This window comes from Oenanthe melanoleuca, chromosome 3 (genome assembly GCF_029582105.1).
Source record: "Oenanthe melanoleuca isolate GR-GAL-2019-014 chromosome 3, OMel1.0, whole genome shotgun sequence".
Lineage (NCBI taxonomy): Eukaryota > Metazoa > Chordata > Aves > Passeriformes > Muscicapidae > Oenanthe > Oenanthe melanoleuca.
In genome coordinates this window covers 31,089,920-31,162,008 of record NC_079336.1, presented here as the reverse complement: position 1 = coordinate 31,162,008, position 72,089 = coordinate 31,089,920, and the positions used below count along the sequence as shown (strand labels likewise).

The 72,089-nt window shown below is 39.3% G+C and overlaps 2 protein-coding genes across 4 annotated transcripts; both read right to left on the bottom strand.

The window, feature by feature from the left end:
• Positions 1–7,144: 7,144 nt before the first annotated feature.
• LOC130251133 (nuclear receptor subfamily 0 group B member 2-like) lies at positions 7,145–12,375 on the bottom strand. The gene is made up of 2 exons (XM_056487542.1): positions 11,726–12,375; positions 7,145–7,487 (listed from the first exon to the last, which is right to left on the bottom strand). The coding sequence occupies exons 1-2, from the start codon at positions 12,330–12,332 to the stop codon at positions 7,234–7,236; spliced, it is 861 nt and encodes a 286-aa protein (XP_056343517.1). The 5' UTR covers positions 12,333–12,375; the 3' UTR covers positions 7,145–7,233.
• Positions 12,376–38,817: 26,442 nt separating this feature from the next.
• On the bottom strand, positions 38,818–68,448 carry TTK (TTK protein kinase). Of its 3 annotated transcripts, none has more exons than XM_056487935.1 (23): positions 68,375–68,448; positions 66,815–66,983; positions 64,526–64,670; positions 64,019–64,244; positions 59,767–59,873; positions 56,054–56,197; positions 52,856–52,964; positions 52,606–52,681; positions 52,427–52,524; positions 51,755–51,854; positions 50,959–51,082; positions 49,436–49,617; positions 49,172–49,308; positions 47,617–47,743; positions 46,484–46,576; positions 44,631–44,788; positions 44,397–44,548; positions 43,120–43,244; positions 42,725–42,805; positions 41,332–41,508; positions 40,913–41,003; positions 40,582–40,679; positions 38,818–39,516 (listed from the first exon to the last, which is right to left on the bottom strand). In XM_056487935.1, the coding sequence occupies exons 3-23, from the start codon at positions 64,668–64,670 to the stop codon at positions 39,430–39,432; spliced, it is 2,637 nt and encodes an 878-aa protein (XP_056343910.1). In that variant the 5' UTR covers positions 66,815–66,983; positions 68,375–68,448; the 3' UTR covers positions 38,818–39,429. The 3 variants fall into 3 exon arrangements, with proteins under 3 accessions (XP_056343910.1, XP_056343912.1, XP_056343911.1); XM_056487937.1 differs by having other exon boundaries at positions 49,436–49,614; XM_056487936.1 differs by having other exon boundaries at positions 68,325–68,440.
• Between the last annotated feature and the right edge of the window lie 3,641 nt (positions 68,449–72,089).

Here is a 72,089-nt window from a genome sequence, read left to right as displayed (position 1 = left end):
GGGTGAGAGAGGAAGAAGGATGCAGTTGCAAAATTAAAACAAAAAAAAAACTTACTGATAGGGAAGAAAAAATTGAGAAATTAAATTGCAGTAATGGAAAGGGGTATGAAAAATCAGGCAGATAATGGAATGGTAAAAGAGAAAATTAGGGAAGACAGTTGCAACAGAGGAGAGAGATATGTTTGAGATAGCTACGAGGTGGAGTCTCAGACAGAGCAATGAAGCCTTATGTGATACTGACATAGAACAGGAAGCAAAATGACCTCCAGGTGAAGGAGAGAACAGATGGAAGCAAATCTGAGATTCACCTCTGTATCAAAGAGATTCATCAAGGAGGTCAAATGAGCATAATGCCAACTCATCAGTCAAAAACAAGAGAGTGAGATGTGGACCGGAAGTTGCAAACTATCAGAGTAGGGATGGCAGGTGGAGCTGCCACAGGCAGATGAACAGAGGACACCATTGTTGTCTACAAACATCTGGGCCATCAAACACCTTGAGTGAGAAAAGCAATTTGAACTGATACTGGTAGTAGAAAGAATGTGCTTATAATAAAATGTTAGTAATCTAGAATTGAAATTAGAAAGTTCTGGAATTAGAAAGTTCGTAACCATCAGACCAGGAGCCTCTGTTGCATTATGTGCTGTCCTATTAGGAACAGGATATGCAAACGCATCCTAGATAATCTTTAGGTGGAACTTGATAAGTTTGGGGATGCAATCGTATACACAATTGATATCCATGTTGAGTGAGATTGAATGTTGTAGGAGGACCTTCCTAGTCCCTGCCCTAATCTTATTTTCCTAATAATGATGCTGTTGGCTCATATGTATTGACCAGGACAGGTGCAGACAGACACAGATTTGCCTCACTCACTTTCCAAGCCAAGTGGATGCCACCCACTTCTGGAATCTGTATAGCTGGAGAGGCCCAGGGCTGTACCCAAGCTGTTAAATCTGTGCAAATACATGACTTTCAGATCTGAACTGGCTTGCTTTCGCCTAACTTGGAGTGTGGGCGAGGGAGTCCACACCTATCCATACACCCTCAGAAGGTGTGCAGAGCTCACACGTTCGGTGCCTCGGAGGAGTGTGAAACCTACATAGATTAGGGATGCAGGGCTGTACAGAGTGATGTAGCAGGGCTGAGAGGACTCAACATCCCAGAAGAAGTATAGTAGCAACATCTACCAGTCCAGGGTGCCACAGCACCATAGTCAGGAGCCACGTGCAACATCTCTGTGGTCGCTTCTATACGACAATGTGGTGTTTTGTAGCAGCCTAGTCTAATACGCCACCAGTGTGCTCCATGTCACCAGGAATGACAACTTGCTCTTACATCTTTGGTTGCCCTCCCAGTTGTGTTGGGTTCCTAGACAATGCTGCACAGTGGAGATGGTGCCCTGCTCCTCCTGGTTAGAGTATCCCTTCCTTGTCTTGCTCCCAGGAGCTGCGTTGGTCCTCAACAAATGTGCAATCCCCTGCTCATGCTGCGGTGGCCACAGCCATCTACTGCATCAAGTTATGTTCCAAGGCACACACTGATATTTATATATTTGGAAGCAAACATTTATCTGTTACAGGTGTAACACAGATTAATTTTTATTGCTAATAAAATCTTGTAAGGAAAGATTATTGGACCCTTCACTTTGTGGTCATCTGCACAAACAAGACCTTTATTTTTCGCACTAGATTTCCATTTTTCCCTCTTAGTAATAATCTATGGTTATGAGTGTGTGTGGGTTGCACTTTTTCCGCTGTGACTGAAACGGGACCATTCCCACGCTACTTGAAGCTTTGCATTCTTGGCTCCTGGGATTACTTGCAGATAGCTGTGGCCATGTCTTCCTTTGATGAAGATGTTCTTATCTTAGGTGAGATGTGGAGTGCTTCATCTTGCAACATTTCTCCTACCCCCCCAGGCAGAGAAAGAGAGAGAGAGAGAGAACACAGGAAGGATGACAACTTGTGCTTTCAAAATCACAACCTCATAAGGACAACAGCTGATAACAAGCCCAAGCAAAACCAAACTACTGACTCACCCTCCTCTCTCCTAGCCTACTGGGAAAGATCCAGGATTTCTGCACAAAAAGTAACACTGGCTTCAATGAGACCCTTCTTTTTGTCATTAAAGGAATTGATGCTGTTTTAGACTATGCAGTTATTGTAGAAACTTGTCTCCATTTTTTCCCCTGAGCCAAGCTGCTTTTATCAGCAGACCTGTGATAGAAAAGGGGCATGTATTTCCTGTTTGCCTCTATTAATATGAAGTAAAGAACTGCACATTTCACATACCCATACCCTACAATAGTGCCATGTCTGCAAATAAAATTATGTCTGAGGTTATGACTTGCAAGTGCTTTCTAGCAAAAGTGAAATTTTAGGTTTTGCATGAAATGCCTTTGTTTCTACAGCAGGAGCAAGAAAAGCACTCTACAGGAAAAACAAAAAAGCCAACCAAACAGGAAAAAAAACTCCATAGAAATATTAATATAGATAGTATAGATAGGACATAGATATGTGCACCTTCTTAGTCATTTATGGGCAGGTGAATAAAATCACAGAATTATCTTTGTTTCCAAGTGTATATCTGGTTCTTGTTATTTGAAATACATGTTTAGCTGAAATCATAATTCAAAACCTACTGTTTAAAGGTCAGGACTGCAAATCCAAGCATGCTTCTGACATTAATTGGAAGACATTAAAGGTAATATTGCAGGTGCAAACTGGATCCAGACCACTTCTGTATGTGCCACAGAGGCAGGATTAATCTCATTTTTACCATATGAAAGTTAGGCAGTGAATCTCAGATGGTCAGGTGGGCTCCTTAGCTACACCAATAGGAAGAAGTAAAGCACTTCATGGTGTGATTCACCCAAAACTAAGGCAGGTGTCTGAGAGAAGGGAAGCATATCTCCCTCAGAGGATGTCCCTCTCTGTGCTCTAGAGAGAGTGTGACTCTCTTGCAAGATGGATCTCACCACTGGAAATGTCATGTTACTTTTGCTACTGGATCACGCCTTACTTGGTGCTTACTAAAGCTTCAGTATTTTCTCTATTTATCCTTCCCCTGTAGTGTGTAGACTTCTCCATAATTTTACTGTGTGCTGCTGAGTTTAGCGTAGAACACTGAATTTATTAATTTTCAGTGGAATTCCCTCATGTTCTCAAGTACAGTATTTGTTAGCTCTGTACAAACATTGATTAAAATCTTCAAAGATGTGTCAAAAAAGGAAGGCATTATTATTACCACTTCTTTTTACAAAGGAGGAATGGAAACACCTAGATTAGAGTCAATGAAAGCTTTCTGTACTTCAGGTGTCCACAGGCTGATTTTTCAGTGCTTACAGCACTATACATCATTCTGGAAGTGTGAGACACAGCCTGTTGTGGCTTGGATTGCAACTGTAAGAGCCTTCTGACTTCTACAAACCACTCTTTCCCAGGTCTTGTGAAAAACCATAACCTTTTACTCCAGTTAACACTGTTAGTAGCAGCCCTTTTCTGGGACAATACCACTCTGGAATGCCACTTCAATTTTCATGGCTTGCCTACACTCTGTAAGATGTCATTCAGCCAATTTCACTGTAAAAGCATTGTTTCTGGCACTGCAGATCCATTTTAGTTCAGGTTCTGCAATGATGATGCTGCAGCAAAAGCTGCTGAGCACAGTCATAACAAATTCCCACAGCACACACAGACCATTCTTTGCCCCAAGTAAGGCAGGGAGTCCTGAGTGGAAACGACAGGAGTTTGTAATCAGGCCATTAAAGGAGTGATAATCATAGTCAAAAGGAGGCTGGAATAAGGTTTCACAAGCAATTTGAATTTACTTTTTCATTCTTGATTTTACAAATGCAGGTTTATTCTAACAATTTAAAAATATTGTTATACACTATTTTTAAGAAGTCATCAACAGGAGAGGTGTTCCTGTGTGGAAGCTCTGCCTGGGTCAGCAGCATTAGGTGCTTTATCTGGCATGCTTCCAGCAGCTAAACTCACACTCTAGGTGATGGCAATACTGTCGTCTCCTGGGCACTAGAGGGGGATGGATACACATGCTTCCTTGGTGGATTTCCCAGCTGGAGAAACAGTGCTTCTGTTTTCAATCCCAGAAGCTCAAGAAAGTGATGACAAACCTTTCTTTGTTGTTTCTCTCTCCCTGTCTCTCCCTCTTTCTCTCTTTCTTTTTTCTTCCTGGAGTAGGGATTTTCTATTGTCATCCTCTTGCCTTCTGTTCTTCTCTGTCTCTGCTTCTTCATTCCAACACATTATTTCCATTGACTTCTAAAGGCTGTTTGGTGCTGTGTCTTTCCACTTTCCAGGGAGAGCTCCTGTTTTTGCTCCTAACCTCTGCTCACAATCCCTCACCTCTCCTTTTCCTGCCAGTTTCTTGTACCTGCACAGCCTCCAACCTCATGTAATGCTTCAATACAGTAAATACAGATTCTTACTCTGTCCTCAGCAGGACAGTGGTATCTCAGCCCCTTTGAACAGGATACTGAGATATGATCTATTGATCCTCTGAAGAATCCTGTATTCTAAGCACAGTGAGGTGAGATCCATGAGTATGAGATCTTGTGGGAGTTCCATTTGAAGCCTAGTATTTGCCTTCATGGTAGAAGGTGAAATCATCCTGAAAACCCGAGACATTGACCACAATCTTCCCTGTGGAGCACTAGGCACTCTTTTCAGACGTGGTTACATACACTCACTAAAAGAATCATCAGCAAGTACAGCATTGTCTTCCAGGTGAGCCAAGCCATGGGAACTTGTTGGCATCATGCCCTCCAATTCAAGGAGAAGCTGTTGTGTATCACGCAGATAAAGTCAAAGACCTTGAACAGATTTTGATAATAATGTTGTGAGCAGAAACTGACAGTGTGCTCTCATTAGCCTGAAATTCAGGCTACAGAACCATAAACCGTGTCCTGGGTTCAGATTATTGGTGAGTCATTAAGTAGGCCTTTGATTTATGAGGATAAACTGGATTCTACATAGAAATGAATTCTATTAGTAAGTTGCTTCTGTCCCTCTCTCCTCCTTTTTTTTATTCGGCCTTTTTGTTCCTCTCTCTAAGCCCCCATGACTGTTTTTCATTATACATATTTTCTGTACATTTTACCTTTCTCTAAAATTGCTCACTCTTCCCACTTAGCTGAGGGTATTCCTTCCTCCTTCTACACAGTTCAAACCAGCAGTGGGAGGACTGAGATGAGACATAGCCCTTCTTCCCTTTTCCATTGCAGAAGTTGCTGTGTGTGCGTGGCCAGCTGAGCCCTGCTCCTTCCACCCCGGGCTGTGCTGCACTGTCTGGGTGCAAGTGGAACATCTGTAGTAGAGGTAGAAGCTTACAGGACTTGGGAGGTGTTTGAACTGGTATGTCTGCTACCAAATGATATTTAGATACCAAATGTACAAATGCCAGTTTTGGATGTGTTCTCCTTGCTTAAATCCTAAGAAGAACAGACAAAAAGCAAATGTCTGGAATTAATGTTTTCATTCAGCATCACAAACAACTAACCATGGAATATCCTGTTACCCTGCACCAGCAGATCTGTGGCTGTACTATTGAACCATTTTAACAAAAGAACAGCTACTGAAAACTTCTGCTCTGAGGGCTTTCCATGGAAAATATCAGTCCAAAATCTGCAGTTCTGAAAGGTTAGTTAGTTTAGGGACGTAGGAAGGTGAATTGTGTTTACTATAGAGGTTGTTACTTCTGTGATCACTACCACCCAGGAGCTTGGTTGGTTTGTCTTGTTTGGGGCTTGTTTCTTCCCCTTTATTTTTGTAATTTACTCCTCGATTAACAAAGTGGGAGAAAAATATGTGTACTTTTGTCAAAACTGATAGATACTAAACTCTTACTTTTCCTTTTTCCTTAGTTCCTTCTAGAATTCCTTTTGACATCCATCTCTGTTGATGTGCATTTTTACATATATATATATATATATATATATATATATATATATATATATATATATATATGTACAAGTTCTCTTTCCTTTGACTTTAGCTTGACATTGTAAGGAATCCTAAGCTATCATACTCTTTATTGTGCTGTCTGTCTACCTGTCCGTCAGCCCTCATTTGGTGAATTTGAACCCCCTTGCCAGGGCTGGATCCACTGCTGAAAAAATTCAGCAATTAATTCCCCGAAGTTTCATGGAAACCACTGGGAAAGGAGTGGGACAGAAAATGGATACAAATAGCTGCCCCTGTTGCAGATAAAGTATAAACTCAATGTTTTTTTCATCCTGACAGATGGGCAGTCAGCACACACATCACTTGGCACCCACCCCAACACATGCTGCCTCTTCTCCAGCAGGGTAGGAGACAGAGACATTTTTGGGGAATGCCATAGTGCATTTGGAGGTGGAAATGTGGAACTCTTTCAGTGAGAGATGTAGGAACAGATTGTACACATCTGTAGGAAACCATATTTTAGCATTTCAGCTGTCCAAGGAATATCTGACATCCATTTGAAAGGAAGTGAGGGTAATTATAGAAAAGTACAGGCAGGGCTAAAAGGGAAAATGAGTAGGAAACTGGACTACATTAGTTCTGCTGCCTATGGCATGACACAGTAACTTTCAGCGTTTGTTATTCTCATTCTGGAAACACCCCTGAACAATAGCTTTTGTCCAGTCAACAAATTTTTGATTCATGGGATTCAATGCCCACAGCTTGCTGCAAGACTTAGAAAAGAACCTATAAGAAAGTAGTTAATAAGGGAGAGCTCCATCCAGCAATTACAGCCAAGGACTAGGGTTCTCAGTGGAACAGAAAAAGGATTGGGATCAGGGACTGACAAGGAAAAGGAAGGATTTATACTGATTTTACCATTGATCAGCTTTTTATGTGTCTATATTCAACTGAATAAAATTTACCATTGCCCCTGTTCCTTAAAGCCAAAAGCATAAAGTATAAACAGCTGTAAAAGTGCTCACTAGAAATAATACAGTTGAACCTAGCACAAAAGGAAAGTTTGCTGATCCTCCTAGACAATGTTTAAATACTTAGACTAAGGGTTTTTTAAAGCAGATAGTTTCATGAAATGCTTAATTTTCTCTGCTTTTAATCTAAAATGTTACAAAATTACTTCATCACTGAAGCATATACAGCTTACAAATATACATCAATGATTTTTTTGAAATGTGTTTATTTAGTTCATAATATTCTCTCATCTCTTCAAAATGAAATATTTTATTGCTCAGATGTCATTTTGTTTTCAAAGCCAGCCTGGCTTGATATATAGGGTTTCTATAAGTAGTACATTTGGGGTAGCCTCTCCTAGGATGGGTCTGAAGAAGAGCTCTTCAATAGCATCTGCATCAATGTCTCGAAGAGAAGTGATTAGCTGAAGAATCCAAGCAAACCTGCCAAGGCTTCCATGGAACACTGTTGAGATAAACTCCATCAGGGCTTTCTGAGCTTCCTGCTGCAGTGATTGTACATAGGGGAGACATTTCAGGACATGACATTCTGTCAAAACAAAAAGTAAAACAACAAATCCTGAGTAAACACTTCAGTTCTGTGCCCTTTATAATGATGGGTGTCTGGATTTCTAGCTTATAGCACTACTTTCTCCATAGCAAAAAATAAACACTTTTTAAACATACTTTTTGGAAAAAGAAGGTATGTGTAGCTCAATAATTTGAATGAGCATTGGGCAACATTGTAAGCACATTGGAATCTAGCCCTTTACATTAAAATCCAGTTTCAAAATTGTAACAGCAGGTAATTTTGACTCAGTACAGGTGGAGAAAAAGTATGTAGTGTTGTCTACCCACCAATGATGCTGAGATAATAGTCTGGGGAGATGGAAATATTCCAGCTCTAATCTACCCTACCTAGGTAACATCAGGAGATGGAGATGATGGTTTGGAGCAGCAAGCAGTCGTGCAGCTTGAAGACATAGACTTCCAGTATAGCCAGCCCCATCTGCATCCTGTTGTTGCCTCTGCTTACTAGACTAAGCTGTGGGTCAACATACTATGTAGGTATTTTTATTTACAGTCTAAAAAGAGCAAGAGGAGTGCGTCAGCAAGAGGAGTGCCTGAAGGAGAGATCTTTGCCCTGTGGAGTCATGGTCTTGAGCCTCAGTCACATACCTCCCACTGCATGTGACCTTCTGGCTCACTGAGGGTGTTTCTGGGTGCCAGAACTCAGTGCTAAGGACACCCTGTGTTCATACTTTGCCTCTGGAGGGATTGCTTTGTCAGGTAGCTCTCAGCAACCTGTTGCCTCCTGTCCTCACTCTCTAAGGATATCTTTTCTCTTCTAGAATTGTTGCAGTCTAGACAGAGGGTAGAACACACCACTTGGCATCATTTACAGTGACTGACTCTATACCTCCCTGGAATAGACTCTGAGCAGCTCAGCCAGGTGTGTTTCACACAGGATCATTCATTTCTGTGTGGGAAGTTCAGCATTCTTGCCTAGTGCTCGTTACCAGTGCAAAACCAAGCTAGTTGGGTTTCCTTCAGTCTGTAACTGGCTGACTGTTGTCAGCCCTCAGCAACCTTCTTCCTAGACATCACTACCAGAAGAGAAGAAGCCTCAGCCAAACCTGCAACCAGGCTAGCCAGAAATTAAGAGTTTGGAAAAGTCATCATCTCCTCCAGGATTACCAGCAGCTGCAAACTGTGAGGATGATTCCAAATGTTAGATTTTTCATGGAAAGAAAATTGTCAGGATCTTGTGGATTCAGGATGAAGTTGCAATAGTTTATATCTCTTCAAATATGCTTAATTTTCCCATTTGGTATTTTTTTCTATGTAACCAAACACTGGTTTTAATTTACATATTATGAGACACTTCTTGTTCTGAGATCTGTTGTAATAATATTCAGTCAAACACATGTTTGCAGCTGAACTGTAAACCTCTTAAGAGTATCCTTTTTTTAACAGAATCCCTGTCACAGCCTTGATGGAGTTTTTGAATATATATGTGTACATAAATATGTATCTGTATGGCACTGACATAATAACAGCACTGTTTTTCCCACCTCTTCACTGTGCAGTCCCAATTGCTCTTCAGACAACTGTCAAAAACACAAAAGTGTTTTCACCTCACTCTGTGCTGTTCCTGTGTGGCAGAACAGTCTCCATGTTCTGGAGAGTCTGGATTCTGTTGATGCGAGGAGCTGGTATCCACTCAGGGGCTGGTGCCCAATTTCTTCTTCACAGGTTCTTGCTGGCCCAGATGTGGTCAATCAGTGACCAGCCAGAGCCTCCCACACAGAGGTGCTACACAGATTCTGTTGTTATTTCCAGCTCTGGGGCCCTCAGCATAAGAAGGACATGGAGCTGCTGGAATGACCCCAGAGAAGAGCCCTGGAGATGACCAGAGGTTTGGAGCCCCTCTCCTATGAACACAGGCTGACAGAGTTGGGGTTTTTCAGCTTGGAGAAGAAAAGTCCTTAGAGCAGCCTTCCACTACCTAAAGGGGATTTACAAGAAAGTTGGACAGGGACTTTTTACAGGGGCCCGTAAGGCTTAGGCCAGATGTGTAGGCAGAAAAAATCCTTTAGAGAGGGAGTGGTGAGAGTGGTGAGGTGTTAGAACAGCTTGCCCAGAGATGCTGTGAATGACAAAGCCCCAGAAGTTGGCCAGAAGGCCAGGCTGGATGGGGCTTGTAAGAACCTGGTCTAGTGGAAGGTGTCCCTCCCAATGGCAGGGAGGTTGGACTAGATGATCTTTAGGGTCCCTCCCGACCCAAACCATTCTATGATTTTAGTGGAAGGACCTACACTCCATGATGCTGCCTTCCACCCTCTTGCCAAAGAGATTTTCCTAATGATGGTAAGCACAATGTCTGTGCCACAAGAGATCACTCAGGGTACAAGCAAAGCTTTGCATAGCTGTCATGCTTCTTATCCAAGAGATGGCTGCTACAGCTGTATGCCTGAAAGTCCTCCTGAACTCCAGCTCATAACCCAGCTCTGAGCTGCTCTGGGACTGGCCCTTCCCCATTGCTTTAGTCAGTTTTGGTGGTTCCAACAGAAGTAAAACGTTAAGGGTGGTAATGAGGTACTCCATAATCCAAAAGAGAGTTAGTTTACCGTTGTCACTGCTGGTGACTTCCTAAAATTCTTTGAGAACTGAGGCCTGCAAAAATAGTAGCATTTTGCCAAACATCAGGCCAACACCTGAAAAGTTTGAAAATGTGTTGCAAATATGTAGAAAACATTTTCTGAGTTTGGTGGAAAGTGTTGAAAAACTACTAAAAGTGGTACTTGTGAAGTAACAGCTGTACAGACTTGTTTGCAGCAAAGGGTGGTTTGGGCTGTGTATAAGCCCTGAAAACCTGTTTCAGCCCAGAGTTAGATAGTGACTGTCACATATGGAGGCTTAACTGAGTCTAAGCTTAACTGGTGTTCTCCAGGCTGCCTTCTGCAGCTCATGGAGAAATATTCCAGAGAACAGGGTCATCCCACCTGAGAGCTGAGTATCATTCCTGAAACTGTGGAATGTGTCTGCAGACAGCATCAGGGGCTGCTGGCTCTCTTGTGGAGCACCCTGGGAAGCAGCAGCCCTTAGCAGGCACAAATCCAGAACATAACCCTGCTTCTGCTACTTTCTCCTTATGTGAAAATTGCATTTTACCCACAGAGACAATAAAAATGCCAGCTAGTTAAACTGTGTGAGCTGCTGCAGATGAGGCCTTTCTCTTCTTATCATCCCCCTAGATATAGCCAGTGGTTTCTTTTAGCCTGATTTTATTGTGAAAAAAGCTTGCACTGAAACGACCTCTTCTGGTTTGATGCTGCGGCATAGACACCAAGGCAATACCAAGCATCTGGATGCCATTACACCTCAAGAACCAGAATTTGAATCCCCTTGGAAACAAATACAAAGTCACACAGCCCTTGAGCAGCCTATAAACCATGCACCACGAGAAATATAATGGAATAACTGAAGCATTCAAGTATCCTTTTGGTGCAGCCCCAAGTACAGCACACTGCTGACAGTGCAGCCAACAGCAGTGATTGCTGTAGAAGGAGCCGGGGATCTGAGCCAGAGCAGGCTGGAGTCAATAAGTCTTTCCATTTACTTCAGTGTTCTTAGAGCTCAGCTCTTAATGACTCATGCACTCCATGGTGCTGACCGAGGCAGCCTTCCTTCCTAAGGAGCCTGAACTTGGCATCAGAAGTGAGAGAATGCAATCAGTAGTCTTAGTTTGCTCTGTGACTGCTGTCCCAGGCTTTGAATGTAGAGATACTAAATTATATAAATAAAGGATATAAATACATAAGAGCTGTGTAACCTCAACAAGCATCCTTTTGCCTCACTGATGAAAATCAGATGGTTATCTTCTCCAGTGTTCATGTTGCTGAGGAAGCCTTTGTTAAAATTCTTCTTTAGCTCACATCACATACCCATGTACTATCTTTCCTTGCTGTGATGTGAGGGTGAGGCTGCTGTATAACCTTTGAACTGGAAGTCAGTTTGAAGTTACACACTTAATGCTTTATGACCTAAAATTTGTCTAATAAAGGTGGTTTTGGCTTACAGTGGGTGACATACTGCACATATCCAAGGAACCAAAATAAACCACGTCAGGCAGAAAAATGGTTAAATCATGGAATACAGGTTTTTGAGAACATTTAACTATATTCATAGAAAAGAGTAAAACTAAACATTTGTCTATATGTAAATAAAAATGTCAAATATCTTTCTAGGTACATAATCATTTGTGTAATTTCTGGGAGGACTTACCAGAATTAAAAAGAATAATTCCTTTAAGATAGGCATATTCTTTTGCACTTAAGTCCAGGTCCCAGAATTTCCACAATAAATTCTTCATCTTCTGAACTTCTGCTAAAGATGCTCCTGCTGATGAGCTGCCCAGTTCATTCATAGCCGTTGAAGACTGATTGAGGAGGATTTTTTTCAATAAACTGGTGGCTGGAATCTCTCTCAGGTCAAAATCCACCCCTTCTTGTGCCATGCCCACGACAAAAAGAGGGGCCCAGTTCTGTTGTATGAGGACAAACTGATCCTCCCAAGGCATGTGATAAAAAGAGGGTAAGTTTCTAATAAAAGTTGAAGTCTTCAACAACACTTCAGAAGCTCTTCTGCATGTGGCTTCTGGTGTTCTCAGGACAACTCTTCTCCTGTCCAAACAAGGGCAGACTTTGCTTCTTGTGGAGCAGTGGGGACTGCTGTGCTGCTGGTGCCACTTGGTCTCACTTCCATGCTCTTTGTTAAGGATCTTGTACAGGATGCTTGCAGAATCATGTGTCTCACAGCGACATTTCCCAGATTTCTCAGCTGGGACCTTGGTGGCCATGGAGGCAGAGTTCCCTGTGGCAGGAAGCAGCATGTCTGGAGCTATGTGTCAGGTGAGGGCAATTCTGTGGCACAGGGAGGCATTGTTGGTTATATACACATGGGCAGGTGTTGGAAAGTAATATGACCCTGATCCATAAGGTTACCTTGAACTTTACTTCCACCAGCGTGTTTCAAACGAGGCGTGGCTGCAGGCTGCTGGTGTTCCTGGGCTGCTGTAGCCCCAGGGGAGTGGGTGGCATGGGACAGTCCTGGGGACAGTCCTGGGGATGGGAACAGAATTATCTCATGTTTCTGTGAGATTTGAGAGAAACTTCAGAGAAGGTCAGTTGTTAAAGCTTGTGACAGTGTTCTCTCTCGTATTTCACAAATGATAATTTCAAACACAGAATTTGAGGGCTTAGAGTCATAGAATTGATTAGGTTGGAAAAGACCTTTCAGACCACTGAGTCCAGCCATTAACCCAGCACTGCCAAATTCACCATTAATCCATGTCTTCAAGTGCCACATTTACATGCTCTTAAGTGTCCCTAGGAATGGTGACTCTGCCACTTCCCTGAGCAGCCTGGGCAGCTGGGAATTGATTTAGAACAAGATGACACAAGACATCCAGCACAGTTTCCTCCTTCAGAATATTTCTCCCAGACAGACTGTGTAATTAAATTTTCCTCATAGAAACTGATGAAAAAAAAAAAAGGCAATTCATACTACTTTCTGTACATGTGAAATTTTGTAGCAGCTCAAGAACTGAATGATTGAATTGCCAGTACTCTTCAGTCACCATCAGGGAACACTAGGCAGCAGGAATGAAAGGAACTCAGCCTTAATAAGAAGACATTGATACTTCAAGTTTTTGTTGCTTCACACTCTACTCTCTTGCTTGCCTTTATGCAGGGAAAAAGGTACTAAGATTTTTTCACCAAGTATGATGTTTATGCATTCCTGCCATCAGAACTCTTAGCATGTCTTAGCAAAAACTGAGCATTAAAAACCAACAGTTTGAAGGTCTTCATCTGCTGGACTTCCAAGCCTTTGGCATGTAAAGCCCCTCCTTTCCCCCCTCCCCCCCAATCAGATCTGTGACTGCAAATTTGTATTTGCCAGGTTTTCGGGGATTTTTCCATGCTGGACCATTTAAAAATTTTAAATTTCTTTACTTCTTCGTGATATTTCTGTTGCAAAATTTTCCCCTTCTGAGGAGACTAAAAGTGGAGGAAGAGATGACTGCTCCAAAGTAGAGAAATGTAGGAGTGTAGTGCTGCTGATGCGCAGCTACTAAACTCCTGTGGAAGTTCATGGCACACACAGCACTGAATATCTGGTGGTATATGCTTGTCCACCTCTCCATTCATTCAACAGCTCCCTGTTGATGTCCATTGCTGGGGTGTCAAAGAGCTTTGTAAGTTAAATGGCACAGTAATAAGAAGTCCCCAGAAAGTCCCATCATTCTTATTCATGATAGAAAATTCAAGCTGGGCTGGTTTCAATGGAATGAACTCCAGTTACAGGGCCATTGCCATCTGAGGTTCAGCATGAATTACACTAGTTGGCTAATGGCTGTACTGGAAAGAGAGACTGAGCTTGCTAAAATCATTTTTGTAATGTGTTTGCTTGTGAAAAGAAGTTCTGTCTCCTACCTGCTGGTGAGCATGGTGGTGTTTCAGTAATCTAGGCAACAGAGTTCTGAGCAGCTCAGTTCCTGTGCTCCAAGAGCAACATCTCGTGGCTAACCATTTCACTCTCTTGGTTCATGTCATTATTTCACAGCTCCTATTAACTGTCCTTATGAAAATTCTACTTCAAGTTAAATTGGTTTTTTTCCTACTTTTTTTTCACTTCTGAGGTCTGCATCAGTCATATACAGGGTCCTTATGTCAGCAACATCCAGTGTTGCATACCATTTCTATTTGTCATCATTTATTTCCTTTGATTGTGTATAGATCTAAGAGGCAGAAGTAAATTATATTTCTTTCTATCAGAAATTCCTGGTATAAAAATACATAGATATATAATAATTTTATGACTATTTACCAAAAATAAGAGCAAAGGTCACTGCATCAGTATAACTGCCTAGGACACATTATGCATTATCAGCCTTCCTGAGATTATTTAGAATTATGAGTCAACATTGAATTGCAGGTGAAACTGATCCTAGTCGTCCTGATTCAAAATTGCCTGAAATGAACTTTCTGCATGACCTGATTTTCTCAAAGGTAGAAGACCAGAAGCCAAATTTGGCTCTATATTCATAAATTAGGCAACAGTTAATTTTTCTTTCTAAATCTTACCTATAGAATGGTTGCAGCCACATGCACCTAGATATAAAGCATCTAAGTCTTGATGCTACTGTAGCAATGCTTCATACTTTCAATTGTTAAGGAATACAATACAAAACTCAATTTTGTGGTACGATAAATCCCCATGGATTTTTTTACCTGTCTCTAGCATACTTGCTTGAGAACAACAAGACACAGTCACATCAGTGTTATTTTTTTCTATTTTGCATTTATATACTTTTTTCAGCCTAGAAGACACCCATGCCCACAAATACTCACTGCCACCACCATTCTCTCTGAAACCATCAGAATTGCTCCTCGGGCATGAGAGTTGCCATTTGGACAACAACAAAATATGTCCTAAGTTCACACGCAAAATTAAAAGAATTCAAAGGGAGTTTGTTTAAATTAGATATATAGAAGAAGTTCTTTACAGTGAGGCACATGTGGGGCACTGGCACAGGTTGCTCAGAGAAGCTGTGGATGCCCCATCACTGGGAGTGTTCAAGGCCAGGGTGGAGAGGGCTTTGAGCAACCTGGTCAGTGGAAGGTGTCCCCTGCACATGGCAGAGGGGCTGGAGCTGGGTATCTTTAAGGTCTTCTCCAACCCAGGCCATTCTATGGCTCTAAGATTGCTGCAGACAGCTCTTTTATATTCACACCATTGCTGAGAATTAAGATAATAAATATCTCCAATATATTGGGTCCAAACATAAAAGGCATGTACTATTTTTGGCTCATAGTCCATATCACTAAATCACTAAATGGAATACTTGGAAGTCTGAAGAGACTTGTCAGATAATAGAGGAGCTTACATGGCAATCTTATCCTTACCTTGGCAGTAGCCAAACATGAATCTTTCAGGAAAAGTGTTCTGATATCTACCACTCTTCTCATGACTATTTTTCTTGCCTTTAATAATTTGCATCTAAGGGAAATCCTGAACCAGAATGATTTTATGCATTTAATTATTTTCATTTAATTTCTAACCTATAGTCTTATGCAGTCTGCTCCTAAAGCCAGAAGAACTTCCACATCAGCCTGTGTCAAGGAGTTCTCTGTGGATGACTGTAAGTGAGATAAAACTTGATCAAACATTACATTTACCAGATCTGGTGCCTTCTTGCTCTTTTACTGTGGACAAAAAAGGGAATCAATCAATCAATTAATCCTTATTCATCCTGTCTATTGCTTGGCCTGCTTTATTAATCTCAGTAAGATTTCATGATCACCCTTTGTCCAAACTAAAGAGATGTAGCTTCTTTCTTTAGAGTGACACAAGGCCTTTGATCATCTTGTTACCCTTATTTGAATCTTTCCTAGCCCTACAGCTTTTCTAAGATATATTTTAGGGGAGGTGCAGGAAGTATCAGGATATGACACAGTGTCCAGGATTTAGGACAGCATGGGTTTATACAGAGAAAGGATGAAGTTCTCTGTGTTGCCTTTCTCAGGAGTCACTTCTGAACAATGAGCTGTTGTCACTGTTAAACAGTCACAGCCCCCAGGTTTTATTCTTGATTGATGGTCATCAGTTCAGAGGCTCCTAACTTCATCAAGAGTAGAGTCAGGAGTGGTTTATGGGCATCTTTTGCCATATATGCTTATACACATATACTTAATTATCATTTGACACCTACTTGATGATTTTCATAAAGGCTTCCTAAATTCTTCTGACAGTCCTGTCTTCCTTCAAATAATTTTTGTACCATCAGTAGACATTCATATTCTCAAACTTTGAAGGCATTGATCTTCAGAAGAGTTCACTCAACACTGTGAGTTATTTAAAAGACTATAATAATATAACTATGGGGCAGAAAATATGACACTGCCCTTATAGTAGGATATCCATATATACAATCACATACATGTTGGACTAAACATATGTACATCATGTATATAGTAACTATGTGATTACCAAGCATTGATGTGAGCTCTCCTTCTTTCCTAAAAGCTGAGATTGGAGGCAGATGCATTTCTGGAGAAGAAGAATCTTCTGCAATTATTTTATATGGGCTATAAGAAGGAAATGCCTTCCTAGGAAACTGACAGCAGCCTTTCTGGCGTCACACCAGGTTGATATATGCACATATTTTTTGATTCAGTGACCTCTTATCTCTCTGGTCTCACTTGCAAACATTTAATTGGCTTATAAACATCCATATGACTTCAGAACAGGAATCTCTAGGAGTTTTTTACTATGTGTTTTCTGGAAGAAGTTGGGTGAATTCCACATCACTGGCAGTTTTGAGGACAGCTGATCTCTCTAACAGCCTCAAGACAAGGAAACACTAATAAAGCCACTATCTTTCTAGAAGGGTTCCATTTCCTTCATCTTTCTTGAGCAATAAAGGCATTTATTTCTCAGCAAGAGAAACCAAGTGTCTGGCATTGCAGAGTCTGGCCAAGTCTGAAACTGGCTACCAGCTTTGCCTAGGCAGATACTGGGAAATACCAGGCCCACGTTGAACCTGCTCAGCTTTTAAACAAGTTCTGAAACAGTGTCTTTATGAGAATGCCATGGCAAAGTAGGATTTGACCCTTATATCTGAAGCAAGTCTACGTGAATCATGAATTCAGGTAATTTAAATATGTTTAGCCTACCTTGAAGCTCAAATTATTTTTAAAGCATGTGCTTTAAATACTTTGGTTGGTTATGTCTGATAAAATGAATATCTTTTTGATGATAGCTATTTGAATAAAATAGCAAATTAATAGAGAGGCAGCTGCACTGCTGTGAAATACTGTCTATCACTGAAACTACGCCTGTTTTAAATTTGCCTCTGGTGTCTGAGTTAGATAGAAGGCAAGTGTCTCTGAACTTCTGCCCCAAATCTTGATGCAAAACAGGAGTTCTGAGAAGTGCTCTCCCTAAAAACTTTTCCAAGACTCCTGTTCTTTGTTTCAAGAAACCTTGGAGTAGCATTTAAAGTGACCATTTGGCAGGTGCTGCTCACTAGCTGAAGCAGAGGAGGTGTTTATCTTCATTTTGAACCAAGGACATTTTGTTAGATATATTATGCTGGCTGCCTGTATTTCAGCTGTTGCAAATGTGAATGCAAACATGTGCCATCTGGAGCTATAACCAAATATGAGACTAAAATATTAGCACAGAAAGTAAATAACAGCTCAGCGGTGCTCCTCAGGCAGAAGACAGGATGACACAGGAACATATTTCTTAACTCTTCAGTTTGTTATAAATCTAAAGAAGCAATAGCTTTCTTTGCATACATATGCATAAATAAACCCAAAAGAGCTCTTCATGTTGTCTAATAAAGCAAAGAAACAAACAAACAAACAAGCAAAAGCAAACAAACCCAGCTGGATAAGTAAAATCTTTCCACGATTTTTTAACAGCTCTATCCTGTCTCACAGTGACATGGGGTCAGTGCTTTTTTCACCACTTTGCACACCATAGCAGATGTGCTGCTTCTGGGACTGGTTTAAGTTGTGTTTGGAAATGAACATGAATCTGGAGACATGAATAGCTTTTAAGCTGTCCAACGCCAATTGTTTGCTTTCTTCATACTAAACTTTTTTACAAGGGTAAATTGGCAAATTTTTTTAGGGGGATAGGATGTAGAGATTCTAAAATAAATCAGAAGTGACCTTTTACAAATTTGTGCCAATTTTCTGCAGCTCCCCCACTGAGGAGATGGTGTTTGTACAGTCACCCCTATCAGTGCTGGGACAGGCACCATCTGTCATTTTAAATACAGATAGATGTACTGCTTATTATTGCTCAGCAAGTGAAAAATGCTGCAAAGCACAGTTATAAAATATCCCTGGCTAGCAATGCCATCTCCAGAGTGGCACTGAAAAGCAACTCCTCCTTCAGCCCCCACCTCTGTTGAGAAGAGTGGTTTAGATGATAAACTTTTTAATGTGGTATGGAGCCTACTATCATATTAAAGTTTAGTCTGTCTTATATCATTGAAGGTAAATGCCTAATGTAGTGATTAGCACTCTGTGAATACCACAAACTGATATTAGATGGCAGGTCAGATATGTGGTGTGTATCTTCAGACTTGCCTTTATACATTTCATTTATGATCAGATTAGCAAGGCCCAAGAAACTGAATCCGAAAGTCTTTCATTTTACTTTGAAATATATAGAGGACAAAAAGATCAGAAGATGTCTTCTGCAAGGAACATAAGGCTAAATTGAATTTTCCCTGTGACAAAATTAACATGCCTAAATATCCCTCACTGTTTGCCACAGGATAACTTCTCTACTAATAATTCTTGATTCAGAATAGGGAAAAAAGAAGAAAGTAGATCTATCTCAAAATCGGGATTTTCTAAGAGCTCAGAGCATTTAAAAACAGAACTAATTCTCTGGTACTACACACAATGGATACACAATCTGTTAAAGCCTTACCTGCCTGCCAGCACTGAAGGCCAATAAGAGCATGATTCTGCCTGTCTTTAGGCAAGTGTTTCTTTAGAAATAGGTTGGTCTGACAAAACTGGGGAGGAAGAAAATATGTTGAGTTGTACTGTAAATTATAAATCTTTTTTATTTCTATCTCCATGTTAGAAATAGGAAAAAAATAGGCTCAGCTGTCAAAATGCTTTGGGGAAAGAGCCAGCTTTCTGAGAACCATGGACTCCAGAAGGGGTGAAGAAAGATTGAAAACCTTGCCAGAGGGCATGTATTGTTTTGAGCAAAAAGTCCTGTGAAATTGAGGCTAAGGAAATGGATTTCAAATGCTCAAATCCAGAGAAGGATAGTCACAGTGTCTCTGTAGAAAGAACTAGGATGCTGACAGAGTAGAAGATTCTGATACCTGAAAATGTTAAATAGTACAGGTTGAAAATAGAAGGGAGCATATTTAATAAGAATAGATTATGAGAGGATAAATGCAATTGGTTGTATGAAGATGTGAGTTGCCAAGTTAAAGGTGTCCACAAGACACAGCCACTTCCATGCTGTCCATGGTAGTTTAAAAGACACTCAGACCTTCTTCTGGACCTGTTCTGTGTACAGTAAATGACTTAGTACTAAAGCTTCAGTGTTGCAAATCAACTGCTGCTTACTCTGGCATTTATGTTGTTTCTGTCACTCTGAAAAACAGCTCTGAGATTTTTAGAACCATGCACATTTGCAAAAATCATATTTTTGAAAGAGAAGTCTGGCTCCATTTGTCTCATAAAAGTCTGCACTTAACCACTTTTTTTTTAAACACTATTATTTTAAGGTCAGTGGAAACTCCATAAACGTGTTTCAGGAAATCATCAGATCATTAGAGCAATGGAAACTGAAATGTATGCAATGTACTGATTTCAAACACATTATAAAACTGGACAAGAAATCAAGTGTGTAACATTCTCTTTTGGGAACCACACAGTTCCAGCATGATTTTATCAATCTACATGCCAGTGACTGCTCCTAGTTTGCAGTGGCTACTGGAAGGTATTTTTCCTTCAGAGATGCATCCATTGTCACCTCTGAAACCAGCCTTTGAAGCTAAGCAGAGACATACCTTTTTCTTCCTTAGCAACTCTAGGAAACATCTGTAGGAGGAGTTTTGTCGTCGGAAGTGTATCTGATACCTAAATATCCACCTTGAAGGGAGCAGACACCTTAGAGTCCTGCCATTGTGAATTGAAACTGTGCTCAGAAAGGCAAGGTGTGAAAACCACAAATCAGATCAGTTTAACTGCAAGGGCTGTGTGAACACATTAAAAGAAACAAAAGATCAAGAGAAGCACATGTCTGCAGTGTTTAGTTAGTGCTCAGCAGTCCTTTCACCCTTCCCAGTGACAGGATGGTGACAGCTCTGTGATAATCCTGTAGGAGGTCACATCCAAACTCAGATGGACTGAAGCATTTATACCTCCAGGACCTCTTTCCCTTTATAGCTCAGATCCAATAGTGCAGGTCATTCTGGCCCAAACTTCTCCCCTTTGTCCTCCCTCCTCCTGCTTCATATGCTTCTGGTTCATTTGGTCAAGCTGGAAAGGCCCTAGAATTTCCTTTCATTAAGTCAGTACCTGATGCCATCTGTTGTGGAGATTTAATTCTCTTTTGGACAGGGCAGAAGGATTTCTCCTTGCACAGTTTACAGCTATTCCCATAGTGGGCCAGGATTTACCAAGTTCTCAGCTGAGCATGAAGTAGAACTGATCTGGGAAATGCCCAAATCCCATTATATAAACGTTTCATGTTAGAGCTCCCACTCTGAACCACACCAAGTACCCTGCCCATCATGTGTTACAGGATTTCATAAGTGTGAACAAATGACACAGCTCATTATTGATCTCATTTGAGGCTAGAGTTGGCAGCAGCCACACATGTGGAGGTGACAGTGCTTTGGGAGGGTACCTCAATCCCAGCTCAGTGCTTGGAGAGGCTTTTGGGACAAGCTGTACTAAGCTGACCCAACAGGTCCCATCCTGGTAGGTGGTCATCCCTTCAGAGATTTTTGATCCTACCCAGTTCCCCACATTTCTGCAAGCAGGGTTTGGAAAGGGCAGCACTCACCTTTGCTCTGCTCTCATGCTAACATCACTTTACTAATAAACTATAAACTGTCACAAAGAATAGATTTGTTTTTCAGAACAAATGCAGGAATGGAACGCCCTGTAGAAAACAAACCTGTGAAAATTTTAATTTCACACATGTTTTCTCTTGAGTAACTATCCACATGGGATGTTTGGTTTATTGTGAGTAGGAGTGTCGCCTTTAAATCCCAAAAACCTGGGGCAAAAATGAAGTCAAAACAAATAGGGGGAAAAGTAATTCTGGTTTTATTTGTAATATCAAAACAAGACATCACTTGAAACACTTCTGAAGTTGAAACAAATAAAATAGAATATATTGAAAAACAGCATGCAGAACAGCTAAAAAAGATTTATTTTTGGAAGAAGCACCCCCAGCCCCAATTCATGTGTCCACAGTAAGAATATGGTTTGAAAAAAAAGCAAGCAGAGCTGTTTTGTTAGCTGGCCTTCCTCTGTTTGAGTTTGTGTTTCAGTGTGCCCAGAGGATTAACAGATTGTTAATACAGCCTCAGAAAACATACATCTTGACCCAAAATGTCATTTCAGGCAGCAAGAAAACAGAAAAAACAGATCAGTAGATGATAGGAAATCCCATTAAATAATCATAGCAGGAGAGGAGGAGGTCTCTGGAATATCAAACCTTCTGAAAAATGAACATTTTGATAAGTGTGAGATTAAGTGTGAGGTCTTGGTGCATTCTGTTACATATTAAATCCTGACACAGAAATCTCAACAGATGGAGGCATTTAGAAGAAGTGAGCAATTAAGGAAGAAAACTGTCAAGAAAATAAAATATTTATTCTAATATTATTAGAAAAAATTATTATTACTGGTTATTTGTTTTCACTGTTATTTTTTATTAAGAAATTAGCACTTCACTGCCTGAGCCAAGAGCTTATTATGGAAGTGTTAATCTCAAAGAAGATAAAATAGAAGAAAGTGAGGAGACATTTTTCCCCCTTTAATTTTCTTTTCTAACACTGAAATAATTTTTTTTCCTGCATATAAGCATGGCTATCACTGATGTCCACAAGAAACCACACAAGTTCTTGGGTTTGGATGTGCCTTGGCTATACATAGCCGATACTAAGATTCAAAACTGCAAGAGGAAACAATGACATATGAAGATACATCAAAATGGGCATTAATTCACTTAACAAACAAATGTTTTCTTCTAACTGTTTCTTTCCTGCCTTCTGTTTTGTCTGCTTGTTCGTCACAGGATGTTTGAGCAGGTTAAACAACTGGACCTTGACCTTCTTTGGACTCATCACAAAACTAATACATGAATAAACAAGCTCCAGCAAATTACAGGTGCATCTTTGCTTATTGCTCTCAAAGCCCAGAAGATTTCTAAATGTGAAAGTAAAGAAGGAAGGCAGATTAACCCTGACAAACAATTTCTCAGACAGTTGCTGGGATATGCCCTTGTGTGTGTGTATCATCTAGCAGGTGCTATTCATGATAGCACACGTAACAAGAGCAGTGCTGATAGGAAAATACTTCCCTGTTTGTAGAGCACTGCGGAGCTTTGCTCTGCCACCTATTTCCAGTTCCCTATTTCCTATTTTCTTTTCTTACTCCATTATGGGACAAATCCAGGTACTCTTTTGAGTCCCTAAATACACAACCAGATTAGCTACAAACAGGATGATGATCACACACCTGGTAATTCTCTGCAAGAACCCAATGATTTTTGATCTGACAATTACCTCCAGGAGTATATTTTTCATTTTCACTCTAACCATCTCAAACTACCCAGATGTAATTGCAAAATTCAAGGACAGAGAATTATATTCAGGTTGACTTCACATACAGAAAACAACTGATAAGCCACCAATATGACAGCTGACTGCAGTTAACCTTTAATTGGGATCCAGCAGCAGCATGTGCTTGTTAATATGCTGCTCTAAAAGCAAAAAAACCCACAGTCCTGTCTTGTTTATGGAACACATAAAATAAATGGAAAACGTTAATCTCTGGTCTAACATGACCATGTTTACCCTGTAAAGCCACAGTGCAGGGAGTGCTATTCAACACTGAGTCTCAAGTTGGACTGCTCTGGCTTTGCCTTTACACTCTGAAACCAGTGCTTTAATGTTCACTAAGCGGACATAAAAGTTGTTTTTGAAAATAAAATCATTTACACATATATGTATTTAAACACAAGCAGGCACTTCTTTCTAGTGTTACATAACTCTAATACTAATTTTCCCATTTAACTTCATGGGAGATATAGGGCAGGAAAAAAAGAAAAGGTAAACCTCACTTAAATCTATTTTACACCTTTATCCCTGTGTTGCATGCATATAGATATTCCAGGCAGTTTGAATCATTAGTATTTCCATGTGAACTGGCTATTTGAGGACATCCTGCTCTACAAGACAGAACTAGAAATACAAAACAAGTTTGCAATGACCACTCTGTGGACACAGAGATGAAATCTGTATCTCACTGCAGCAGAGATGGTGGCCAAGGGGAGCACCTGTGGTAAAGCAGGAACTTGAATCCAAAACATACACTGGAGAAGATGAGGTGTTTTGCTGTTTTGGATGGGGTGGAGTTAGCTTTCTCCAAGTGGCTTGCAGGGGGCTATGTTTTGGATTTGTGCTGGACACAGGGTTGATGATATAGAGATGTTTTTGTTATTGCTGAGCACTGCTTACACTAAGCCAAGGCCTTTCCTGATTTTTGTACTGCCAGGCTGGGGAGGAGACTAGGGGTGCCTGGCAGGTTTAGAGGAGCTGGGCCAGGTGGCCACAATGGATCAAAGGGATACTCATATGACTTCATGTTCAGTATATAAGATGGGTGGAGGAAGGGGAGGATGTTTGCAGTGATGGCATTTGCCTTCCCAAGTCACTGCTGGGTGTGGTGGGTTCCTGCTCTCCTGGGAATGGCTGAACACCCCCTGCCCAGGGGAAGCAGGGAATTCATCCCTTGCTTTGCTTTGCTTTGTAACTTTTACTTTCCCTGTCAAACTGTCTGTATCAACCCATGAGTTTTAAGCCTTTTACCCTTCCAATTCTCTGCCTTCTCCTACAGGTGGGGGAATGAGAGAGTGCTGCATGGGGCTTGGCTGCTGGCTGGGGTTGAGCCATGGGAGGTGTAAAGCTACCTCTAGAAGCTGCCAAGCTAATGGATATATATGAAATAAAGCCAGGAGCCAGAGGGATTTGCATGCAGACATTCCTTGTGGCATGGATTGAACAACTGGGCAGGAAGAGAATGGAACTGAAGACTTAGAAATAGAACTGAACTACCCAGCACCTCAAAGGGAGAGTAGAGTTCATGGACAACTGGAGAAGAGCCCAGGGCCTCCAAAGGTAGTAGATATACACCACAAAAGCATAAAATCAAGTCTAATTCTCATTGCCCTTTTGAACTGTGCAGAGGCCTGTGAACAGGATCTCTTAGATACCAGTGAACAGGAATCATTCTCTTCTGACACCTACATCAAACTGCTTAAAAAGGATGAGGGAAACATTGCTGTCAATGTTCACTGCACATAGTTCGGTTTTCTTTCCAGAAAATTGGTTGGTTACCTGGTCTGACAGAGAAAACAGATAAAACAACTTGTGGAGTTGATTCCTGGGCTTTCAGACCACACTTTTATTCAAGAAGCAAGAGACATCCCAGTACACGGGCTGTCTGGGACAGTGGGAGACCCTCACACAGCTCACTCAGCGCAACAGCTCTGCAACAGGGACACTTCTGGGTTCTCACTGTGGAACTCAGGGATTTATTTCTATCAATAAACAGTTCATTAAAATCAGCTGTTGTTTCATTTGCAGCCTCTGTGGGGAGTGCAGGCTGCACCTCACTCCCTGCTGGCACAAGCTCAGCAGAGTCACTGGCAGTCCCAAATCTCACAGCCTGATCACTAACCTCATTCAACAAAGCTAAGAGAGAGATAATAGCTGGCAAGGGAGCAGCTGACCCAGGGACAAGAGGCATTCATTTTTCCCACCCTTTAGACCAATACCAGCCTGCCCAAAGTCTCTTTATCGGGTGAAATTTCATCTGTTGCAGAGGAGTTCTGAAAGAGATGAACCACTCAGAAAGATAAGGTTCTCAATTGAGGCCATAAATAACAAATCTAGACAGCAATGTCACCCCTACATTTTAGGCCATTGAATGTGAACATAATGAAGTGCAGTGTGCAGCTACTGAAGCTAAAGCTCAGAGAAGACACACAGATTTTCACACAATCTAGTGGTAGATTTGAGACTCAAACCTATTTTTCCTGTTTATTTGTGTGGCATGCCTGCCATCCAGGGCCCTTTGTTGTCCTGGCTGAGCCCCAAATTAAATCAATTCATATTCTTTCTTGCATTATGGGACAGATCTCTCCTACTGACGCTTTATGCATTTGGGAGCCCATTCATGTGCTGACAAGCCTGCAGTGGCCCAGCCACTGACAAAAAAACAGAAACACTTTTGGGGCACACCTCCAAGGCCTGCAACACTTGCCAGAGCAGCACACACCTCCTCCTTTTTATTCCTCTAAGGTAATAAGCTTAAATTCAAAGTACCCCTCAGGAGGTTTCACCAGGCAGCTCTCTACAGTGCTTTGAAGGACTTTGAAGGACTCCTGACCTAACAATTGGTCCTAGCAGCAACAGACCATCCATTGGTTCTTTCTGGTTTAGTCAGATCCTCAATCAACTCTCTTTGCCAAAAGGGCTCTACAGAGGGATCTGGACAGGCTGGATCAATGGGTCAAGGCCAACTGAAAGATTCAACAAGGCCAAGTTCCAGGTCCTGCACTTGGGTGACAACAACCCCCTGCAGCACTACAGGCCGGAGGAAGAGTGCCTGGAAAGCTGCCCAGAGGAAAAGGACCTGGAGGTGCCGGTGACAGCAGCTGAGCATGAGCCAGCAGTGCCCAGGTGGCCAAGAAGGCCAATGGCATCCTGGCCTGGATCAGCAACAAATCAGCAACTCTACAGGTTCCTGAAAGGAGGTTGTAGCCAGGTGGGGATCGAATCAGCTGCCCAGGGAAGTGGTGGAATCACCATCCCTGGAAGTTCTACAGGCCTGCAGAGGTGGCATTTAGGGACATGGCTTAGTAGTGGACTTTGCATTGCTGGGTTACCGGTTGATTTGATGGTCTGAAAGTCTTTTGCAACTTTAATAATTCTATGAAAATTCAGAAACCCCCCTCTAAAGCCAGCAAGTAACCATCCCTCAGCCACTGCCAGCATTGCTCTCCTTCAAGCAAACAAGCCAAGGGGCTGGACCTCAGGAGATGCAGGATGAGCCAAGGCCATTTTTCTTCTGTGGTTTTTTCAGCCTCTGCTTCTCTCAGGAGCTCTGTGATACAGGGGAACCTCCTCAGCCACATGAAGGTGACCTTATTGTTAGAAGAACTCACTTGGCTGAGGGAATGCAGCTGCAGGCAAACCTGTACTGTGCCCTGCCTGCAGGGGATGCTGCAGAGGACAGCAACAAACAGGAAAATCCAAGCCTGAGAGTAAAGATGTGCTTGAAGGGAGGGAAAGCATGGGATGCAGACACAGAATGTCAAAAGGAAGGAAGAAGAGGTTCAGCATCTCATTCAGTGGCTTTGCCTGCTGGAGGGAGGGTGCAGAGGGCTGCCCAACCCACTCTCCATGCTGAGCACAGTATCTGCCTTGGGTTCAGAGGCATTTCTCAAATGAATGAGTTGTCACTGTCCTGGCTCTCCCAGAAAAGCTGGTATCTCACCAGAGCTAAGAACTGAGTAACTCCTTGTTTTTTCTCTATTTGAGTCTGTTCACCCACAAAGCACATGTCCCTCTTGGCAGGGGAAGGGCTGGAATAACATGTGCACCACAAGAGGGTCTCTTGTGCTGGGGCAAAGTGCCCACAATCAGAAGGGAGGTCAAACAGAGCAGAAATACACATTCCTACAATGTGGTGGTGGTTTTGAATAAATTATTCAGTTGCCTTTTTTTTTTTTTCCCCTAAAGGATTCTTTAAAGTGCAGGGTACAGCCCTCCATGCAGTTAACAAATCCCTGCTACCAGCAAAGCTGTGGTGCCCTCAAGTGGATGCAGAACACTGAGAAATGTGTTACATTGCAATCCCTGCTCCCTGCCTGCAAACCCAGCCTGCAAACAAAGCTCCTCCCCACCACAAGAGCTCTTTGCAGTGCCAGAGGAATAAATCTGCTTCAGCATTAAGACTGCCAGACCAACAGTTTCTCACTTAAGAGAAATTTATTTTTCAAGAAATTATTTATGAAAAAGAAAAATTAAAAGGGGATTGGTTGCAGCACTACTCTCATGATATTTCCAAGGAGTAAGCAGATGTTTGCATGGGTCCAACCACAGACCAAATGCCCTTGAGCTTGATTCCCCTCACCAGATGCAGTATTGCTGGCCTTCCTCTGGAAATTGGCCAGTAGATGCCAAATTGCCTGACATCAGCCCCTACCAATGTGCCATCCAACCACTTCCCAGTGCCAGCAGATGTGAAGTACCCCATTTCCCACCTGCAGCTTCACTGGTGGCAAGCTGCCCATGTATGTTTTCCTCCTCCTCGTGATTGTCCTTCCCATATACTGTGCTCTTTATCACAAAGATGTAGGGGCAGCACAGGCTCAGACAGCCACACTTAAAGAAGACAGGGAAGACCTTGAGAGGCTGGAAAGGTAATAAAAAAATATCCTGACACCTGGGTCATATAATTTTAAAAAATCCCTAACTTTTAGGATTACACAGTGAGCATGGTTGTGTTTACTGCTCAGAGGTCACAGGGCAAATCATGCTACTGCTGGAGAGAGCTTGAATCATGGGGGAATGATGCAAAACTTAACAGCAGTGTTTAGCCAATTTACCTCAGCTAAACACTCTTCAGGCAGAGGCTCTGTTGGAAGAGCACTGCAGGTGCTGATCCAGGGCACACACTCACTGTCTACCATGGTCCTTTCCACAGAGCTATTCCCCAGCAGTCCCAGCCTGTCCTGGTGCCCAGGGCAGGGCTTAGCATTTGCCCCTGCTGAATTTTATGGGGTTCCTGTTTATCCATTCCTCCAGCCTACCCGGGAAAAGCATCCCTGATCTCAAGCATTAATCATCTGCAAATCTGATGAGGGTGCATTGCACTGCCGCCCCCAGGCCATTGATGACGTAGAATAGGACACACCCAAGCAACAAGCAGAGAACTGCAGGGGTCTGTAAAGTGCAACTCATTAACCACTGCCCTCTGATCCCAGACATCCAGCCAGCGTTTCACCCATCTTCCAGCTGTCCATCCACCCAGTCCTTAATATCCTGCCTTGGTTACAAGAGTTTTATGGGAGGCAGTGCCAAAAGTCTTGCTAAAGCCAAGGGAAACATCATCTCTTGCTCACCCCTCATTCCCAGATCCAGTCATTTCACCACAGAAGGCCATCAGATTAGTCATTAGACTTAATCTTGTGAGCAGCTGTGGAAAGAACTGGCAATACAAGACTAAAGCTACCTCAAACCACATTGATTAGAAAGAACATTTTTAGGTGCATAGAGGAATCATGGCCAACCAGAGTCAAACAGAAGCAACTGTCCAGCAGAGCAGGAATGAACACAAAACTCCTTAAACCAGTGAAGTAAGTTCAGAAATGGCTTATCTAATTTAGTTCTCTGAACCAGCTGCTTTAGAGTATTCCTATGCAAAAGTATCCAAGCCACTGCTAAAAACCTGGTAAAGATTTAACTCTCAAAGGAGGTAATTAAACAACCTGATTACAATATCTGTGAGTCTCTGAAGGAGTGCATGGGCAATGCACTCCTAAAACACCAGCAGGACATGGGGCTTCTAGTATGTGGGCCAGGCACAAACAGACCCCAGCAAGCAGCATGTTTGAGCAGAAACTAGCAGGTTTGATCACAGCTGATAGTCACAGCAAATTTTAGCTTCACTACAGGAATACCAGTGTTTGACTCTGGACAAAAAACGTTTGCCATCCCTGTCCTCAAGAAATATGCCTTTCAGACAGTCAAAAAGCTCTGTGTGCTTTAAGTCAATGTAGGTAACCCACAAATCAAATGCCCACCTGGGAGATATTTGGTGAGTACAGGAATTTTCCCCTGAGGATCCATCAGAATGAGTTAAACTATAGTGCAGAGCCAGTGGCATGTCTGTATTGTACAGCTCAGCCAGCCACTACAAGAGCTGTAAATCAACACAAAACCCTACCAAAAAAAGGTAGAGCTATGAAAACAAAAGACTGCTCATAATCTCTTAGTGATAGATGAGGAAGCTGTCAGCACAGGTAGAAACATGTTTAAAGGCACCTAGATTCTGACTAATAAAATTATTTTTTTATAGAGAGAGAACTAAGAAAGCTAAAAGACATTTCATATTATCTTGAAGGTAGACTGAGGATTCTGTCAACACCTGCCAGTTTAATGCTAAAAATACAGGCCCATGCAGAGAACAGAAGGGACTGCTGACTGCCATAGCAGCTCTTACACCAGTGCCACTATCAGTTTGACATTGACTGGACAATGACATTGCTCTGTAGCATCATCACTGATAACAAACCCTGCCCACTCCTGGCACTATGTTCTGACTGTAACACTGGGATAGCTGAAGGAAGCAAACCTGCACTCTGGCTGCCACTGGTACACACCTGGTTTGGATACAGTCACAGCTCACATTAACAGCTTGCAGTCATTAATACAAGGGCAACCAGTAAGCAGCAGTTACTTGCCACAGAAATACAACATCAAGTTACTTGCAGAAATGAAACATTAAGCAATTAAAAGGCAATGTTTTGATCAAGGCAAATAGTTGAGTTCAGTTTGTAGAAGATGCAGCAGAACATCCTTCTGCTGAGGAAATCTCTCCTGGCCCTTAGTGCTCACCAAGCACCAGTCCTGGCCCAGCCTGAAAAGCACTTCCCAGGGCAGGCCTGTGGCCACACCAAACCAGAAGCATGAGGAGAGCACTCATTTGTAGGCTTGCCTAAGACCAAGCTCCTCAGGCTCCTGATTCCTTTCTGACCATTCTGGCCAGCTCTGCCTATAGGAAAGAGCTGCTCTCCAGAGACATACAGGCTAAAATAGAGATCAATATTCACATATGCCACACCCTTTGGGAGGCTGGCAACCTCAAAAGTTTAAAGTTCAAGACACAAACTAGAGAGAGACATTTCTCCTTACCAAATAGCTCCTAAATCTGTAAGTCCAAAAGCCAGGTTTCATTTTGTTAAGCAAAGAGGATAGAAGGATTACAAGATACTCTTGTAGAAACAACAAGTGATCATAGAGTCAAAGTGGCAGGACAAACAAATGCAGATCAAGGAATACAGCTTTTGATTTCTATAAAACTCAAAAAGCATGAATTCCACATATAACACGTCAGAACTTTATTTCAAAAAAAGGGAGGGGGGAATTTTAAAACTTCTCAAAAAAATTTTTTTTCATCTAAAGGTTAATCAAAATGACTGGATGTTCTCCTACATAAAAAGAAACAGGGAAAATGAGGATAATATGCACATAACTAAGTTTACATATAACCCCAAAAGAAATCTATTCTCTGCCTCAGTTTTCAGTGAGGACCATGATGTCTCCTTGGAGCAAAGGCACGGCAGCCATTGAACCTGAGCAGGGTGTTGCACAGCTCCACTGTCCTGGAACTGGAAGAGCAGCTGTATTTGCACCCAAGGGAAGGTGCTGATCACCATCTCCGAAGCATCACTGCACACCTGCCCTAGGCCACTCTTTCCTTAGCACCCAGTACTGGCCAGAGACAAGCTCTGAGGCAGCATGGACCCTAATTCTAATCCCTGAAGCTGCTCTTCAGTAACTTCAAAAGGATTGGCATATGAAACAGCAGCTTAGGTCAACTCAGTTTGAATGAATGTAACCCGGTTGAAGATCACCAAGACTAGTAAAAGGCAATAATTGTGCTGATCCATGCAAGGTGAACTAGCCTGATCTCAGAAATATGTCTTGATTGAAAAACATGTAACAATAATATAGGAATTGACACAAATTGCAGCTTGGGTATTAATGATAAATTAGACCCTGCTAAATAGTTTCTTTCCTCATGACAGTCAGGAAATCAGGATGCATTGCATGTATCTTCCCATGCATCTTCTGGAACAACTTTTTACTGGTTGAAATGGAGGAAAAGTGAACCATTAAGATAGACAACAACATACAGTACTAACATTCATGTTCATCATGGGACTTTGGATGTTATCCTGCTAGTCAGAAAGAAATCAGAAGCCCGAGCTGCTCAGTGCACAGCAAGAGCAGTTCCAGTCAGCTCAAAAGAGGCTCTTGAAGCACCTTCAAAGTGTAAGGATCACAGATAATTAATGACACCACCAACATGCTAACAAAATTTATTATTACCTCTACCTTTATAACCCTCAATTCAGCATCAGTCATTCAGGTCTAGGCATTAAGGAAAAAAGTCGCAGTAACCTCAATCATACAAAGAGCAGGTAAACCCAAAGCCTTTCACTGTGTGCTTGACCTAACTGTTGGAAATGAGAAAGGGCAAGGGGGGCAAAAGAAGAGTTCTGCATTGGTCATTTTTTTATTAGTTATAAATCATAACTGCTCAAGAAAAGTATTCCCTGAAAAAATAAATAATAATAATAATAAGGCACCTAGTGAGACTTCTGAAATTTTCTGTTTTTCAATGCATCTTGTTTCAATGTGGCCAACCAGGATGCAGCACAGCAAGGACAGTTTAGTAGGGTCAGGAAAATGCTCTACAGAAAAGTGTGACTCATTCAGCGAAGAAGGAAGTCTGGGAGAAAGTAGGAGAGCAGACACCATCTCAGAGAGGCTCATAACAGCTCACAGAGCAGAACAGTAGGGATGTAGCACCTCCCTCTCTCTGGCTGGGCTTTTTTGCTTTGTTGAGTGTTTGTTTTTTAACTGGAGCAGCTACAGTAGGGGTTCCTTTAGATAGAAGTGGATGCCTTATCTAGTCCTGCATTCATATCTTCATCTTTCCTTTATCCTTAGTATGTCTTAGGGAAATTCTTTATTAAGCTGTGATGTTCTAAGATATGCTTAAGATGAAAATCAATTAACCTCTGTAATACCATCTCAATATAGACTTCAAGTTATCATTATAATTGCAAAATAGAAAGACAATATTTCAGTAAATAGAATGAGTAAGCTTTCACTTGTAGCAACTCCTGTTTACTGTAATCACACACAATGAATAAGCTTTTATGGAAAATGTGCTTGGATGTAGCTTGGGATGCACAACTCACGCATTAGCAATTTTTATGGATTGACTCATTACAGCCTTTCTGCAAATCCCTTCTGAAAACATATAGGTTTTCAGACATAAGCAAAAAGAGGATGTCCCATATGTAGGAAAGTTTATTTTTTACTTGTCTTCCAAGAAGCAGAATCTTCCTGAACTCAGATCATTGGCCAGAGTTTGAATGGACAAGATTTAATACTCCAATATAGTGACTGACCACAAAGTAAACAGCAAATGCTCTGGGCTCCTTTTTATTTAGCTCCTTTTTATTTCCAGATTCTGGAAGGACCTAAACTCCAGGACATGGAGGCCATATGTTCAGAATTATGGCAGGAGCCTACCTAAATGATACCAGGACCCTGTCTAAAGTGAAACTCAGAAGAAATTTAAACGAACACTGAACTCCTTGAACTAGCATTTCCCCATGAAACCACCACTGGAAAGATTCCAGCTATTGCCTTGAAACAGGGTGTAAGGACATGCATGTAGCAAAGTGTGAGGCAAGGTGCTGTGGGAAGACTGAGCACAAAGGGAACTCTGAAAAAGAAAGGCTAGCTAAACAAGTTTTGCAGGACCCACCCATGTGCAAAAACCCACCAGTGTGCCAAAGTGGTTATTGAAACATCACGACCTGCACTGACCTAAGCTGCCAGCAGGAATTGCTGCTGGTGTTATCAGCAGGCAGCGTGTGAAGTGGGACCTAGTGCCAACTAGGTCAGGACATGGTTACAAGCAGAGTCAAGAAAGTCACAGTATGTATAGAGAACTTAAAAGTGAATCTGTGGGACCAAACCTCTGCTTCTACCACAAAGTGCTGTAGTTGACTAATTTGTTACTTGCTTTCTTGTTGCCTTGCTCCAAAGCTGACACCCGTGCAATAGCCTGCCACGATCCCAGCTTCCAGGTGCCTGAGGAACAGTGTATGATCTCAGCAGGGAATTCACAGCAAAGCTACAAAACCTGCCTGACTCCTAGAGGCAGTGGCTCAGGTGGGAAGTGAGATGAGGCAGCACAGCTCTGGCCAAGCTGCTGCTGGTACTCAATACCTGCTAAAACACGATCAATAAAACACTGCCTGCTAAAACTGATGGAGCAAATACATTCCAACACTGCCTGTGAAAGGTGCCACACTGACAGGCACGGAGATAGAAATTAGGTATCCAGGACCCAAAGAAACCAAACCAAGTAAGGAATCTATTGTCACAGGGGTTAGAGCACAAGGTAGTGTGGTCTGCTAAACTTTATCATAAACCCTTTCAAGCAAGGTAAGCCACTTCTGGCAAAACATCCCAGGCACTTGGGATCAGAGATCTATATATAGGGGGAATCCCCAAGCCAGAGATTACATCTCACTACTTGCATACAGTGCCAAGGATCATCCTGACCTCCTTGAATATATCCAATCTCTTTCTGAACACACTGGTATCTTTAGCTTCCACAATATTTCAGATGTACTTAGATGTTGCATACAAAACCCTAGGATCTTTCTTCCATCCATTTCTAACAGTCTGACTGATCATTTCATCAGCTCCTAGCCCTACGCAATGCTGATATCCAGCACCCAGCCCAGAGTGAGAGTTTCCTAAGGAAGTCTTGTATGGAAGTAATTATTTCCATCTCCTTGGACACCTCTATTGGTTCTCTCCCTATTCTCTAGCTTTATTAAATCTTTTCAAGGACTGCAGCCAGCATTCAAACCAAGTATGTTTACATAGCAGCACACCAACATTTTCTTGAGTTCTCTTTTTTTCCCCAATAATTAATATTCCAATAGGGTCCTTTGGTACAGGGTTTGGGCAGACATTTCCAGAGAACTACGCATAATGCAGAAGAACCATCCCCAAACAGCACTACACAGCCCCTTGTGTTGTATGTATGTTAGGATATTTTTCCCCATGTGAATTCCTTTGTGTTCTGTCAACATTGGCTTTATTTACTATGGAAGACATATTTGGTAGTCTAATTTACAAGCTTCAACATGCACAAAGACCAGTATCATATTTACAACCTTCCCTTTCTGTGTTCCTAAGGCTAATTTAAAAATCACACAGGACAACATCTCACACAGCTCGTATAAACTCCTCTAGACTTCAGCAGTCAAAGGCACCTGGGTTCTGGAGAGCTTTATCAACTGCCCTAAAATGCTGCCACTGGCACACCAATTTCAAGTAGTTCCTTGGACTAAAATCTTAGAGAGCATGGGTTGACATGAAATTTTCCAAGTTTCTCAGCTCTGAACATCCATGCATGTGACTTGGCTTTTCTTTCCAGATGAGAAGCTAGAACAGCAACATGAGCATTCTCTAACCCATGGCAAACAGCAAGCCAAAAGCCTGGGTTTCTTTGAAGCTTCATCTGCTGTCCCTAAAACAAATGCTTTGTTCATATTTGCATTGCTCAGCACTCATCATTGCAGTTAGGAAATGTCTTTCCCTTTGCAGTGCTGGACATCTAAGTCCAAAGATCAGACTGAAAGATTTAGGCAGACACTCACCTTTCACTCAGGTACCCAAAACCTGCTGAAGACTCAGAACTTCACGTTACTGAGGTACCTTCCTGAAATGTTGGTGAGTGCTTCCTGCTGCTCAGTCCCTCCACCACACAGCAACTGCTACAGCTCCCAGCATTTCCCCACCACTGTGAAGGAGCCTTCACAGGCTTCTGCTGCACAGAACTATGTGTTCATTACATGAACATCCAGACACATGTGGGTGACAAGTTTTATGCCTGATAAGATTTTTCAAAGTAGAATGCCACTCTGCAGTAGCAGTGAAGAGCATAAAGCCCCAATGAATCGCTGAACACAAGCAGCACTATACAGATCTGTGGCACTGAGCTTTCTGCCAAACTCTAAGCAAACAAGACAAGGAATGTAAAGAGCTAAGACTCAGAAATATTTAATCTGTGACTTGGCAGTACTAGGCTGACAATCATTTAGGACCTCTGAGATTTAGTCTATTCAAGACTACAAAGGAATCAAGTGCAAATCCAATTCATATTTCTGTAAATATAGTTACTTAAAAGCCAATTAAAAATACAATTAACAGTGACATAAAACAGGGGGAAAGCCAGAGACAGTGCATGTAACAAAGAAGAATTCAAAGCATACCTGCACGTGCCACATAACATATACATTAAGTGGGTAGAGAGACCCTTATAACATGTAAGGGTTAGGACCAATGGACAGATGCTGTTTAAAACTGCCCAATTCCTTGTGTTTATTCAGGGTTCAGAACAGTGGTACCACTATTCCATATCAAATTAGTCATATTTCATTGCAAAATCTGCCTGGATTTTAGCAATTCATCTGATTAGAGCCAGAATCTTGAAATTGCATCATTGTTTATCTGCGAATATTCTACTTGCCAAGAGAAGGAATTGAGGTGAGGAGTCAGATTTTTATCTCAGGTTTCATTTCAGCAACTCCCATGAAAGTGCATGGAACAGGCTGTATAGAGACTTCTTCTGTGTCCATACTGGTGTACACCTCTATATCCTACAAGTAAATCACACTGCATTGCCTGCTCCATTCTTTATGGCCTTTATCTCACAAGATTTATCTCTTAATTACTTTATGTGAAGCGGTAAGCAAACAAGGGCACACTGTACCAGCTCCCTGACAGACTGAAAAGCCTTGTGCTCCAGGCAGGTGGGCACAGAAAACCAAAGTTGGGAGGAGATATATACATCAAGCAGGAAGGGAACACTCCTATATTAGCAGTTTATCCTTAGCTGAAACAGGACATGCCTTACCAATAAGCGTTAAAGAGAGAAATATGATAAAAAGTGGTATTTGTTTTATCCTTCCTGCTGAGAACTGCATTTTGTGTGAGCAGCAAGGCAATAACAGTGTAAACAACTGGAAGAGAGAAACAAGGAGTAACTGGCACCTGCAAGGATTAGTCAGAGATCCTTGACACAGAGCTCAGGGAGCAAGCTAGACTTCACACCTGGGCTAGAACTCAAGCTTTCTTCAACAGTTGAATTTTTAATTTGATACTTATGACCACTCCCAGAATTAGTTAGAACTGTTTAGCATGAGACCATTATCAGGTACTTAAATAACAGAAATCCACAGAAGGGACCAAAATAGTGACAATTTGACAACTTCACTTCAAACTAACTCACACCCTCTGCCCTGCACTCTCTGCTGTTAGGGATTTTACTATTTCCCTCCTACACAGATACAGTAGCACCTTAAAAGCAATTTCCACAAGACACTGAGAAGCAGGAGTTTGACTCCTCCAGCATCATGGTGATGGATTTGTGAATAGATTTTTGTTCCTTGGTCAAGAGTCCCTAGAGGAGAGGTTCTTGTGAAGGACTCAATTCTAGGTGCTGTCACAAGACTGACTACATGAGCAGTGTCTTCAAAACTCTGTTTAATGTTTGAATTCCAACTAACCTGATAGAGCAGAGTTCAGGCAGAATCACAGTATCAAAAAATATCCTGAGGTGGAAAGTACCCACAAGGATCATCACGTCCAACTCCTGGCCCTACACAGAACACCCCAGGAGTAACACCATGTACCTGAGAATATTGTCTAAACTCTTAAACTCTGTCAGGCTTGGTGCTGTGACCACTGTTCTGGGGAGCCTGTTCCAGTGTTCAAACAGCTTCTGGGAGAAGAACCTTTTCCTGATATCCAACTTAAATTTCCCCAACACAGCTTTCTGCCATTCCCTCAGCTCCCACCACCAGAGAGGTCAGTGCCTGCTCCCCCCCTTACCCTCATGAGGGAGGTGGAGACTGAGTCATGCTATGCCCATTCAGAAATGAAAAGGGAAGTCACCCTTCTGCAGTTAGGTTTCTTTGATAGTGTCAGTTGGTGAGTAGAGCTTTTGGACCGCAGTTTTAGATTTAAAGTCTGGAAGTTCCCAAACCCATTTTTCCAGCAAGAATTACATCAGGGAACTTACTGAAGTGTTCTCATTTACCTTTGTACACTTCACATAGCTGTGGTAGCTCACTGTTAGCTGATATAGCATTATACTGTACATGTATCCAGTAACAACTTATACAGAGACATACCCTGTTTCAACAGATCTCCACTCTTCACTAAATACAATGTCCTTAAATGCAGCCTCAAGGGTGACAGTAATGCAGATGGACATTCTGTAACCTTGAAACAGCTTCAAGCAGTTACTGTTACCCAACATTTAAGACTTATTTTTTGTGCTTTAAAGCTAATCACACAATATTTCTGTAATTCACTTGTTTTTAAGACTCCAGGATAACCTGAGAGCCGAGATAGTTGTCTATAAGGCAATAAAAAAAGCCTGGAGTAGATTGAAGACTGGTAAGTGGCAGCTGCCAAGGCAGACAGACATCTTGCAGCATGTCATTGAGGTGGGGAAGGAATATAAATCAACTGCCCATCTGCAATGGAAAAAAATAATTAAAAGGGATGATGATAACAACCCACTGCCTCTTATCAGCTCCAGGGCTCTTTCACAAGCTCCCTCTCATGCCAGTTGTACTTCCTGTGGGTTCTTCATCAGTCATGGAATATAGAAAGGCTTGATAAATCATTCACTACTAAAGAAAAATAGCTCTAAACTATTGTAACACTGCTTCTCAATATGCAACACAAACTAGAAGCAAAACAATAAGAGTTAACAACTGTAACATTAGAATTAATTACGAAAAATTTTTTACAAGATCTGTAATCTAAACAAGTACTTGAAAAACTTTTCAATTTATGAAAAAACATTTCTGCAGACTAAACATTTTCTTCACAGGTTTTTCTCTGAAGAGGCTGATACTTCTTTACCCCTCTCTCCAGAGAAAGCCAAAGTGTTTCAGTTCCCATACCCTAGCAGTCTCTCCAACTGTTTAGAATATGAAATGTGCAGAACAACTTTTTTTCTTCATCAGCTTCAACTTTGAAAATTTTAACATCTGTATAGCAAACTATAAACAAAAGGTGGAGTATGATTAGCATATGTATTCCTTATGCCGGAAAACCCACTGAACTGCAGCAGCAGCACTAAGTCTTTAAAAAAAGAGCAAGAACAAGACCATTATGGGGAACAAACCTTTTTCACTAGAAATATGGGACAACTACCTCCATTCTGACAGATGACTTATTGAGATTCCACATCCTGTTTCATATAATAATAATAATAATAATAATCAATACCTTAAGTTTATCATTCCAGGTTTGCTCTTAGGAAGGAGATGTGCTGTTCCTGTGCATGCTCCAAGACTGGGGTGGGCACACACTCTGCCCCTGATTCAGCCCTCTTCCTTATCAGGAATAGTTCCCACTCCTGATCACTCTCTGTGTAATGTGGAGAATCACAGCTAACCCAAAACAAGGGAGGGCAGGTATGAGCATACACTTGCACCAGAAATGTAATTCAGTTAAAACCTGACCAATCCAGTAACAATCATGTAAAAGCCACTTCTCTTAACATTCAGTGTATTTTAGATTTTAAAAATCCAAATTAGTAATTTATTAATTAGCATTGTGAATCCTGAAGAATTTTCTACTATTTTGAAATTTGAAAAGCAGACTACACTTATAATACTATTTTAATACAAGAGCCATTTTATTCATATAAGTTCAGAACAGGACTGATGATTCCACCATAACCACAGGAACAGCTCAAAAACTGGTGACATTTACATGCATCTACCAATATTGTAACTGGTGCTTTATACAGAGTGTTCATTTCCTTGGTTATGGTCAAAACTGGACATGAGGTACTTGTTAGCAAAAAACAGAACAGCATAACACTCCGCTTGTGTGTGAGGCTTTTCAAAAGACATTATGTTTTTCACAAACATCAATTGGCATTTTTTGGGACCTTTTTTATATTAGCTTTTCATAAGATCTCATCTTAAAAGCTTCTCATACAAGTTTTTGTACTCCAGCCACTGTAGTGCTTTGTAAGTAACACAGACCATAATCACCAAGTAGCCGTTGTTGTTCCTCAACCCAAGCAGCATGAAAGGAGTGGAAGAGCCCACAGTGAAAAGCATTCAATTAAATTCTTTTTAATGTCCTGCAGGTATTATCAGAAGAACAAAAAACATATAAAAATGCAAACTTTATGCTGAGTGTCCTTTTAAAAGCTAGCAGCACAAAAAAGTCTTTGAACAGACCAGACATCTGTTGCCTCCTGAACAGTAGTACATCATTTTGTTGTCCATGTTTGACTCCCAGGTTTTGCAAATGCTGATACATCAAGAGCTTTGCCACTGTTGCACTGTTCATATAAAGTCTGAAAGTAAAACACACAGGTTATTCAGGTCAACACAGTTGTACTGCACATGGATTCAAACTATATAACAAACATTATCACCTGAAATATTCCATACCAAAATTGGTTTTGTCAAATCAAAAAATAAAATCACTTAAGACAGCTTAGTTGTAGCAGCTGTAACGCAGTGCAGTGCCCAGAAGAAAATACATACACTGACTTAGCAGTGTGGGCAGTTCTAGGGCTTCACAAGTCAGGAGAGAACAAATGAGCTACAGAGATCTAAAACCAAGTTTACTTTATTAAATGTCTCCACTATGGAAACACCAGCATGGAAAGAGAGAGTTACTTGTGTACTTGGGGCATGCAAGCTTTACATGAGATACTCAAATGCCCACAAACAGCCACGACACAATTTTGTTAGAATAACTAGTTGTTCACCCTCATATCTAAAACAGAACAAGTGCAACTAGAAGTGAAAGCATTAACTCCTTTAGATCTAATATACACTGAATTTACTTTCCACCCCATGAAAGCAGCTTTGCCTTCTAGAGGTCTTATGCATACTTTACCACCATTTCTTCTTCTGAGACACAGGCAGAAAGAACAGAGTTGAATATTTATCAAGCTTCTCTTTTAGGCAATAAGAGGCTGCAGGAACTAGTTTACACACAGCATTGCATTAACAGTTCAGCAACTTCCAGGAAGCAGGAACAGTTGCAGTCCAAAAGTGTGTATACAGATACTGTATTAACAGATCATTTAGATAATTTCTCCATAGTGAGGGTTCTTAAATTAGAAGACCCCCACATAGGGGGAGCTTAAAAGCAAAGCAGATCTACTGGGAGGTGGAAAAGAAAGAAAATACTAAAATTAAAGATTACTGGCATAATTTTCAACCCTTCCAATTCAGAAGAATCTAGCGAGATTCTGCATCCTTGCAAATAAAACCACTAAGATATGCAATGTTTTTCCAGCTACGATAAAGATTTCATATATGCATGGTTTCAGCTTTCACTACTGAACACTCCAACCTTTGTCTGCATGAGCATGTACCACTACACAAAATAAAGAAAATTTACTTACCCTTGCAGCTTTAGAAATAGAATTGGGAGAATTCAAGCCAACAAGCTGGCCAAGGATACGTTTCACTTCCTCTGTTGTTCCTTTTGCACTTGGGACACCTGCAGTTAATTTACAGTATGCTGAAATTGTACACATTATCAGTGTAAAAATTGCCAGAACAGTTTATAGAGGTTTAAGAATCAAAATATTGAAGTCTTTTCTGAAGCAGACATAGGCACCAAACAAAATTGAGTCATGCCAACAAGCTCCTAGTACACCTAAGAGTAAAGCGTTTTTTTAAAGCATAGTTACAAATACTATTAAATAAAAATGTATTTTAAAATAAGTGTACCTGTTTGACAGTGACTTTGAATTTGAACATAGGGATGTACCAGCAACTCCGAAACAGAAATTCTCTCTTTAGGATTTCTTATTAAACAGCGCTGCAAATGAAAAAAGAGGAAGAATACTTTGCCTATAAATTATGAATTGTCCTAGGAATTAACAGTATTTACTTTGGATGTTGAACCAAATGACTTAAGTCAGACTGCTTTCAGTATTTACTTAACTGGTATTGAGCAGAAAAGAGACTTTAATATGGAAACTACATGAAGTAGCTCTAGCTTCATTCTTCATTTGGAATAAGGCCTGTTACTGCAAGTAGCAGTGAGCATCTATTTATGGAAAACATCTCTCAACCACAACTCACTCAGTTTTAGAAAATAAAAGAAATAAAAGCAATTACCATTATTTAAATAAAGGAGCAGTTACCTTCAGCACATCATGAAGATCCTTCTCAGCAATATCTGGGAACCCTATTTCATAACTTGGATCAACAATAGCATGCATTTTATTGATGTGATTTGTTATATGTTGAAATGGAGTCCTTCCATATGTCATACAGTACAAAATGCAGCCCAGTGACCACACATCGCTTTTGGGACTTATCTAATATCAAAAAAGAAAATTTGAAGATTACTCTATACTTAAGAAACTGACCCTTCAGTCAATTTATCATGCAGTTTTCACAGTATAAGAAATTTTTGTAACTATTACATAGAATCACTAAGGCAGCATGCCATTATCTACTAAGACAGTGATGTAGCTTCCTTCACTGATATTCCATAAGAAAACTATTCTTAACTATTTTTTGAAAATCAACTTACTTGAAGAACTAACTTAAAACTAAAGTTAGTCTTTAACAAGTTGAATTGCAGGATTCTCATTTCAGATTTAAAAATAAATACAAGTAAAAGCATACTAAATTATTTAAATCCAGGAAATGGTGAGAGATCACAGCTATGTTTACAAAGTGGAAAAATCACAATTCAATTCCTCTGGGTTTAAAGGATTCAGATCCATGACACCCAGGCTATTCCCTGCAGGACAACTTTCCACTTCTCCTGTTGAAGCTGAAGCACTTTAAGAGAAGCACAGAGTGGGGGAGAGGAGGGAAGTGGAGGAAGATGCATACAGAGAACCTGACTCCCAGCACAGTGGGGAGATTTTTGCTTAGATGAGCTGAAGAAGTCTGCACTTTGCATGCAGTTTTTAATTAAAGTACAAAGCTAGGTAAAAATTATCATCCTTAAAAAGAAATCCAATTACAAAATATTTTATTCTCTATTTAGAAAGACAAGATCCTATTTCATTACCTAATAATACTTCCATTAAACTATTAAAAAGCTACTCTTCATGTACATATGGTTTTTAAATACTTTTCCACCAAACCATGTACTCCTCAGTTGAAGTTTGACTGCCAGTGTGAAAATGCTTTCCTTCAGTGCTCATCATTCACGTTCCATTGCCCTGGTAATGTTATAAAAATTTCTACAATACATAATACTCTGTAGCATAGAAAAATTAATAGGATACACTGAACTCATACAGGAGGCCCTAAAAATGCCCAAGTCTATGCCTCTTTTACTTTCAATTTTACTCATTAATTGAGCACTTACATTTTTCTAAACACCATCTACCAAATGCTTTTAGGTAGTTAGGAAGATTTAGGCTTAACCTTCCAACTCTGCACACATCATCATGGCACAGTAAGTTTTCTTATGTTCAAGTTTCAGTGGAAGATTTTAAAAAAACCAAATATGAAGATACATGATTGAATTACTTCCTTCTTAGCATGAAGGGAATAGGAGGAGAAAGATACTACCTTGGAACGAGGCTTGCCATTTTCTCCATAGGAAGACCTATCTTCTATTGCTTCAGGTGGCATATAGTTCATTGTGCCAGCCTAGCCATAAAAATGAAAAAATATTCTTTTAAGTAAAGCATGCATTAAATTTAATTCCCTTAATAAAAGCTTAGATTTCTACCCCAAAATACTGAAAAGCATTTCAAAAATTTGTTTGCATTAAGGCTGAAGGCCATTATTATTCTGTTCATTAAAAACATGTAAAAATCAATTTACATTAATATTTATATACACATCTAAAACTATTCAGCATAAAATTTCAATAGTAATTTAGGTTATTACAATCAAAATTATCAGCAGGTACTCTAGCACTTCACAGAAAAATGAACATGAATTTTCAAAAAGTATTTCACCTGAGAATCTTTAATGATACTTGTCACATCTGGCTGCATTTGGTTTGCAATGCCAAAATCTATTAGTTTTAACATTCCATCAACTATCAGAAAGTTTGCTGGTTTCAGATCACTGTGAATAATGCCTGTAAAAGAAATTAAAGCAAATCCAAATTACCACCATAAGGTTTAGCATTACTCAATTCCCATAACTCTTGCACAGAGGGAAGGTACAGAACAGCTTTATCTGAGTCTCTGCAGATTTCATAAATGTGCTTCCATTTCTTCCTAAACAGTTAAGAATTGCATGAGTTGACAGTTAGAATTACTACTTATTCAAATCTGTAGCTACCACAGAACAGCTCCAAGCAATTTGAGTTGCAGTTTGTCCCAGTTTGTGACAGACTCTCAGGTCTGTGTGCACATGGCCACACTGAATTGCTGCTCTGGAGCAATTCAGTGACCTGCCTATGCCTGTAGTTCTCTTTAATTAGCTAAGCAGGTGGTTAAAATAAAACAATTATATTGCTTAGCCTGATTAAAAGGTACCATTCACTGGGGAGTATACACAACTGACTTCTCACAACCTCTACTTGCACAATTTAACATGAATTTTGGTTACTATCTACATAGCCAACCAATTTATCTTGATATTTTACAGAATTCAATGTCTTTTTTCAAAACATCACATATATGTATGTACCCTGAATTTCAGTAAGTTTTGCTGTTTGCTATATTATTGAATGTTCTAGTCCTGAAAATAGGTGATGCTTTCTGCTACATGTATTAGTCTTCATTATTATATAGGAAAAGATCCAAGTCTGCCCTCTACTAGAATATAGATGCATACACTTTAATTATATAGGTAAGGATGAGAGGAAGGCCTGAAGAACTCTGACAAAGTGTTTCCACTTTTCCTAAAGTAAAGATGGCTGAGCTGTCATTAATGTCAAAGCTATTTCTGGAGAGAATGAGTGATTAACAGTCTAACAGGGAGCAAGTGGAATTGGGAGTATTCGATGCAGTCTAAAACAGAAAATATTTTCTGGCTGTTGAAAGGAAACATAGCATTACATAAACAGTGATATTTGTGAGATCCTTCTTGAGTTATTTAAGTCTATCTCTGGATCAACATTTACCTCGGTTTTTTGCTTCACTGCTTTTTTTAAAATACAGTAAATACCCATCTTTGTAGATCATCAAGATTACACCAACACTAAAAACAATACAACCTCCAAAATTAAACCATGTTATCTCCCATATATCCTACACAAATACCCAGAATTATTTAAGAATACCGTGTTCATGAATTGTGTGAACAGCTTCCAGCATATTTTTCCAATAGCTCTTTCGTTCCAATGGATCCATCTTTTTTTTCTTTTTAAGCCAGCTATTAAGATCAATATTTCCACACTCCATTATCATGTAAATATGCTGATCAGTGATTTCACTAAAAATAAAACATTATGTTAAAAGTGAAGGAAATATTTTTATAGAGAAATATTGATTAAATAAAGTTAGTATTTACTCACTAGCCATAAAGGCGGATGATCTTATCACTGTGTTGCTGCAGTTTACTCAAATGAGCAATTTCATTCTTGTAGCTCTCAACAGTTTGTTGATCAGCTTCCTCTAGATTCACATATTTGACAGCATACAGCTGCTTCTTGTCATTCAGTACTTGAAACACCTGCAAAACAGTATCATTATCAGTATATTAACAACTTCATTTATCCCTAATTCTGATTTACTATGGTCCTTCTTCTCAACTCAGTCAGAATACCACAGAAGTCTACCTTTTCAAAAGGAAGAAATTCATACAAGTCAGCATGAAAAAAAAAAAAAAAAAAAAAAAAATCAAGAAAGAAGACATCAATTACAACAGAAACAGCCCTCTATCAGAAGCTATCTTGGTGCCACATTATATTTCACCAGGTGTAATACATCATAAGTATGCAGTGTTTCTAAGATAAGATTATGAAATAACACTCCCAGAGACACAGATTTGATCTGCCCTCACACATTGATTTTTTCACACCAAAATAATTTGGAGGCTAAATCACATGGCATTTTAGAAGAGGTTGAGAGGACAAAGCCTCATTCAGTCTTAAGATGAGAAGGCTGCAAGAAATCCTATTGCTGTTCTTCTGCTGTTTAAAGGGAAGGTATGACAGACTCCTCTTGAATCATCAAAGTATGAGATGCAATAGAAATAGCTAACAACAAGGAAAATTACAATCAGATATTTTGATTTTTTCACTGTCATATAGTCCAACAGGAAAACTGCTTGTCCAGATAGGCTGTGAAATCTCCATCCTTGAAAATATTTAAACCCAAAAACACATGCGTAACATGCTCTTTTTTGGCCTTGTTTTAAGCAGGCTATGAGAAAGTGACACACAGAGGTCCCTGCCATCCTACCTCATTCTACAGCCATGCACTGGCAACACAGGGAGAGAGTCCTTCTGGAGTTCCCTGCTCACTGGAAGCTGGCTAATGTTAGCCCAATTGACAAGAATGATGTGAGGGAAGACCCAGGAAACTACAAACTTATTAGCATAACCTCAGTTCCTGGAAAAATTAGAGAAGCTGGTACTACTAAAATGCAATGATCAGACACAATCAACGTGGATTCACAAAGAGAAAGACCTCTAAGTAATTAATTGAATTAGCTGTCCTTAGGATGCATCCTCCTAGAAGCTATGCTGAAACACATGGAGAACAGGGAGGTGATTTGAGAGAGCCAGCACTGCTTCATCACGTTCAAGTCTGTCTGACCAACCCAGTGGCCTTCTGTGAGGGACTACATCAGTAGACAAGGGCAGAGGTAGAGAAGTCAGCTATCTGGACTTTCGTAAAACCTTTGACATAGTTCCCCACAACATTCAGCTAAACTACTTATGCTGTTAAAAAGTAAGGAACTATAACAAATCCAAGAGATTTTGCCAATATTGTTTCCCAAGCTCCTGTGACCCCACAATTCCACGTAAAAGGCAGCTCATTTATCACTTCAGACATGGCTACAACTCTACTTCTCACACAAGTTACAGAAGTAGTTAAGAGATGGTCTGTCTCCTTCAGGCTCTCAATCAACTTTACAAGTTACCCATTTCCCAAAACTGCTCTAACAACAGCCTGTCACATTAGGATGTACACAATAACCAAAGAGCGGATTCTACCACGAATTTTAATGTTTGCCCTAGAAATTACCTTCAAGAGCAAAAGTTAAGCATAGCACTAAACCAGGAAAGTTCTAGATTCCTTGGGGCATTTGTCGTGTACATGTTAACACCCGGTACTCGTTAGATGACTTCAATGTGTATTTACAATAGAACTACTACTGTGTAAACAAGTGACTGTCTAAAAGGATGAAGGGGCACCTTACCTTACTTGAGCCTCCACTACCTATTTGCTTTAACACTGTATAAACTCTTCCATTGATAGCAAGGCATTCATGCGAAGGTATAGAAGCTGGAACCTGTGTACACACAGAAGAGGTTAAGAAATAAATATTGGTACATGCAACAAAGCTTGAGAGATCTATACTTTTTATTAAGTTAAAATGCTTTGTCTTGCTTTTTCTGAAGAAGATGAAGTTGTTTAGAAGCAGTAAAGAAACTTCAAATGTAAGTTCAATCCCCACATACTGATCATCATTTGGCACATGACTTCATTGAACTCTTGTAAAAGGTGCCAATGCTCTTCAAACTAGAAATCAAGGAAAGCATGTTCTTTAATAAGGCTTCCCAGATCAGAGACACCTCTCTCTCAACATATAAAAAAATACATTATCCAAGAGACTTTCAGTCCCAGCATGAAACTTAAGAGCTGTAGTGAAATAATCTAACGTTTTATTTGAAGCTAATTACTAGCTAGGAGACTGCAGAAGCATGAAGCTGAAACAGCCTGCATTGCCCATATCTGCTACAAGTCATAAAAAGTCATCAAGTTTGATTTAATTTAATTATCCTCTGGTAGAAAGCTTAAACCTATCCCCCAGTTTTATCTACAATTGGGAAGGGTTCCCACCTGAATGTACAACACATCTAAGGTAACCCATTGTTACATTATGTCAGGCCACAACAAATGTATCAATTTTTGAAATCTAACAAAAATGGTGGAGAAATGCAACTTTCTACCTCCCTCAAACTCAAGGTTTTCAACACACTGCTTCTCTTGATTGCTACTGTACTGTAGTGGGTAGTAGCACTGTAAAAGCACAGCAGAATAAAAATAGAGGCTATAGTTTTTTTCCTCTGTTGTTATGTAGGATTGAAAAGGTTTAGGTTGCAGACATTAAGGCTCCAGCATTTTGACAAAATTGAACTGATTTTTCAACACCTGACATCTAAATTCAGACATACACATGAAGAAAGTTATTTTGGGAATAATACACTACTTTCCATTACTCATCCAGGCAGATTAACAGTAACTTCAGATTAAAAAAAATATATATACACAAATGTATTACCTAAAGTAGTTCCCAATGAAAATACGTACTGAAAAAATGACAATTACCTGCAAGCCAACTTGATTTTGAAATGGAGTTGCTGGAGTATGTGGTAAATAATAAGGGAACTGGCTGTAGGGAGTAGAAATTTGACATCCTGGTAGAAACTTGTCCTTTACGACTGGTGTGCTGAAACTAACAAAAATATGAACAATATCTGCGTTAGTTGTATTTTCTTAAGAAAATTTTAACAACAAAGTTGAAATCCTCAGCGTTTCTTGAACGTTAAACCCTATTGACTAGCAAGAACCCAAGCCTCCACTTTATTCAGTAATTATCATTACTAAGATCACTTCAACTTCTTCATTTAGAAGTCCTTTTAGAAATATACTGAAACTATAACATACTTAGCAAATACTTTTAAAAACATAAATTTGCTGTCTTCAGACAACAGCTGGCACTTCACAGCAACTGAAAATTAAAAGAACTATAAAGCTAGAAGAGCTGACTACAAGAGAATTTGAGCAAATTACTCCTCTCCAGCTCATTATTTATTAAAAATTTTTATAGATTACCTATTTTTTCAAGTAAGCATATTCACAGACAGACTTCAAAAACCCTCACTATTGCCTTGAGAGCTTTAGCTATACTGTGTATGAGCAGAAAGATCATGGATTTAAGAAAACTGAAGATTGCAAAAAATCTTTTTTCATTTGTTCTCCTGATGTGTTTACCATCGAGTTATATTAGCTGTATTTTTGAACATACTTTATTTTTCCCCACTACTAAATACCCTTAATATTTACAGAGACTAATGCCAAGATCAGAACTGGAAAAGAATGTATAAAACTAGAATTTATTTGGTAGAGTAAAATCAGAAGAAGAAAAAAAAACAAAAGGACAGAACCAGAACAAAGCATAGTTTTCTTTGAATACTGAAACAATCACCAATTCTGCATATTTACCAGGTACATACAAACTAAAGAAAATTTAATCAAGGACTATAATCAGGTTCCTTCGTGAAATTATGTGGTTCATGCCCTACATATATTCTAAATTCTACAGCTATAGAGACAGAAGTCCTACCAACAGGAACAGAGCTTACTCAGCATACAACCTTGACCTACATGATTCATCCTAGAGACTTATGAAAACAATAAGTAATCATATAATTAGAAAGATTTGCCAACACAGGCATAGGGGTTTATGCCTAATTTAAGGTAACATGGATAAACAAATACTATAATTTCCTAATATAAGTACTTAATTCTGCAAGCCTCTGGACTTCTTGAAGTGCTTTTAAAAAAGCTCAGACACTTGCATTATGGGAAATAAACTGATAAACCAAAAAGCCTATCAACCACATAAAAGTTATCCAAAATAAAATGTCATGTAGCAGGGATCAGTGAAAAAGGTAAATGCTCTGCTAAGGGCTATTTAGTTGATGGCAAACATTCAAAAGCTGAAAAGCTGCCCGAAAAGGAAAACGTTCCTAAATACAACCTGAATCTCAAAGGCACTTTACAGAAACATTTAGAATGTTTGCTATGTAAACAGAAAAAAAAAAGTAAAAATCTGCTTAAGCCTCTCCAGAGATCAACTATCCTCTTTTAGTAGGCTTACCAGGCCATATAATCCTTAGATGTGGTGCTTGGTGTTCCATAAATGTGTGATGGACCACTTATCTTAGAAACAGCATCTAGTGGCGATAATTGTCTTGAAACAGGATGACCAGACTGTTCAAGGTTCCTTTCTTTTCCCTACAAAGGGCAAAGCAAGATATTTTATCACACAAGGGGCTGCAATTAAAAACACAGAAATAGTTTCTTCAATGTGAGAAGGCTGCTGCTAGCAGCACACACGTAGTACATATTTTTGTTATTTCACCTCTCCATAGCAGCTTTTCTGTAACACTTCTTGAGTTGTTTTTTTCCCCCTGGCATTAACACAGTTAAGTTTAATCTGCTCCAAGTGCTTTCTATAGCTTTCACCAAAACTAGATCGTTGCTGTTGACTTTCCAGACTCCTGGGCTCTGGTATATTTAGGTCCAGATGCTGAACTTTATCTTCTGGGAAAAAAAAAACAAAAAAAAAAAAAAAATAAATCAAACACCATAGATTATAAAATGATTCAATATTCAACACTTAAAATGTTTCTAGAATAATTTTACCTCATTTTCTAGATCAAACTAAAACACAGATGACTTACTGGAATTAGGCTTTAAAAGACATTAAAGAAGTCCTCAGGCTCCATATTCAATTCAGTGTAGTAAAATGGCAACTTTCTTCAAAATCTTAGGATAATACTGTACCAGTAACAGAGATGCAACTGTTTCCTTCACCAACACACAAAATTCGTAAAGAGTACATTCATAAATTATACTATGTCCCATGATATTGAGCAGTTTTACAAAGCACTGAAGATAAGCTTATTACCATACTCCAAATTAGAGGTCTCTTGTCTGTGACAATAGGCAACCAACCCAGTGTAATGACTGAAGCCAGAGGCCTGAAAGGACTTGGCACTCTGTCCTCCAGTTCCTTTTGCACAGGTAGTACAAGAGTGAAATGGTGTGATGTGGCAGTGCAAGCGGCTAACAGCACAGCTTGCGTGTTTATTCACAAGCTTCAAAAGTTTTCAAATTACTAGAAAGCAGCATTCCATGCTGAGCAGCTTAGAGCAATTTAGCTGCTGAAGGACTGAACTACCAGCATCTCACCTGGAAATGTGAATGAAGCACAAGCAGGGAAAGTTAAATGACCTGAAACTTAAACTGTTCCCAGTGCAAGTCAGTGGGAAAATTTCACTGGGGGGTTGAGGGGACACTGAAGTTGAAAAAGCATCTTCCAAGCAAAATATTTCTTTCCTACAATACATATGTACTTATACAATCCTAAATCCAACTCTTGCAATATTAGACATTTTCAATGAATTTTTTCAGCAGGATGAGAAAATCACTTAGGGAACCAGCTTTGATTGGTTTCTTTCCAGTGGTGAAACACTTAAGTAGCAAGTAACCATAGGAGGTTACTACATGTATTCCATATTCCATGAAGCTGGTAAATAATTAGTAGCAACCTCCTAGATTTTGATAGCTCTGAAATCATTGCTATAAAACCAAGTTGGTTACAACCTTTTCCAGAAAGACAAACAGAATGTAATATCATGCCATCCCTATTTCTAGCTGACTTCACACAACAGTCAAAATCCATGTATTGATGACCCAATATCCAGTGAAGTATTTATTTCTGAAATACACCAAAACTGATTCTTTAAGTTCTTTTAAAAACGGCCATTCTCCAAAAGTATGTTAATGCAGTAACTTCTGCTTTTTGAAAAAAATAACACAGAACAGCACATTTTCAATGCTTATTCTATTTCAGACTATTCAGACAACATTAATAGTTACCTTCTCTTTTTGCCACAAGACTTGCGTGCACTTTGGTTTTCAGAGTTACAGTTGAATTGGTAGCTGTTTCTGAGCTGCCCTCATCCAACATCTGCAACTGTACAGCTGTTTTTTCTTGTAAGGACTACAGAACATAAAAAGCGTCTTAAAAAAGCATCAAAGGAAATCTCAAGACTAATATACAAAAGACATTTCCCTAAGATAATGAAATAGCAGGTGCATTGCAATGCAAACATGCCTCAGGGAACTGTGCATGTTACACAGACAAGTATTACTGATGCTATTTTTAAATACATCAACATTCTGAACTTCTTTAATAAAGGTCTAAATACTTCCTATTCTAGAATTTTCTTTTAGGGGATGAGGACATGGAACATGAAAATGTAAGACTTTTGTGATTTGATGAAAACAAATCTCTATCAAAACCTGTAGTTTATGGCTCCATAGAGCATTTTTAGTTGAATGGGCTTACTTAAATAGGATACTTCCCATGGTAAAATTCACAACTACAGCTGAAAGTGGTCCTGTATATCCCCTCCTCATAAATCATATTCCTAACATCACTCCCATTGCTCCCATCAGATGTACTGTTCAGAGAAATCTCTTTTTTAATGCCCTATTATGCATAACAATTTTCAAGTTTAAAAGCCACAATGAATGTTCCTATCCACAAATGATTACTTAAAGGAAAACTCTACATTAATTCTTTCCTGAATTGAAAAAGGTGTTATTAACTTTCTTAATAGTATCATAGAATAGCTAGAGTTCCTTTTATGTAATTAAAAAACAAAGTTACCTGAAAATCTCCCAGGCTGTACGAATCACGCCCACAAGGTTTGGGTTCTGATGGTGGCAAAGGTGTAACAAAGGCTGTTTCTTTGGAGCTGGACGTTTGCCTGTTGAAGTGACATTCTTACTTACATCACATGCCAACACTGTGGCAATGGCCTTTTTTGTGAATGAGATGAAAAAAGTAGTTGTGACTACTACTTGTCACACACTACTTAAAGTAGTGAAGGCTTTTGGCTACAAGTTTCAAATATAGAAAAAAGCAGGTCCACTCAGGCAGCACAGTGAGAAACAATACAAAGAAGTCCTAAAAATGAGGATTTAAAAATATTTTGAAAGTTACAAGACTGCCTTATATCTTTTTAAAAACTGGACTATATAAACAAAGATATTTTTAACTAAATTTATTTCCACTTTAATTTCCTTTTTTTTTTCAGCTTACTGACTAGCCAGAACATGCTCTCTCTTCATCTTTATATGCTTTCTTTCATACAAAGAATCTGCATAGTAAGATCAGAAGTAGGTTACTGCAGTACCTGTTCCAACTATAATGACTATTTGTGTCTATCCTTCATGACAAATTTCACATTAACATCTGACATTTCCACTATCCAGTAAAAGTACCAATGAAAAGGGGTATCAAACTCTGTTGTGCTTTAGGTAAATCCAATAACCATACCTCTTTGTAACACTGGCCGTGAGTGGAACATTTGAATCCTCCATGTCATCATCATCATCAGATACTAGGGCAACAGGAATCCTCCCAAATGGGCAAATCTTTGAGCAAATTCAAAGTTATCAGGTGTGTAAAGCAGAATAAAGAGCTTAATATTTTAAAGAAAATGTTACATGTTTTACCTGGTTAGATTTGTTTAGTGGTCTCAATGGATTGTGGTAATTAACTAGAGCACCCAGTTCCTGTGACTTCTCTTCCCTAAAAGAAAAAACAAACTCAAGAAAAAAAAAAAAAAAAAAAAAAAAAAAAAAAAAAAAAAAAAAAAAAAAAAAAAAAAAAAATCGACAAAAAAAACCCACACAACACTGTAGTGTATGTGTTTGGTTTTGGTTGAAATGTTCTAAGACATTAAATAAGAAATTAAGACATTACCTAAATAAAGATCTGGTAACAGTAGAAGAATTTTCACTAGAATCATTCTTTTTTAAGCTCCTGTGATTTCCATCTATATTCTGAAGTCCAGACTCCTGTGTACTTGATACTGTACAGAAAATAGTTAGAATCATCCAGATCATATCAGACAAATTCAACTAAATTATTCTAAGCAGTTAATTGGATTAAATTAAACCAGCTGATTTCACTGATAGCAAGTTTGAAATTAGCATATAAACTGTGTGAGATCAGGGATTATCAAGGCAGGCAACAGTAAACAGCCCACTCACCAGCCCCTTATCTTAATCTTGCTTGATTATTGAAGATTTAGCAGAAGTTTCATGAAGTTGTACAATTATCTTAAAATGAAATAAACTTAATAAACTTCATCAAACTGTATATTTCAGATCTACTTTATGGTAAACACAACCAGAAATCAAGTTATTTGAAAAATCATTCTAGAACCTCAAACCCACAAATAAACAGTTCAGAACAACATTGTCTTCTACATTATTTTTCCCCTACGGGTGAAGGGAAGGTCATTTCTCAGAGACAAAGAAACCACAAGAACTCAGAATATAGTTATGAAAATATACCAATACCTAAATGAACACACATCCATGTTACAACACAGTTTAATTCTTCATTTAGGGAACAATGGAGTACAAGCTATTTTAAGCACCTTCAGATAATCTCTTGAACTCAGCTATTTTTCTGACAAACCCTTTTTAAAAATTTAAATTAATATCTGGTTATTTTGATTAATATCTCTTCAATGCTACAAGATAAAAAAAAGAGACACCAAAGAACATATTTAAGGAAAAAAAAAATCTAAGGCAACAGGATATGTTCAAAGCCAGGCTGAATGGTGCTTTAAGCAACTTAGTCTAGTGGAAGGTGTTCTTGCCCCATAGCAGGGGGTTGGAACCAGACAATCTTCAATGTCCCTTCCAACCCAAACCATTCAAAGATTCTAACTAAGATATCCTATAATATGATCTTTTACATAACATAGGCCTTGTGGCCCACCAATACAGGGAATGATCTGTTTGACCCAACAAGATGCATGGCTATCCACAGCCTTCCAAGAAATCCCAATTTAAGGACATTTTTATATAGCACTTATCTTAACCTTTTAAGATTTGTATCAGTTCATTAAAATGGGTTTTACTTGTCATGTGAATTCTCCCATATCCCTCTTCTACTTTCAGCCAGAAGTCAGACTTGTGGTAGATGAACCGTGCAGTATTGTCGATTTCTGATACTTAATGTTTTATAAACTAGTTATGCCAATAGAGAAAACTATAAAACCAATAAAACAAGTGCCTCAACGTACAATGTAGTTTTATTACCAACCCAGGACCATCAGCATCTCACAAATGCATCCCACACTTTTTTCCCCAAACAAAGTTGTTTGTTTTTTTTACCACCAAGCTGGCCACTGGACTCTCACATCCAGCTGGTGATCTACAATACTTTAACTCCTTCACAGACTAAGACAGCCTGGTTCTCATGATACACCTGACCACAGTGACCTAAAGCTCTCTTCCACCTAAAACGATTCTAAAATGGTTCTGTGATCTACGTGTCTTAAATACTAAACTACCTTTTCCCAACTAAATGTGTTTGATTGCACCTATGTCAAATACTTTAGATTGCTGTGTATGAATAAAAGAGAAAAAGTAATTAAACCAAAGGTTTCTAGACTTGATGCATGGTTTATATTTGCATCACAATACTAACTGCATATAACTGTCAAAATCATTCTGTACAATCTTTTGAAGCTGTGAACAATTGCATTTACATATACAGCATTCATATTTTCAAATTTAAAAAAAAACAAACTTTCAAAAGCAGCTCTTCAAATGTAAATACAAAACAAAAAAGCCAATACAATAAAATAGCCTCTATACTCCAAAGGACCATACATATTCACTTACGTGGCCTGAATCACTGAATTTGGCTTTATGTCCCAGAGTCTGAGATATTTCAGGTCTGGTGTTACTTGCCTTTTAAACTTTAATCTTTAAATAACTGAATTGATAGTTAGCATTTTTCAAATATCTAATTACAAACTCATATATATGAAAAAAATAAATGAGCCTACTCTTGCCCCAAAGTTCACAGCTTCCTAACTGGTAGGCAGGATTTTACCATGCATTCTAACAGGTATTCCCTTAGCTCTGCAGCAGCAAGTCAACAATGTCAGTGAGAAATTGTACAATCCATGAAGGATATTGGCATTCTTCAGTATATTCTCCTGTAGCACAGTACATCAGCAGTGGTACATATGATGTCTATATCCAATTAATAACAAACAGAATAAGACAGAAAATAGTTTATTAAAAATGAATGCCATAGCTGAATACTATTAAAAGAGTTCACCCCCACTAGCGTTTCAGTCAAAGGTTGATGCAATAGGTGTCAGGCAAATCTCAAAACCACTCCTGAATATAAATCCCTAAGGAAATTAAATCAACCTATTTTACATTAATTCTGTCCTTACACAATGCAAAAATATGGAAGTGTTAGACATCACTCTTGAAAACGTTAGTTACACACACTTCAATACTGAAGTCAAACAATATTTTTTGCTCAATTTCACTTCAAACAAATTTCTCTTGAAAACTTCAAGAAAAAAACTGTTCCCTTTTTTAAGTTATATACTCAGCAATAAGGATCACTTAGGATTTATGATACAGCCAAGAACTTCAGTTTTGTACTGAAAAACGTATGGGGTTTGTACAAAATAAAGTTGAAACAGATTTTTCCTAGATCTGACTTCACAGAAATGACTGTCAAAACTTCCCCAGTCTGTCACAAGATACACCTCCAAGCAACCTATATATGTGTAGTTTAGTCTGTATATTTCAGTCCTAATTCTTCTCTACCAAGAGTAGCTCTTACTTCACACTTAGAGCTGCAAGTTTCTACTACAAAACTGCAAATGCCTGATGACAGTCAGAAGGACACCCTCTGCAGGATTACAGAATCGACCATCCCATGGCTCCTGCAAACTGTCACTGCACTGAAGATGAAAACAAGCATTGAAGGAAGAAGATTCATAATATAGACCAATATATCTGTTTATTGGGCAATAGAGACTGAGTCTGTATCTAGAAGAGACAAACACTAGTGATTTTTTTCCAATCTAGAATCATAACACAAATAATCAGTATTTTAAAAAAATGCAATTACCTGCGAAGTTCTCCTTCTCCTCATCTGAAAGTAACTGCTTTTTTTTCAAATGTAAGTTTTGCAGAGCAGTTTCCAACAATTCCAGGGGAACAGCTGAGCACTCTACAGCTTTCTGAAGGATCTGCTTACACTTCTTCTCATTTTCTAAGTGGTAAGAAGCATGGAGTTAGAAAGCACAGAAGTAAAAAAACAATTACACTGGGGCAAGATTTTTTTAATAAGATGGTTACATTTATGTTGCCTTTTATTCACTTTGCATAGTTCTATGAAGCCACTGATCATTACAGACACTTCCCCTTACACAGCCATTTTAAAAAAATTCCCTGGAAATAGTTACAAGCAAATCACACAAGTCAATTTTTCACATTAAATTGAATACCAAGTCAAAAAATAGTATTAGTATTTTTTTAGTGTTATAAGAACCGTGAGAAAATTCTACTCATTCTAAAATCAATTTTTTTCTGTAGTATCAGCAAGGAAATATGACCTTTATGGACTGACATTTAGAGCTCACCAGGTAAAAGTTTTATTATGTATATATTATAAAACATTTTTAATGCACTTAATAGAAATCAAATTTAAAACCAGCTAATTTTTAAATAAATTGTTAAATAAAACATAACTACTCTGGACAGTATTACAGTTAAGAAAAGACAGAAAAGCAAGGATTTTTTTTCATTACAGTTTTAGACACTAAATGCCATCAACAGAACTTTTAAGAGAGCTGAGTGGGAAAGGGAGTCTGTTAACAAAACCTATTGAAGAAGTGAATTTATCTATGTAAACACATACACAGGTATCTATTAGAAAAAGTCAAAGGAAAAACGTCTACTGTAACCACAATACTTGACTTGGTTTAAAGAACATCTGGGCAAAATGATGCAGTGTTTTGCTTACAGCTGTCAATGCCCCTGAAACCCCAAATGCCCTTCTTCCTCCATTCCAAAGCAGCAAAACATAAGCCACTTTATTCTTACATTCATGCCACATATGCATATACTTAAGTATTTCTGATAATATATAATAATATATTTAAGAGTCCCCTGCACTCAAAGCTCCGCTAATAAATAAAGTTAGACATCACTGTTGCCTGTAGCTCAGGCTGGTAGAAGTGCAATGTAGGTAACAGGAACTTATGCTTTAAATAACCTATATTAAGAATACTAAATGGATGATGTCAAACACTGAAGCAAGGAAGCACCAAAATTAGATGAGTTATAATTTCATTTAAATCAATTTTGTGCTAATTTGTTAGAATTTTTTTACCATATAGTCAAATATTGTTTTTTCTCCTAAATCATTAGAAATGTGGGTATGGCTCCAAGAATCCTTAACCAGCATTCTGTGATTCTACCTTTGGCTATATTTAGTAACCACACATTGCTTCAACAAGACCTGCTACTCGAAAGTAATTCCTCCTAGTATTAAGTGCCTCATTGAGTAAGAAAGAGCATGCAACCAAAACATATGTGAAAAATTAACTGCTTCATCCCCCTTAACAGATGAGGATCCAAGGCACAAAATAAAGCCAGAAGTGTTTCTGAGTTTCAATCAGTTCACTTTATCACATAACAAAAGCCTGAATCAACCACCTTGGTATAAGATTTGAAATAGTCAAGAATAGAGTTTTATGGTCATGAGTTCTGACAATTCACAACAAATCATATTCAAGCACACCACCCAAGGCACCCAAGTAAAGACAAAACAGCTCCTCGTCTGAGGTATTAAATACTGACTACAATTACATTTAAAGTTTAAAAATGCCACAAAAACAGAATAGCACCTTTGTGTCACTCCATTTTCAGGTCACTAATACTCAATTAAGAAATCAACATCAATTTGCCAAGTCTAATTTCACGATTTCAACTTAAGCTTTTATCTTAAGCAAAACTGTGAGCTAAGGAAGAGAATGCACAATTAAGATTTTCTTCTTAATGCAAAAGAAAATACTGACAGGTGTGCCAAGCACTGCTGAAATCACTGGGTTGAAGAAGCAACAAAGCACTACCCTCCTCCTTTCCCTCTGGCCTAAGTGGACACAGTGAAAAAGGAACAGCACTCTTAAGTAACAATTTACAACTCACATGTTCCAATAATCCTCTTTGAAGCACCCAGCAGGAACACTGTAGCTCCACACACATTACCAAAGAATATGTATATGCATACATTAGAATATGTATATAAATACACCTAGATCAGATCAAGGGTAACAGATACAAATCAGAAACCACACTGCAGATAAAACCAAGCCAATCACAACCAGTTTATTTCCTTTGGGATTAGGGCTTCATTTTAGGTTGATTACTTGCTGTCAAAGTAAGAAACTATTGCATGAACACATCCCATAACTACAGGATGAATTTAGTCACTGGTAACCTGTAGCAACATTTCTACACTTTAATAAATTACACAATAGGTTTTATTCCACTTATTTAACAATATCTTTGTTATTGCAGTATTAGTGTTTAATGATCTGTTAATATAAACATCCAGTCATCACTAAATAAATTATTAGCTTCTTTTATACTATTTATAAGTTCAATACCACAAGTGTATACTAGAACAAGACCGGTCAGACAACTGACTTATGCATAACACAAACTGTGTAATTTCAAGACAAACTTGCAGATTTTTGTCTTCTTTCCCCCATCCTGTACAGGAGTAATTCATAAAACATAACATGCACTTCTGGGGGGGGAAAGTTGGCTCACAGCCTTTCCTGCACCAATGCCAATCAACTTATCTGAAAAATCTGAGATGACAAATGAGTATGTACTTATTGATTTTAACAAAATAGCTCTGCCTCACGGGCCACACTTCGAACATCTAAACTATACCCTGAAATACAATTAAAAAGTTGTACTGGAGAGAAAATATATAAACAAAATCACTATCAGTGGAAAATAAATAGAAATAAAGAAAGAGGAATAACTAGTAAAATGTATTCAGAATCTGGAGTGTAGAATAGACAGATTAATTTATTTAGTATAGCTAAGTTTGGGGAGAATTACTCACACTAGGCAGTATACAACAACTTGCATGACAATGAAAAGAAACATGAAGGAAAACAAATCATAGAAAATTTAAAATATATCCACCATGACTTTTCCCATTCAAATAAGAAAACAATTTTCATGGCACGTGCTTGTCTTTCTGTACAGAGCAAACTGTCAAAGGAAGAAATAAACAGGGTGACATAGGTCACTATTCAAACCACCCATGGAAACGAAAGAGACATCCAAAAATACAAGGCTGTGGGCAGCCAACACAGCCCTGCTAGCAAGTACCAGGGCAACCAAACTCCACATTGACAATGTATTTTGGTTTAATTAAAAAAAAAAAAGTCTATAGATGCTGTGGAAAAAGACAATTTCTTCCACAAGCAAACCAGGTGTTTGAGCCTCACTTTTCAATGCAGGAAAAGCCTTACCCAAAAGCCTTCCACCGCAAGATCTAAATTAGAAAATTAGAAACATTTTTAACCTGGTTTGAAAGTTATTTCTAAAACAGAAAAAAACCCCAATGAACTGGGTGCATATTTTAAAAGTGAACCCACATTCTCAGTAAATTTCAATTTTAAAAATGCAATTTTTCTTCTTTCTGATTCAATACCTATCAGTTTCCTTACAAATTATGTAAGGAAGCAGAAGTTTAAAAGAACAAAACTGAGAACAATACAGTACAGCAACACCAAACAAGTTTATTTTACACACCTTGTGATAGCTCAAACTGTGCAAAAGCCACGTGCACAAAAGCAAATTTCTTGCAGTTCAGTCTGGCCAGATGAAATTGATCCCGTGCCTCCTCTGGATCTTGAAGACTGTACAGACAACACATTTATAGTTATAGAAGATAAAGAGCCTGAGAAGGATGAAGTTCCATGTGCTGGATGAAATCTTTAAGTAACTTTGAAAAAGCAACCCACCTATAGGCTAAAGATTTTCCTCTTTCTTAGAGCAATCAGTGAACTACAAATAAGCAAATTTTAAATCCTAATAATTGAAAGGCATCAAGCTGAACTTTGTCAAAACTCAAAGGACCCAATCTTTAAATTCTTTCACTTCTTAGTTCATTTACTCTTGGCAAATTTTCATTCTAGTGTTACATTCATAGAATGCTGAACAGGTTAATGCTTCCACACAGCACATCAACATTTAAATATTCAAGAGCAACTATAGCCTATGCAAATACCAGTCAAAATACAAAAGGCCTAAATCTACATCACCATGAAATATTAATGTTACATTTCAACTGACATTTAAAAAACAAAAAGTGAGCTTAACACTTTTACCAGCAACATCCATAATTGAGAGATAAAGGAATTCTTTCCCAAGTTCCCCCTTGGCTCAACAGGTACACAAAGGTACCACTTAGAAGTGGAAAGAGCAAAGCATTTATGACCATGGTTACAAATGAAAGTACAGAAAAATACAACATGAGAAGGTAAATAACATTTTCAGTAGAATTCTGTGGAATTTTGAATGGAAGAAGTTTCTCATAATTTAGACATGTTACTAGAGTCATGTAGGTTTACTGAACTCAGCTCTGATCATCCAAAGCATAGGACAGGCACAAAATAACCCACCTGCAGGCAAAGCCTGAGCCAGAGAAATTAAGCCATAATATATCACATTCACTTTCAAAAAGTTGGTTAAAATTTAAGTATGTGTAGAAAGCAGCGACAGCTTGGACAGCGATACACAGAACAAGACCAAACACTGGCAGTAGACACCAAGTGCCACACGCTTGGTGGCACTGTGCTACAGCCAGAAGCATTCCATGACAGCAGGCCTGGCATTGCTAATGCACAACATAGATAATCATAGAAGGATTGTCTGTCTTCGACTACTCAGAGCACACTCAAGGGTTCTTTAGACCATCTAGGTATCGTAATAGGTCAAAAGGTATTGGCACAGCCAGAATGCAGCTAAAGAACATACCAGGACAAAAAAGGTCCAGTACGAAGAATGGAATCATCCAGTTTCTCACCTAAAGGTTGGGCGGAGATGTGATTGAGAGAAGACTTGGGAAGAAAGACTTGGGGGTGATGGTTGATGAAAAAGTCAGCACAAGTCAGCTGTGTGCACTTGGAGCCCAGAACGAGTCCTGGGCTGCATCAACAGGAGCATGGCCAGCAGGTCAGAGGTGATTCTGCCCCTCTAATCTTGGAAGATCCCACCTGAGACACTGCATTCAGCCCCCAAAATAAAAAGGGCAGGGACCAGCTGGCACAAGTCCAGACAAAGGCCATAAAGATGATTAGGCAGGTGGAGCACCTCTCCTATGAGGATGGCCTGAGAAAGTTGGGGCTGTTCACCTGGAGAAGAGAAAGTTGCATGGAGACCTCATAGCAAACTTTCAGTATTTGAAGGGGGCCTGCAGAAAAGCCAGAAAGGGACTTACTGACAGGAACTCTAGTGGTAGAACTAAGAAAAATGGGTACAAATCAAAGAGGAAATTTAGGCTAGATGTTAGGCAGAAATTCTTTACTGTGACAGTGGTGAGATACTGAAACAGACTGCCCAGGGAGGCTGTGGATGCCCCAACCCTGGAAGCATTCAAGGCCAGGCCGGAAAAAGGCCTTGAACAATCTGGTCTAGTGAGAGGTGTCCCTGCCTATAGCAGGAGGGGTTGGGATGATCCATTTAACCACTTAACATTCTACAATTCTACAATCAGAACAAAACAGTGCCGATGGCAGTAGATACTAAAATCTCAAGCCATTGCCACTGCTTCTGAAGCTTTTGATACTGATTTGCTTTTCCACCTTGTTTAGGTGGAACATTTGGGAGATCAGCAAACAGTTCTACTGAAAAGTACATTTCTTCTCCCACTCAAGGTAGTATCAGAGCACCTATCAGTGTCATTTACTTTGCAGTATCAGTATTGCTTTACTTGCAATAGTTAAAAAATAAACCAGGAGCACTCTATGAAGTCACAAGATGAAATAATTTTCCTTAACAGAAGCTAAAACCAAGTAAAGACAAAATACATAGTAGTGGATAAATTGACAGCCAGGAACAGAGAAGGTAAATGTAGAACACCAGGGAAATGTCAACAAAAAATGAGCAATGAGATTAAGTTATGAGCGGTAAGTAAACATGGCAAACACAAAAGATCCAAATAAGTAGCCACTAATTAATTTAACAATCTCCAAAAATTACAGACAATCAACATTGTTTCTTTTTAGGTCCAACCAGCCAAAAGCAATTTCATTGGTAAGAGTATAGAAGTAGTTCATAAATGTAGTTTCATATAAATAATTGATATTACATGCTGCTCTGAACAAGGATGTATTAGCTTATAGAAATGATTAAGAAAAAGCTAGTATCTGAAAGTAATTTCCAAATGAGGAATCACCATTTAGGGAGATGCTTATAGTGACGTTCCAGTGGGATTGATGCTATATCAAATTTTGGTGGGTACATTTTTTAACAGGGGTTTGGAGTGGGCTGTTCATCATCTAAAAGAAATTTTTATTAAGCATGTCAGGAAACATATGACTGATGATATTTGCCAATTAAAAACTACATATCAGAAAACAAAAAGTGCAGATCTGAGCTACCTAGTGAGATAGGTAGATTCTGTAGTGCTGGATACTAAAGCAGAAGTTATTTTAATACAGCTGTAGAGTGCATAGGTCCTTAGAGGCTGTAGCAAGTGAAACAGCTGAAGACATTTCAGTGAGACACCAGAACTAGAACTGCTCGTACTAGTCATGTATTAACAAGCTACTTTGGTTTTGCTGACAGCACCTTTGGTTTTCTTTTTGCAATACATCACAGAATACTGAACATATAGCACTTGCACAGATCTTAAAAGTATCCACCTTTAGAACCATGTTCTAAAGATAAGTGAAAATAGGTCCAAGTGATTAGGGAGGTAAGAAATAATCCTTCTGAACTTAAACTCTCCTACAATGAGAACAGATGTGACTTGATCACTATCCTGGAAAAGAATTTTCACAAACTATGATCCAGAAGCCTATATGACAGTTTTTTCTTTGAGGAAAAGTAATTAATCTTTGAATAAGAATGCCATCTTGCAATGTATCTTTAAACCTTTCTGGAAGAGATTCCTTATTCCACTTACACAAAAACATCTTCCCTCTTCAAGATACTAAAGCTTCACAAGATCATTATTCACTCCTGTTTCTCAACAGGAGATTCAACAGATTACTTCTACAGTATGCTTTTAGTAACAATGATGCAGCAAGATCCATGCAAATGACAGTGCAGAGAAGTATGCATTTATCATACTGCAAGATGAAACCATATGCCAAAATGTCAAATATGGGAAGAACATACAAGAAAAAGATTAGCTATGTTCATTGGAAAATCACCTGCTCAGCCTGTTAGATTGCTGCATTGTTTAAATACAGCTCTTCATCAAAATATTTGCTGAAATATTTCAAGTGACAAAAGAACCACTTATGAAAAAAATCCTAATTATAACCCTGTCCCAGATTATGTCTGAACATGTCTGAACAACCATGCTGCTCGAATTTGGACTGAATAAAGCAATAAATGACTAAAATTAATTTTCAAAGAGTGGAACTAGAGAAAGATGTCCTGAGACATTCTTCCTATCCTAAGACAGCTAATTTAATCAAACTGTGATGATCTTTTCCAGTAAGAGAAAAAAGATACTAAAATAAAGCACAAAAAAAAAAAAACAACCTCATTATTCCCCCTTGTATCTTACATAGAGAACCAAGAAAAAAATTAGTGTGCTAACATCTAAATCAAATAGCACAAAATAACCATGTTTACTAGCATATACAAAAAAATGTAAGTACTGTGGAGACAGCTTACTAACCAAAGCTATCTACCTTCAAGGAGCCAGAAAGAAAACATTCAATCAAAATGATAATTTGTGGCAGAAAACACTTAAACAAGGTATTCTTGAATTCTTATCTTAATTCAAAAACAATGTTGAGCTCTCATACTGAAAATTTATACTTACGCTTTCAACTCAGCAAATCTCACAAGGATGCGAGCATAGCTCTCATCTTGACTGTACTTTTCTGCAGGTAATGCAGTCACTGCTTGACTGTAACGACCAATGAGTCTATTGAGCAGGCTAACATCCATCTGAGGAACACCTTTTTTCTCTAGTTTAAGCAAAAAACATAGCCAATCTTCTGGATTATTTGCTGTCATCATTATTTGATTGACAGTTCCAGAGTTATCTGACAGAAAAACAAAAAAGGAGATTGATTAAAACAGCAGCAAATGAACAGAAGAAAACATTTTTTATAAACTTTTGTGCAAGACAGTTACTGACAGTTTTTTTAATTGAGATCAAAGATTAAAGCAACAGAGCTAAGAAATAAGGAGAGATGAAATTAACTTTGTGGTCATTAATATTGAAGAAATACTAAACTTGAAATCCTTTCAGTCAATGATTCTTTCACTCAGTCTAGATTAAGATCTTTTTCATAAGTGACAATAGAATAACAAAATCAAATACCTGTTGTATCAGCTGAGATTTTAGTATAGTGAAATTCATCTGTGATATTCTCTTCATTTCTGTATTTGTTTTTCAAGTTTCTAACTCTATTCATGATTGATGCAATCTGTGGCAATCCTCTTTCACTTAGGTCTGTGTCCTCCATCTGCAGGCACAAAGTTAAAAAACAATGAAGCTACTGAAGAACCCTGTAGCTCATTTTGATTGGAAAACCCATTGGAACACCTCTTATGTATAATCTGGAGCTTGAGACACAACCACATTATGTAACATATACTCTATTAAGCCTTTGTCAATGTAGTTATAGAGGTAAATTTCTTTCCAGAAGATAATTTGGACAAATAAAAAGAATTAGTACTTAACTGATCCACCCAAATCCTAATCCACACTTCAAAGCAGCCCTTTCCGATACGGTATATTCAGCATTTGAATAAAAAGCTGAGTAGGATGGGTGCCTGAAGTAGCTTCCAGCCTGTTGCATTAAATCACATTCTGTACTCATAATTAGGCTGGCTTTAGTTTAGCACACAGTGTTAATCCATGCTCCTTGCCATAGATTGTGGCAATTAGTGCTCACAGTGCATTAAGCAGAAAAGAATCCACACTCTCCTCTGCTCAAAGGACAAAGACCAGTGACACCTATTTTTACGCTTCTGAAAAGAGCTTTAGAGACTCGAAAGACTTCTTATAAGAAACTTATGCCAAATCCTTAACATTCTGACAGTTTATCATCTGAGAAAATCCATATATACAGCTGAGAAAAGAATCTAGGCAATCTGAGCAGAGCAAGACTGCTAAAATAAAGAAAACCCTAACGATTTCTTCTTTTTCTGCCTACAATAAACAGCTTTTCACATATCAATGTTCCATGCATCTAATCAACATGAGAACTCTAGTAAAAACTGTGGTGAATTTAGTGTACATTCAGGGGATTTTAACACCCTAATTACTGTGAAGTTGGGCCCAGAAACAGGGAAAGTAACGCACTTCAGACAGATTAAAGAGGTTCAAAGAAAGACTAAGTTCAGTTTTACAGTGAAATGTTGGTCTTTTTTCTTCTTGTACTTGTGTACAACAAATCAACAAAAAGTTGCTAGAGGGCTAGAAACTTTAGATCTACTTTTAGGTGAACTATTGCTAGAAAAGGAATTAATTGGAATGAAGTTCATCTACCTTTAACCCCACTGTCTAAAATATACACCAGGCACCACTCTCAGGAAGCCTCACAGAATTTTTAGAGCATTATTCACCAGAAGCTGGTGTGTCTTTAAAAGCACCAGGCTTCCCAGCTTTGCCCAAGCAAAAACCATAAATCAGAAAGATTATCATGCTTACAAGAGCTTGCTTATAAGGCAAAAGTAGGTGTATTTCATATTCATCCTGAACAAGATATAGCCCACCAAGAATATCAAGTCTGCTCTTGTCTATATAGAAATGTTTGTAGGTTCAAAACACAGTTTTGCCGTGCCAATTCCAAGACTTAGTTCAGCAAAAGCACCATCTATATTACCACTATGAAGAGGCCTTAGCACATTAAGGGTCTCCAGAGACTCTCAAATAGCTTCAAGCAAAAACCATATGAAAGCTAAAGACTACATGCTAAATCAGCAGTATATGAAATACTATTTCTGTTTCACTGAACAGAGACAAATAAAGGAACTCCCCCATCTATTCAAAAACGTACACTGAATAAATTTCAATTTCAGTGCTTGTTTGGAACTTGAATTAACATTTCTCCCTCTGAGCCAATTTAGGCTGTTCTGAGAGTGGGTCTGTAAACTGTCCCATCTGTTGGGAATCATCCTAAAAATTACATAGGAGGTTACTACAGCAAATACTGTTCGTGTGCCATTCTACAAATGATACTTATTTACTTCATAAGGAAAATTTTAGCATTGCAGTTTTGCCTTTTAAAAATACTATAGAAGGGAAATCAGATACTCCAAATCACCTCTTTATGGGTGAGAATATCCATAGAGATCTAGTTTTCAACTGCACCCACTCCCTCAAAGTATGAAGTCAGCTTCTCCAGAATCTGAAGCACCAAGACAACCAAAAGAAATTCACCTTATGTTAAGAATAACCACAGTATCTCATTACAACTCTAACTGCTAACAATTCCTAGGTGGGTTTTGCATTTCTTAAACTTAGTCTTTATATTTTTCTCACCAAGGTCAAAGGTTCATTATTCTTCCTACAGTAATAGCTTTCCAAATGCAGTAGACAAAATGAAAAATAAATTTCTGTATAAATTTGTTTGTAAGTCTCAGCAATACACATCAAACTTACATTTCCGGTGTGCTGTTTAACTGCTCAAGGTTCAATGTGTTATGGAAAAAAACCCTCCTGAAGAATGGATATGCCTTGTCAAAAAGGTAAGGTGGATGTGGGCCAACTACCTCAGATGATCCCAAGAACCCAAAGGCAAGAAATGAAGTTCTCCATCCTGAAGACGTTCCTGTGTATCAGAGATTGATGGGTTAAACATTGACAGCTGACCCTGCACCCTAGAAAGTCAGTTTTCATCAAAATCAATAAAACTATTCCTAGTAAGCAATAAAAACAGAACAAAAAAAAGCTTAAAGGCAACATTTTGAGTGAGGGTGAGGACAAGCACTTCCAAATGTGTCAGCTTGCTGTGACATACAAGTACATACAAAAACTCCCAAAACTAAGAAAAAGTGCCACCAATTTAAAAAAAATAGCAACACTAGCAAAGAAATAAAATCATCTACACATTGTCATGATTTGCCAGCAATCTTTCTACCCATTCCAATGTTCAACCATAAGCAAGTATTCAGAGGTTCACTTTTTCTTAATCTGCTGCATAATTACGCTTAAAGAAATCATTTGCCATGAATTTCCCTGGTGTAAATATGTATATCCATATATATACATATATATATATATATATATATATATATTTAAAATCTGTCTACAGTGAAGACCTAAAGCAGCCTCATGCTGTTAGCATGTGGCACTGAATAGAAACTGAGGTTGTAACTGCAACAGCTACACTGCAGCGTACCTGAGATCTAGAAATGCCACAGGAGGGAAGGTTAGGGACAGGAACCCAGGGAACAGGGAGAACATGTAATACAAAGATCAGGAAGAATTACCTCTAAATAAAATGTAGTAGTTAAAGGAACTTCAACCCCTCATTCAGAACCACTTAACAAGGAGCCAAAGGACAGAGACTCGAGAGCAGTAAATGGATAAAGTGGTTGGTGGTAAGATTCCACATCTAACACGCCCAAAAATGCTCATTGATAATAAAAAGAAGTAACAGTATTTACTTTATTGCACGACTTGTTCTGTTTACGTCCTCTAGGAGGAGAGGTAAAAACGCATCTGCTCCTGAAGCATCTACCCAAGCTTTAAAAAACACAATCCATAACAGCGCATAATCTTGCATCTGTCTTGTTTATAAACCCTAAATCAGGAAAACAAAAACTCTCAACTAACAAAAACCGCCGTAGGTTTAAAAATTTAGCAACACTAGCGAAAAAATAAAGTAGAAAAATACTAAATTCTAACGTAAGACACAGAAAGGATAAGACTCCAAGATGCAAGAGAGGTCTAAGTAAGAGAGAGGCTGAGCAGCAGCGGAGTAGGTGAGGCAATGTGGCATAAACAAAGAGCGTGTGGCTAGAAGACGCAACGAGGTTTCCTCGCCCTCAGGGGCGGAAGCCCAGATAAGCCGCAGCCCCACGGCTGCCGAGAAGCCCGGCCCAGCTCCTCCGCGGCCTCACCGCAGACCAGCACCAGCAGCCCCGCTGGCCCCGGCCCCCTCACCCACCTTCCCTCACTCCGCTGCTCCCCGGCCCGGCCCGGCCCGGCCGCACTCACCGAGGCCGCCGCGGGGCCGGGACGCGGCTCCGGCCGAGCGCGCCCGTGCGCTGCCCCCAGTTTGAATGTGACAGACGCCCCGAGAGCGCCCTTCCCATTGGTCGGCAGGCGGGAGGAAGCGAGCGCTGATTGGCCGCGCGAGCGAAGCGCGGGCGGGCCGCGCGCCCATTGGCCGGTGGCTGCGCCGTGCGCGGCGGCCGCGGCTCCCAGCGCCCCGCGGGGCCCGAGCGGGCGGGCGGTGCGCAGGCGCGCTGGGGAGGCCGCGGCCGCTCCGGGTTACGGGCGGGGAGCGCGGCAGTGAGGGAGTGAGGGAGCGCCGGCTTGCTGAAATTGTATATCTGAAAATGCTGTCCTCGTTGGCCGGTTATAGTTTGAAGCTTCATTTAGCTGTAATGGAATAGCCGGGCTGTGGGTTCTGACCGGCTCCTTAAGATCACTCCTCTCTGCCCTGTACCTTTTCCTCCGAGGGATCCTTCATAAGCCGATCCTATATCTGCAGTGTGCCTAAGGCTGCTAAAAGCAGCTCCTTCCCTGAGCTGTCCCGTTCTTGGATTATAGTAATGCAAACGCACTAAGCAGAACAGTTCGGCCTCTGGCTTTGCGTTCTGCTTGTACACAATAATTTGTGTTCTTCGCAGCTGTATGGTCCTTCTGATGCTTATAATGTATTCAATATTATGCTTATTATATTTTCAAGATTGATAGCACATTATAACAAACAGATGTGTATTTATGCCTTATTAATTTGATAAGTTCCTAATCATTCACTTACCATAGACATCGCACGTGATGTCTAATAAGACACCTAAACTAGTCTTTTATTGAAATTTACCTGGTTCTTTATTCATCTACATTTTAAGTATCTCATCTCACCTAGTCTAGTGATACAGTCTCAGTCTACAGTCAAAAAAATATTTCAATAAGGAAATTTAGTCCAAACAATTTTTTTAGAATGTAATGGTTGATTCCATGGAGGTCCCTGAGTTACTCTACTAAATAAAGAGCAATTCTAATTCTCAGCTAAGGCTAAGTGAGATAATATTTGTCAACATTACCTTACTCCTGCTTGCATATATGCATTTTGGTGGGTTTGTTGGTGGTCTTGCCTTCCATGAGAATACAAATCTAGTGAAAATGTAAAGAAACAGCACAAGTTGCATGAATCTGTTTTGCATCTGACTTCACTTGAGGGACACAGAGGTAGATTTTTTTTTTATTAGCAGGATTTTTAATGGGTGTTAAAGGAGAGGAAAGTTGTATTGTTCTAGTAAGTGAGTAATGCCATAAGGAGCTGTCATTTAATTTCTGTAGCTGTGACAAGAAATCTTGATACCATATAAATTCCTGGAAAAACCAAAATAAATAGGAAGAAGATGGTATAGATCTTGGGGGGAAAATAACTCAAACGAACACAAGAAAAATAGTCAGAGAAAGAAGGGCTGTAATACTCACAGAAAATAAATAAAGGATTGTCCATTTAGTATTCTTCAACAAAACACAAAATATGCCTAGGTTTTGGACAGTTGGTAGAACCATTTGCTTATAAATGTTTCTGCTTCTCATTTTATTCAATATAAAGTCATAGATACACAGGGAATTTAAGAAGTATGTGAACTGATCTTCCACCTAAAAGTAATTGCACTTTGAATGACAGAAGTGAACTGTGAATTGCAAAAACAAGTACTAGGCTGGATAACAACCAAAAGGAGAGAGAAGTCAGTCTTTTGCAATGAGTTGTTATCAGGGAAATCTTGTTTGACTATTTTAAATACCTCACCATATGGTAGGAGTTTGTATTGGTTTGGATAATGGCATTGCAAATCTAAATGTAGCAAAGGTACAGGTGAGTCACAAAGGATTTTTCAAATATTAGTAAGATACTTATACCACACTATGGTGTTTTCTGCGATAGATATGAGAGAGGTATTCCTCCTCTTGGAAATTTGGCAGCTGTTAGCCCATCTTCTTGATTTGGTACTTGAAGTTTAATGTCTGAAGCCTATGAAGGGCTTATCTAAAAGAAAAAGAATAGTAGGTCTTTGGTTGCAAATGTTGACACACATTCAGTGTAGCTGATTTGGTGGAAAGTGCATTTGGAGAAAGCTTTGCTGGGTATTTCATTTACTCACTATTTGCTGAGAGTATCTGGACTGTTCCTGACTCCTGATGCATTGCTACAACCTATGGATATCCATGAGAAGAAGCAAATAAACATTCTAGATGGCAGAGTCACCTCAACGACTGAGAAGTGGTTCTGAAAGCAATGAGAAACTACTAAGATTTTGAGCAAAATCATCACTAGATGTCTAGTATTCCCAATCCTCCACATGTTGTGTTTCCATGACATACTACCTGTTTGTCACTACTGCCTTCTTTTAGATTTATGTGTAATTTTTTTGGGTTTTTTTGTCAATAAGTGGATCTTATCCCATGGTATTTCTTCATTTACAGAATGGATGCATGCTTTGTGACTGGATTTGGAAAGTAAACTTTTTTTCTATGTTGATGGTCATAATCAATAAAATAATGAGAACCATTGCTCTTTTGGGCTTCTGTGTGTTGTCTGATTCCACTTTCTGCAGGAGGTCTATAAAATCCACAGTTTTTCATGCACACAAAATACTGATAGAGAAAATGGCTAATCAACAGATCTCAAAAAGGAAGTGTCAATAAGAAGTGTTCATGTCAGAAAGGATACCTCAGGGATTGGCTGTAACAGTGATGTGCATATTATATTGGTGATTTTAAATTTTTGCTGATTAACTTGATACAAAGATGGTGTTAAGGCTACAGGCAAATGATTGGGCTCTTTACTAGGGCCTGGATGGAGGTTAGGCTGACTGAGGGGAGGTGGAAATACAGAGAATGTAATGAGAAATTGCTGCACATAACATTGCAAGCAGCTGATGAAAGCTACAGATCAATCTGGGAAAGTTGGCTGGATCTTACATGTTATTATGGAGGAGTTAAACTTCACAGGTATTAGAAGTGGATTATTTTGAAAAGGTCATCTTTCCTATAGCAGGATCATACACGATGGAGAGCACCTACATAGCCACATCAAGAATACCACCACCACAGAAGTATGAAATCACTTGGGTAACAGTGCCAGCCATATCAGATGTGAATGTAAGTTTATCAAAACTGGGACCAATGGAGAAAAAGGAATTAGAGGCAGGCTGTATCGAGGAGACTGAGACAGAGAAAAGCAGGTGCAATACTCAGTCACATCACAAGTGCCACACTGTCCTCGTTTTGGCTGGGATAGAGTTAATTCTTTTCCTTGTAGCTGATAAAATGTTGTGTTTTGGATTTAGTAGGAGAATTGTGTTGACAGCATCCTGGTGTTTTGTTTGTTGCTCAGTAGTGCTTACCTTAAGTAAAGGACTTTTCATTTTCTCATTTTCTGCCAGTGAGCAGCACAAAAAGCTGGGAGAGAGCATGAGCAGGACAGCCAAGCTGAACTGGCCAAAGGGATATCCCATATGTGAGAACATCATGTCCTGTATATAAACTGAGAGGAGTTGGCTGGAAAGGCTTGATCTCTGCTCAGGGATGGGACAGGCATCAGTCAGCAGGTGGTGAGCAGTTGTACTGTGCATCACTTTGTTCTCTTAGATTTTGTTTCTCTCTTGTTTATTTTTGTCTCCGTTTTTGCATTACAATTATATTGTTATTTTTATTTTACTTAAATTATTAAACTGTACATATCTCA

Bases quoted from the DNA above. Each gene is read 5' to 3' on its own strand.
- LOC130251133 (XM_056487542.1), bottom strand. From the start codon at position 12,332: ATGCTGCTTCCTGCCACAGGGAACTCTGCCTCCATGGCCACCAAGGTC. The intron at 7,488-11,725 runs GTAAGTCCTCCC...TTGTTTTGACAG, and splicing joins AATTATTCTTTTTAATTCTG to AATGTCATGTCCTGAAATGT.
- TTK (XM_056487935.1), bottom strand. From the start codon at position 64,670: ATGGAGGACACAGACCTAAGTGAAAGAGGATTGCCACAGATTGCATCA. The intron at 51,855-52,426 runs GTATGGTTATTG...TCACTTCAACAG, and splicing joins ACGGCCAGTGTTACAAAGAG to GCAAACGTCCAGCTCCAAAG. The intron at 41,509-42,724 runs GTAGTATCTTTC...TTTTGATATTAG, and splicing joins ATGGCAAGCCTCGTTCCAAG to ATAAGTCCCAAAAGCGATGT.